Source organism: Balaenoptera acutorostrata, chromosome 9 (genome assembly GCF_949987535.1).
Source record: "Balaenoptera acutorostrata chromosome 9, mBalAcu1.1, whole genome shotgun sequence".
Classification (NCBI taxonomy): Eukaryota; Metazoa; Chordata; class Mammalia; order Artiodactyla; family Balaenopteridae; genus Balaenoptera; species Balaenoptera acutorostrata.
The window spans coordinates 89152581-89224669 of NC_080072.1; the positions used below are offsets into that span (position 1 = coordinate 89152581).

Genomic DNA, 72089 nt, shown 5'->3' on the forward strand with positions numbered 1-72089 from the left:
GGGGCCCTCAGAATGGCTCTTGAACTCGTGTGGGTCACAGACCCTCTGACAGCCTGATGGAAGCTTTCTCAGAAAAATGATAGGTGATTTTGCATATAGTCTCTGAAACACATCCTCATTCACAAGCTGCAGATGATAAACCCCTGGGTTTGGTGGGAAGTTCCTACCAGCATCAGGAGACCAGTGTTTGTGGACAATCCTTTGGAATCCTTACAACTTTTAAAACTTTGTGGTAAAATGTACACAACATAAAATCCATCATTTTAAGCAGTTTTAGATGTATAGTTCAGTGGCATTAAGTACATTCACCTTGTTGTACAACCGTCCCACCGTCTACGTCCAGAATCATTTCATCTTCCCCAAACTGAAACTCTGTCTCCATTAAACACTCACTCCCCATCCCCTCCCCCAGCCCCTGGTACGCACCATCCACTTCCTGTCTCGGTGAATTTGACTCCTCTGGGGATCTCATATGAGTGGAATCAGACACACAGTATTTGTCCTTTGGTGACTGGCTTATGTCACTGAGCATAATGTCCTCAAGGTTCATCCATGTTATAGCAGGTGTCAGAAGTTCCTCCCTTTTTAAGGCTGAATAATATTCTATTTTGTGTGTAGCCCACGTTTTGTTTATCCATCATCCATCAGCGGACACTGGGTTGCCTCCACCTCCTGGCTGTTGTGAGTAATGCTGTGGACACGGGTCTGTAAACATCTCTTCATGTCCCCACGTTCAGTTCTTTGGGGGATATACCCAGAAGTGGAATTATTAGATCATATGGTAACTCTGTTTAATTTTTCGGGGAATCACCACACATGTTTTCCACATCAGTTGTACTACTCTACATTTTGATATAACGTAGAGTTGTAATAGGGAAGAACATTTTGTATTCTCTTACAAGTTAATTTAAGCCGATAAGCTTAAATTCCACACAATGGCCCATCTCGGACCCTTGCCTCCGAGAGATGAAGGTAAATGAGCATTCAGCTCAAACACCTGTGTGTTTAGCTCCCAAGAAACCTCCTGAGCAGGCCCACCTGTGAATGACTGCAGGAGGGAGAAATGAACACCTCCCCTCCGGAGGCTGACGGGAACCAGGAAGTGCTTGGCTTTAGTCCCGCCCCTTGTAGTATAAAAGGAGCCCGACTGCTGCCGCAGGCAAGACGGCTCCTGGGGGCACGAGCCCACCGTCTTCTGGGTTTGGGGGCTCTCCGAAGGAAGTCGTTATTCTTTGCCCAGCAACTCGTCTCCTGATTATTGGCCTGTCCTGTGGCGAGCAGTGAGAGCTTGGGTAACAGGGTTCCATGAAAACTTTCGTTTCTTTTTCTTCACTCCTCTGGGGCAGCCGCAAACGCCAGTGCAGCGTTGAGGGGGAGGCGGGGTGGGCGTGATGGAAAGGACGTCTTCACTCTATTCCTCACCTTAAATGTTGCCGTGCTTCTCCATAAAGTATGTTTGCTGGGTGTTCTTGGTCGACGTCTTTTGTCAAGTTAAGGAAATTACTATTCTTTGAAAAATATGCTAAGAAAAACTTTAAATGTCATATATGGATGCTGAATTCTAGTTTCTTTATCTGTTGAGATAACATATCCTTTTAAATCTGTTAATTAACAACAGTTCTAGTAATACATTTTCATATTAATCAGTCTCATTCCTGGAATAAAAACTAACTTGATCATGATTTTTTTTTTTCAGTGTTGGATCTGGTTGGATGATATTTGTTGAGAATTTTTGCATCCGTGTCCATGAGGAAGATTGGGCTGTAGTTTTCTTTCCCGTTCCGTTTTTGTCAGTTTGGTTGTCCGGCTTATGCTGGTTTCTTAAAATGAATTGTTTATTATTTCTTCACGTAAGAATGGAATTATCTGCTTCCTGAATGTTTGGGAGCATTCTGATAAAGCCATTTGCATGTGGTGTTTTCTTCATGGTAAAAGTTTTGACCATTGCATGCATTTCTTTTACAGGTAAAGGATTATTCTGGCTTCGTTTCTCTCCTTGAATCTGTTTTGCTAAATTCTATCTTTCTCAGTAGTCATCAATTATATGAAAATTTGAAGGGTGTTGAGAGTTGGTCTCAGGATCTTATCTTTTTTTCTCAGTAACATCTGTGGTTATGGTGTTTTTCACTCCATTTCATTTGTGCCTTTAAACAAAATGAATCTTGTCTTTTCAAACATGTAGTTTTTGCCTTGTTGATGTGCTTCTCTATTTCACAAATTTCTGTTCTCTTAATTGCCTTCCTTCTGCACCTGTGGGTCTTTGATTTCTGTTAGATCTTAGCTCAATTTTGAGCCTTATTTTTTTCAAAGGCCAATTCTTACTATTCTAAGTTTCCTTTCAAGAATTGCATCCCATGAGTTTGATGTGAAAAGTGAGATGATGAATTTGTCTAATTTCAGTGATAATTTCTCCTTTGACCCTTGAGCCGATTACAAGTGTTATGAAATTTCCAAGTGAATGAATTTTTCTAATGATCTTATTGGCTTTGTTTTCTAACTTAATTGCATTGCGGTTTTTAAAAAATGTAGTCTGATCATAATTCTTTGAAGTATACCAAGGTCAGCTTTACATCTGAGCGTGTGCCAAACCAGCACGTGTTCATGTGTGCCTGAAAGGAATGTGTCTTTTCCAGACATCAGATGCAGTCAAGTGCATTAGCTCAAGCCCAATGGTGACACTGTTCACATCTTCTATTTTCTTACTAATTTTCTTGGTTCATTTGATCTACCGATTACTGATAAGTGTGTTAAAATCTACCATGACAATGGATTGGACAAGTTTTTCCTCTAATTCTGTCAGTCTGGCTTCGCATGAGGCTATACACAAATTCCCATGGGACACACATCTAGAATCGATACATTTTCCCAGTGAATGGAATCACTTATTGTTCTGCAGCAAATTTCCTTATTTCTAATGATGCTTTTTGCCTGAATTCTCCTTTGCTATTAATATGACTATAGTTTGCCTCCTGTTGGTTACTAATTGCCTGGTCTGTCTTTTCCATAGTTGGGCCTTTTATCTTTCTGCGTGCTTTAGGTGTGTTTTTTGCAAAGAGTACATAGCTGAAATTTGTTTTGTTTTTAAAATAGGGTATAACTCTTAAGGTCTGAACAGGAGAATTTAGTCCACTTACGTGTATTGAGATTTATGATTTGGTTTCTTTTTTTTTTAAGATTTTTTTTTTTGATGTAGACCATTTTTAAAGTGTTTATGGAATTTGCTACAATATTGCTTATGTTTTATGTTTTGGTTTTTTGGCCATGCCAAAAGATCCCATGCGGGATCTCAGTTTCCTGGCCAGGGATTGAACCTGCACCCACTGCATTGGAAGGCAAAGTCTCAACCACTGGACCTCCAGGGAAGTCCTTTGTGATTTGGTTTTATCTCTAACATCACATTTTGAATTTTGACTTGTCCCATTTTACGTGTTCCTCTCCCCCTTTTCCTCTTGTCTTGCCTTCATTTGGACTGTTTGTTTTCCTTCACTTATTCTTTTCCCTTCACTTCTTTTGAAGGTTACACTGGGTCTGTTCTATTAGTGTTTGCCCATTTAATCCATATTTAACAAGTTACCAGTAATCAATAGCCATAGTCTTGTCCTGGACAATACAAGGACCCCAAAATACTTTATTCTGCAACCTCCCCTCCCAATTTATAACCTACAGTAACTTGGCATTTTAAATCGAGTCTGCTTTATTTCCCCATAAGTTACCGTTGTTTCATTTATAGTTGCTGGTTTGATTAGGTGTCACAAAGCCGCTTGGTTCACTATTTCTCCTTCAGAGTCAGGCCACACATCTGAGCTCATTTTCCTTTGGCTTTAACTCCATCCTCCAGAATCCATTTAGTGAGGGTCCTTTGATGGTAAACTCCCAAGTTTCACACTTTCCCTTGTTTTACTCGCTATAGAATTCTTGCTTGAGTTAATCAGCACTTTGAAGATACTATCATATAGCCTTGTGGTTTCCACTGTTGATGTGAAGGCTTTCATTATAACCTGTCTTTCCTGTGGGGAGGGGACACCGTCCTCTCCAGCTGTCTTTTATAACAGACCCACCTTTGTTACTTATATCTGTGTCTATATATTTATACTGCTTGGGGTTTTTTGGGCTTCTTAATCTGAGGGTTGGTGTCTTTCAACAACTTTGGAAAATTCTGTTTCTTTGAATGTTCCTTCTTCCCCAGCCTATTATTTCTTGAACTTTATTCAGGTGTATAAATGTCACTATTTTCCCTTTTTCAAATGTGCTTAGTTCTGTCTTGTTATCTGTTCAGATTTTCAAGTTTCCCTTTCATTTCCTTAAAGGTATTAAACTTTATTTCCACCATCTGAAGTCGTTGCGGCTCTATTTCTAGCTGCCACCCGTTGCTTCTCACTCATGGTGTCTCGCCTCCTTGATGTCATGTAATTTCTAACCATGATGTACTCATTTTCCTTGGAGCTGTTTTTTGTTTTTTTTTAAATTTATTTATTTATTTTGATTTTTTGCTGTGTTGGGTGTTCGTTGCTGCACGCAATGTTAAGCCTGAGTTAAGTTGGATTCTTCCAGCCAGCACTTGGATTTCTTGTTGCTAGTGGCCTAAAGTTCAGGGGCCAGGGCTGGGGGGTGGGCGTCTACCAAACAGGGATCCTTCGTGGTCCCTGTTCTCCTGGTGCCCTCTCCCCACCCACCCATCCACTCCCACCCAAAGCATCCTAAGTGCCCTTGGCACTGTGATGGGTTAATTTGTCACTTCCCCTCATCAAGGTGGAGCCTTTTGGGGGCTCAGTCTGATAGGGGGCATCTGACCCGGGCTTTGTCTCCTATTCTGATGCCAGGCAGCCTTCAGAGAAGCACAGGCTCTACAGGATTCTGCAGAATCCTCCAGGCAAAGTCTGCTTTCGCTTCATTTTGGGATTCTGCAGATTCCTTGCTTTCGTATCATCTAAGGGATGCATTTTAAACAGATTTTTAAAACTCACATTCAGCAGCTCATCTACTCCCACTGGAGCATTGAGGACTCAGGTTATCTCTCTAATCTGCCCCCGCTCCTAGAGGCTCCCATTTGATCATTGATTGAAAATCATACGGTCTTTACCATTTTTGTGTGTCTAGGAAATCTCTTCTAAGAATAATGGTTTTTAATACAGAAAATACACAAGATTACAAATGAAAGCAGCTATATTGAAAAAGATATCAACACTTTATTTTTTATTTATTTAAGGCATCCAAGGCATCTTCTTTGGGAAAATTATCAATCACACAGGTGATGGTGTGACAGACGTTTCTCCAGCTGGACGGTGAACCCAGGATGCGGATCACCACAGTCTGTGCCATGAAGTCCTCAGCGCCGCACACAGAGCCTGTGGGACCAGCCGCTCTAGAGAGTGTGCGGGGTGGAGCCTGACGTCGCCCGGAAAGAAACAGGTGACGTACTCTCACGTTTCCATGTGAGGACAATGGACACAGGGGTAGAAAGTCACCTCCTGGACACAACGTGAGTTAGGAACAAAAGGGGAACTATAGCTCAGATTAGGCGGTCCTTCCCACACCCCTTAATCGGCACCCTCCCCAGGACGATCACCACCTTCTTAGCTTATCCGTGGCCCCTGACCACCACAAGACAGGGTCCAACTCCTCCCTGCCCCCCTCTGACCCCCCATAACAGGCTCCACCTCCTCCCTTCCCCCTCTTACCTCCACTATGACAGGGACACCTCCACCGTGCCCCCTCTTACTTACACAGCGACAGGATCCACGTCCCCCGTGCCCCCTCTTACCTCCACAGTGACAGGGTCCACCTCCTCCGTGCCCCCTCTTACCTCCACAGGGACAGGTTCCACCTCCTCCGTGCCCCTTCATACCTGGAGAATGACAGGGTCCACCTCTTCGCTGCCCCCCTCTGACACCCCATAACAGGGTCCACTCCCTCCCTGCCCCCCTCTGACTTCCCATAAAAGGGTCTACCTCCTCCCTGCCCCCCTCTGACCTCACATAACAGGGTCTACCTCCTCCATTCCCTCTCTTACCTCCATTATCACAGGGTCCACCTCCTCCTCCTCCTCCATGCCCCGTCTTACATCCACAGTGACAGGGTCCGCCTCCTCCGTGCCCCCCTCTTACCTCCACAATGACTGGGTCCACCTCGTCGCTGCCCCATCGTACCTCTACAATCACAGTGTCCTCCTCCTCCATGCCCCCTCTTCCCTCCAGAATGACAGGGTCCACCTCCTCCCTGCCCCCTCTTACCTACAAAATGACTGGGTTCACCTCCTCCATGCCCCCTCTAACCTCCACAATGACAGGGTCCACCTACTCCGTGCCCCCTCTTACCTCCACAGTGTCAGGGTCCACCTCCTCCGTGCACCCTCTTACCTCCACAGTGAGAGGGTCCACCTCCTCTCTGCCCACTCTTACCTCCACAGTGACAGGGCCCACCGCCTCCGTGCCCCGTCTTACATCCACAGTGACGGGGTCCACCTCCTCCGTGCCCCCTCTTACATCCACAGTGACAGGGTCCGCCTCCTCCGTGCCCCCTCTTACCTCCACAGTGACATGGTCCACCTCCTCCGTGCCCCCTGTTACCTCCACAATGACAGAGTCCACCTCCTCTTTGCCCCGCTCTGACCCCTCATAACAGGGTCCACCTCCTCCCTTCCCCCTCTTACCTCCACAATGACAGGGTTCACCTCCTCCCTGCCCCCTCTTACCTCCACTATGACACGGTCCACCTCCTCCCTGCACCCTCTTACTTCCACAATGACAGGGTCCACCTCCTCGCTGCCCCCCTCTGACCCCCCATAACAGGGTTCACCCCCTCCCTGCCCCACTCTGACCCTCCATTACAGGGTCTACCTCCTCCCTCCCGCCTCTGACCTCCCATAACAGGCTCCACCTCCTCCCTTCCCTCTCTTACCTCCATTATGACAGGGTCCACCTCCTCCGTGCCACCTCCTACCTCCACACTGATAGGGTTCACCTCCTCCTTGCCCCCTCTTACCTCCACAATCACAGGGTCCACCTCCTCCGTGCCGCCTCTTATGTCCATAATGACAGGGTCCACCTCCTCCGTGCCCCCTCTTAACTCCACAATGACAGAGTCCACCTCCTCTTTGCCCCCCTCTGACCCCCCAGAACAGGGTCCACCTCCTCGCTGCCTCCCTTTGACCTCCCATAACTGGGTCCACATCCTCCCTTTCCTCTCTTACCTCCATTATGAAAGGGTCCACCTACTCCGTGCCCCTTCTTACATCCACTATGACATAGTCCACCTCCTCGCTGCCGCACTCAAACCCCCCTTAATAGGGTACACATCCTCGCTGCCACTCTCTGACCTCCCATAAGAGGGTCCACCCACTCCGTGCCCCCTCTTACCTCCACACTGACAGGGTCCACCTCCTCCGTGCCGCCTTTTACCTCCACTATAACAGGGTCTACCTTCTCCGTGCCCCTTTTTACCTCCACTATGACAGAATCCACGTCCTCGCTGCCCGCCTCTGACCCCCCATAACAGGGTCCACCTCCTCGCTGCCCCCCTCTGACCCCCCATAACAGGGTCCACCTCCTCCCTTCCCCCTCTTACCTCCACAATGACTGGGTCCACCTCCTCGCTGCCCGCCTCTGATCCCCCATAACAGGGTCCACGCCCTCCCTGCCCCCCTCTGACTTCCCATAACAGAGTCTACCTCCTCCCTGCCCTCCGCTTACCTTTCATAACAGGGTCCACCTCCTCCCTTCCCCCTCTTAACTCCATTATGACAGGGTCCACCTCCTCCGTGCCCCTTCTTACCTCCACTATGACAGAGTCCACCTCCTCGCTGCCCACCTCTCACCCCCCGTAACAGGGTACACCTCTTCGCTGCCCCCTCTTACCTCTACAATGACAGAGTCCACCTCCTCTGTGTGCCCTCTTACCTCCACAATGACAGGGTCCACCTCCTCCCTGCCCCCCTCTGACCCCCCATGACAGAGTCCACCTCCTCTCTTCCCCCTCTTACCTCCACAATGACAGAGTCCACCTCCTCCGTGCCCCCTCTTACCTCCACAATGACAGAGTCCACCTCCTCCGTGCCCCCTCTTACCTCCACAATGACAGGGTCCACCTCCTCCAAGCCCCCTCTTCCCTCCACAATCACTGGGTCCACCTCCTCCCTGCCCCCTCTTCCCTACAAAATGACTGGGTCCACCTCCTCCTTGCCCCCTCTTACCTCCACAATGAAAGGGTCCACCTCCTCCTTGCCCCCTCTTACCTGCACAGTGTCAGGGTCCACCTCCTCCGTGCCCGGTCTTACCTCCATAGTGAAAGGGTCCACCTCCTCCGTGCCGCCTCTTACTTCCACAGTAACAGGGTCCATCGACTCCGTGCCCCCTCTTACCTCCACAATGACAGGGTCCACCTCCTCGCTGCCCCCCTCTGACCCCCCATAACAGAGTCCACCTCCTCCCTTCCCCCTCTTACCTCCACAATGACAGGGTCCACCTCCTCGCTGCCCGCCTCTGATCCCCCATAACAGGGTCCACGCCCTCCCTGCCCCCCTCTGACTTCCCATAACAGAGTCTACCTCCTCCCTGCCCTCCGCTTACCTTCCATAACAGGGTCCACCTCCTCCCTTCCCCCTCTTAACTCCATTATGACAGGGTCCACCTCCTCCGTGCCCCTTCTTACCTCCACTATGACAGAGTCCACCTCCTCGCTGCCCCCCTCTCACCCCCCGTAACAGGGTCCACCTCCTCTTTGCCCCCCTCTGACCCCCCATAACAGGGTCCACCTCCACGCTGCCCCCCTTTGACCTCCCATAACTGGGTCCACATCCTCCCTTCCCTCTCTTACCTCCATTATGAAAGGGTCCACCTACTCCGTGCCCCTTCTTACATCCAATATGACATAGTCCACCTCCTCGCTGCCCCACTCAAACCCCCCTTAATAGGGTACACATACTCGCTGCCACTCTCTGACCTCCCATAAGAGGGTCCACCCACTCCGTGCCCCCTCTTACCTCCACACTGACAGGGTCCACCTCCTCCGTGCCGCCTCTTACCTCCACACTGACAGGGTCCACCTTCTCCGTGCCCCTTTTTACCTCCACTATGACAGAATCCACGTCCTCGCTGCCCGCCTCTGACCCCCCATAACAGGGTCCACCTCCTCGCTGCCCCCCTCTGACCCCCCATAACAGGGTCCACCTCCTCCCTTCCCCCTCTTACCTCCACAATGACCGGGTCCACCTCCTCGCTGCCCGCATCTGATCCCCCATAACAGGGTCCACGCCCTCCCTGCCGCCCTCTGACTTCCCATAACAGAGTCTACCTCCTCCCTGCCCTCCGCTTACCTTCCATAACAGGGTGCACCTCCTCCCTTCCCCCTCTTAACTCCATTATGACAGGGTCCACCTCCTCCGTGCCCCTTCTTACCTCCACTATGACAGAGTCCACCTCCTCGCTGCCCCCCTCTCACCCCCCGTAACAGGGTACACGTCCTCGCTGCCCCCCCTCTCACTGCACATAACAGGGTCCATCTCCTCGCTGCCCCCCTCTGACCCCCCATAACAGGGTCCAATTCCTCCTTTCCCCCTCTTACCTCCACAATCACAGGGTCCACCTCCTCGCTGCCCCCTCTTACCTCCACAATGACAGGGTCCACCTCCTCTGTGTACCCTCTTACCTTCAGAATGACAGGGTCCACCTCCTCCCTGCCCCCCTCTGACCCCCCATGACAGAGTCCACCTCCTCTCTTCCCCCTCTTACCTCCACAATGACAGAGTCCACCTCCTCCGTGCCCCCTCTTACCTCCACAATGACAGGGTCCACCTCCTCCCTGCCCCCCTCTTACCTCCACAATGACAGTGTCCACCTCCTCCCTGCCCCCCTCTTACCTCCACAATGACTGAGTCCACCTCCTCCCTGCCCCCTCTTACCTACAAAATGACTGGGTTCACCTCCTCCATGCCCCCTCTTACCTCCACAATGACAGGGTCCACCTCCTCCGTGCCCCCTCTTACCTCCACAGTGTCAGGGTCCACATCTTCCGTGCACCCTCTTACCTCCACAGTGACAGGGTCCAACTCCTCCCTGCCCCCCTCTTACCTCCACAATCACAGTGTCCTCCTCCTCCATGCCCCCTCTTCCCTTCACAATGACAGGGTCCACCTCCTCCCTGCCCCCTCTTACCTACAAAATGACTGGGTTCACCTCCTCCATGCCCCCTCTAACCTCCACAATGACAGGGTCCACCTCCTCCGTGCCCCTTCTTACCTGCACTATGCAGAGTCCACCTCCTCGCTGCCCCCCTCGGACCCCCCATAACAGGGTCCACCCCCTCCGTACCCCACTCTGACCTCCCATAACACGGTCCACCTCCTCCCTTCCCTCTCTTACCTACATTATGACAGTGTCCACCTCCTCGCTGCCCCCCTGTGACCCACCATAACAGGGTCTACCTCTTCCCTGCCCTTCTCTGAACTCCAATAACAGGGTCCACCTACTCCCTTCCCCCTCTTACCTCCATTATGACAGGGTCCACCTTCTCCGTGCTCCTTCTTACCTCCACTATGACAGTGTCCACCTCCTCCCTGCCCCCCTCTTACCTCCACAATGACTGGGTCCACCTCCTCCCTGCCCCCTCTTACCTACAAAATGACTGGGTTCACCTCCTCCATGCCCCCTCTTACCTCCACAGTGACAGGGTCCAACTCCTCGGTGCCCCCTCTTACCTCCAGAGTGACAGGGTCCACCTCCACCGTGCCGCCTCTTACCTCCACAGTGACAGGGTCCACCTCCTCCATGCCCCCTCTTACCTCCACAGTGACAGGGTCCAACTCCTCGGTGCCCCCTCTTACCTCCACAGTGACAGGATCCACCTCCTCAGTGCCCACTCATACCTCCACTATGACAGAGTCCACCACCTCGCTGCCCCCTCTGACCCCCTGTAACAGGGTACACCTCCTCGCTGCCCCCCTGTAACCCCCCTTAACAGGGTACACCTCCTCGCTGCCCCGCTCTGACCCTCCATAACAGGGTCCACCTCCTCCTTTCCCCCTCTTACCTCCACAATCACAGGGTCCACCTCCTCGCTGCCCCCTCTTACCTATACAATGAAAGGGTCCACCTCCTCCGTGCCCCCTCTTACCTCCACAGTGATAGGGGCCACCTCCTCCGTTCCCCCTCTTACCTACACAGCGACAGGGTCCACCTCCTCCGTTCCCCCTCTTAACTCCACAATGACAGGGTCCACCTCCTCCGTGCCCCCTCTTACCTCCACTATAACAGGGTCCACCTCCTCCGTGCCCCTTCTTACCTGCACTATGCAGAGTCCACCTCCTCGCTGCCCCCCTCTGACCCCCCATAGCAGGGTCCACCCCCTCCCTACCCCACTCTGACCTCCCATAACAGGGTCCACCTTCTCCCTTCCCTCTCTTACCTACATTATGACAGTGTCCACCTCCTCGCTGCCCCCCTCTGACCCCCCATAACAGTGTCCACCCCCTCCTTGCCCCCCTCTGACCCACCATAACAGGGTCTACCTCTTCCCTGCCCTTCTCTGAACTCCAATAACAGGGTCCACCTACTCCCTTCCCCCTCTTCCCTCCATTATGACAGGGTCCACCTTCTCCGTGCTCCTTCTTACCTCCACTATGACAGTGTCCACCTCCTCCCTGCCCCCCTCTTACCTCCACAATGACTGGGTCCACCTCCTCCGTGCCCCCTCTTACCTCCCCAATGACAGGGTCCACCTCCTCCGTGCCCCCTCTTACCTCAACAGTGTCAGGGTCCACATCTTCCGTGCACCCTCTTACCTCCACAGTGACAGGGTCCACCTCCTCCCTGCCCACTCTTACATCCACAGTGACAGGATCCACCTCCTCCGTGCCCCCTCTTACCTCCACAGGGACAGGTTCCACCTCCTCCGTGCCCCTTCATACCTCGAGAATGACAGGGTCCACCTCTTCGCTGCCCCCCTCTGACACCCCATAACAGGGTCCACTCCCTCCCTGCCCCCCTCTGACTTCCCATAAGAGGGTCTACCTCCTCCCTGCCCCCCTCTGACCTCACATAACAGGGTCTACCTCCTCCATTCCCTCTCTTACCTCCATTATCACAGGGTCCACCTCCTCCTCCTCCGTGCCCCTTCTTACTTCCACTATGACATACACCACCTCCTCGCTGCCCCCCTCTAACCCCCCTGAACATGGTACACCTCCTGCTGCCCCCCTCTGACCCCCCATAATAGGTTCCACCTCCTCGCTGCCCCCCTCTGTCTCCTCATAACATGGTCCACCTAATCCGTGCCCCCTCTTACCTCCACACTGACAGGGTCCACGTCCTCACTGCCCCCCTCTGACCCCCCATAACAGGGTCCACCTCCTCTTTGCCCCCCTCTGACCCCCCATAACAGGGTCCACCTCCTCCCTTCCCCCTCTTACTTCCCCAATGACAGGGTCCACCTCCTCGCTGCCCACCTCTGACCACCCATAACAGGTCCCACCCCCTCCCGGCCCCCCTCTGACTTCCCATAACAGAGTCTACCTCCTCCCTGCCCTCCGCTTACCTTCCATAACAGGGTCCACCTCCTCCCTTCCCCCTCTTAACTCCATTATGACAGGGTCCACCTCCTCCGTGCCCCTTCTTACCTCCACTATGACAGAGTCCACCTCCTCGCTGCCCCCCTCTCACCCCCCGTAACAGGGTACACCTCGTCGCTGCCCCCCTCTGACCCCCATAACTGGGTCCACCTCCTCCCTTCCCCCTCTTACCTCCACAATCACAGGGTCCACCTCCTTGCTGCCCCCCTCTGACCCCCCATAACAGGGTCCACCTCTTCCCTTCCCTCTCTTACCTACATTATGACAGGGTCCACCTCATCTGTGCCCCCTCTTACCTCCACAGTGACAGGGTCTACCTCCTCCGTGCCCCCTCTTACCTCCACAGTGACAGGGTCCACATACTCCGTGCCCCCTCTTGCCTCCACAGTGACAAGGTCCACCTCCTCCGTGCCCCCTCTTGGCTACACAGTGACAGGGTCCACCTCCTCCGTGCCCCCTCTTACCTCCACAGTGACAGGGTCCACCTCCTCCGTGCCCCCTCTTACGTCCACAGTGACAGGGTCCACCTCCTCCATGCCCCTTCATACCTCGACAATGACAGGGTCCACCTCCTCGCTGCCCCCCTCTGACACCCCATAACAGGGTCCACTCCCTCCCTGCCCCCCTCTGACTTCCCATAAGAGGGTCTACCTCCTCCCTGCCCCCCTCTGACCTCACATAACAGGGTCTACCTCCTCCATTCCCTCTCTTACCTCCATTATCACAGGGTCCACCTCCTCCTCCTCCGTGCCCCTTCTTACTTCCACTATGACATACACCACCTCCTCGCTGCCCCCCTCTAACCCCCCTGAACATGGTACACCTCCTGCTGCCCCCCTCTGACCCCCCATAATAGGTTCCACCTCCTCGCTGCCCCCCTCTGTCTCCTCATAACATGGTACGCCTAATCCGTGCCCCCTCTTACCTCCACACTGACAGGGTCCACGTCCTCACTGCCCCCCTCTGACCCCCCATAACAGGGTCCACCTCCTCTTTGCCCCCCTCTGACCCCCCATAACAGGGTCCACCTCCTCCCTTCCCCCTCTTACTTCCCCAATGACAGGGTCCACCTCCTCGCTGCCCACCTCTGACCACCCATAACAGGTCCCACCCCCTCCCGGCCCCCCTCTGACTTCCCATAACAGAGTCTACCTCCTCCCTGCCCTCCGAATACCTTCCATAACAGGGTCCACCTCCTCCCTTCCCCCTCTTAACTCCATTATGACAGGGTCCACCTCCTCCGTGCCCCTTCTTACCTCCACTATGACAGAGTCCACCTCCTCGCTGCCCCCCTCTCACCCCCCGTAACAGGGTACACCTCCTCGCTGCCCCCCTCTCACTGCACATAACAGGGTCCATCTCCTCGCTGCCCCCCTCTGACCCCCCATAACAGGGTCCAATTCCTCCCTTCCCCCTCTTACCTCCACAATCACAGGGTCCACCTCCTCGCTGCCCCATTCTGACCCCCCATAACAGGGTCCACCTCCTCCCTGCCCCCTCTTACCTCCACAGTGACAGGGTCCACCTCCTCCGTGCCCCTTCTTACCTCCACAGTGACAGGGTCCACCTCCTCCCTGCCCCCTCTTACCTCCACAGTGACAGGGTCCACCTCCTCCCTGCCCCCTCTTACCTCCACAGTGAGAGGGTCCACCTCCTCCGTGCCCCCTCTTACCTCCACAGTGACAGGGTCCACCTCCTCCGTGCCCCCTCTTACCTCCACAGTGACAGGGTCCACCTCCTCCATGCCCCCTCTTACCTCTACAGTGACAGGGTCCACGTCCTCCCTGCCCCCTCTTACCTCCATTATGACGCGGTCAACCGCCTCCCTGCCCCCTGTTACCTCCATGATGACACGGTCCACCTCCTCCCTGCCCCCTCTTACCGCCAATATGACCAGGTAAGAGTATTAGCTAGAATTTTCCATCCCAGTGTGCCCAGATGGGAATCTCTCCCATCAGGTTTTGGAAGCAGAGATCCAGAGACTTCCCCGCCCAAATTGGCTGGGACTTAAATTCATCGATAGTCTGGTGTTCTTAGGGACTCTTTTAATGTATCTGGTCCGTTTTGCCTGGGTGTCTTTAAAAATAACTCACCCCCTCCCAAAACATTTTCAACTTTGCCTCCCAAAAAATGTCAGAAACAGCAAGATCGATGCAAAGACCCATGAGGATATTGGAAAGAGATGCAAAGCGTCTTTTAAAGAGAGACGGGTCTTTGCAGATGCTCCTGGGAAAATTTGTCAATGCATTTGCAGGAAGTACGGTTCGGTTCATGTGTCCAGGTAGCATGAATGGACATATTCACCGAATGAAGGAAAAAGACTGCTTATCATCCCCGACTCCCAGCCGGGGACCAGGTACAGGTCAGCCAGCGGCGGAGTTAAGGTGTGAGATTCCACTGGCCCGGAGCGAGTCTGCAGGGTGATGGGCAGGGCTGTGCTGAGTGAGGCCTGATGTGGAGAGCACAGCTCACTGCCCCAGCCAGGGAGTGGACGGAGGGTGGCATCTTCCAGGGGGGAACTGGAAGGGTTTTTCCAAACGGGCTCATGGCTCATATTGTGAATGGAGGGTGTATACAAAATACTGCAAGAGGCGAACAAAAGTAAACTCTTCAGAAACATCCTTTTTAATGGCTGCATAGCATGCAATCCTGTAGCTGTATAATTTCCTTCCCAGTCCTAACCGTTGGCTATACCAGTTGTTCCCTAATTATCTTTTTGCTACTCAAATATAATTTTCTTGCTGTGCAAATCACTAAGCACCTAGAGCCAAACTGTGCCAGGCACGGGTCTCATACTTATATGAATTACCTAACATTCACAACAACCCAAAAGGCAGGTACTGTTATTTGCATCTTCCTGTGTAGTTTTCTCCTTACTTAGTATCATTTTGTCCAGTGGAGTTACTGGGCCAAAAGATAGAATCACACGTCACGGTCGTTAAGTACCAGCAAATTTCATCTTCCCATAAGTCATGCGTGAGAGCCCCACTATTCTCAGATCTTCAGCAGCATCTGGTATTGCCACTGAAAAAATTTTAAAACAAATAAATTTACTTCTTTGATAAAGTGCCATATCATAGTTTAGTAATTTGCATTTCCTTGATTATCTGTATTTGCAGTTCAAGAAAATGGGTGTTAAGAGTTTGACATGGGGAAATGGCTAAAATAATGACTGGTGACAAAACCAGAATAAAAATGGGGATCAAGTAAGGGTATAATAACTAAATATGATGCATAGAAGAGACTAGAAGGAAATGCATCCAAATGTCAGTAGTGGTTGCCTTCGGCAATGGAAATCTCTCCCTTTTTCTTTGTCTCCCTCTCACATACACATTTGTTAAATGTGTCTGCATTATTTCTGTATTCATAAAATATTTTACAAATTGTTTGGAAAAAAAATATGTTAAGCCAAAACCTCAAACAAGATTATAAAATGAGAAAAACCAAGGAAGGAGACTACTTCACTATGGGAAAAACTGCAGTATTGTGAGACAAGCAAGCTGTTTCCTTTTCAAGGCAGGGACTGGGGGAGGGTCAGAGGAGTCTGGAGCCCCAGGCCGAGTGAGTAGACGGGGATGAGGGTTGAATCGTGCCCACGTAGTAAGCGTTTGTGGCCTGAATCACTGCATCCGGGCCTGTCTGAGCAACACGACAGGTGTGAGAGTGTCACCGCCAGACGTGTCCAAATTCCCTGCCCCGAGGCTGCAAAGTGGTTTCATGCACCACGTTCACGAAGCCCGGGCGGGACGGGGAGGGGGTCAGCGTCTGCCACATCAGATGCCCAGCGCCTGGGGACAGGCCCAGCTGTTACTGTATTGGGCAGGGGTCCATTTTCTTGACTGAAAAAGAGAAAACTGTTGAAGTCTGGGGTATATTTAGAACTCACAGACAGACGTGTTCACGGGTAGGGGTGTGTACTCCTTTGGGGGAGAAAGCTTTCAGCAGCGTTCTCCAGCTGGTTAGTATTGACCTCTGGCCCAGGGATGCTGTAGCCAGGAGTTGGTCTTTTTAAAAAACGATGATTTATTGTTTTCTATTGAAGTAGAGTTGATTTACAATGTTATGTTAGTTTCAGGTATACAGCAAAGTGATTCGGTTATACATATATTCTTTTTCAGATTCTTCTCCCTTATAAGTTATTACAAGATAGGGAATATAATTCCTCCCTGTGCTGTACAGTAGGTCCTTGTGGCAGGAGTTATTCTTAGGAGGGGTTGTTCCTCGTTGAAGAAAGATCCCAGAGAAACAGCGTCAGTAAGATGTTCTCTGGGAAACGGTGTCCTTACGTTCATCCCCTCTCATCCTCTTTTCCTGCAGAAATTTGAGGATGCCATCACCCATTGGCTAAACAGAGGTCGGAATGGGCACGACTGCTACGATTACCACCAGCGCCACCACGATGAGGATGCTGCGATCGGTCCCTGGAGCCCCTAGGGCTTCAGGCACGGAGCCAGCATCAACTACGACGACTACTGACCGTCGCTCAGGCGGGCTCGGGGCCGCAGGCTCCGCACGATGCCCGGGCTGTGTCTGCTGCGCCCGTTCTCGGTTCATCCTTCCTACCCGCTTTCTGTGGCCACAAAGGAAGAGTTAAAGCAAAGAACGTAAATGCCTTTCGAGGTTTCATGCAAGTACCTAACAATGCATTTCATTTAAAAATAGAAATAAAAACATTTTGTTAACACATCTCAGAGTTCACTTGGATGAAACTTGAGCTGGCGAGAGTTTTCCTTCCCTGCATGTTTCTGAGGTTGAAGCAACTTCTCAGAGGCACCTCCCCTCTGCTATCTGAAGTGTTACCTCTCCAAGAATTCCCACCACCCCAGACCATGGGACCGAGCAGGGGTCCTCAATGTATTCGAATTCAGTCCACACTAAATGCCAAATTAAGAATGAAAAAGCAAGAAAATTTAGCTGGAAATTAATTTAAGGTCACAGAACACGGTTTGGGGGATGAAGCATCCACATGGGTTTGTAAATTTGCTGTTCCACATCCCGAGCCAGAGGTGGACCTGTTTAATATTGTCAGGCAGGAAAAAAAGGGTAATAGAAAAAACACGGAAGTTTGGTTGATTTCACAGCCTCACTTGTCTTAAAAAATTAAACCTTGTCTAATGAGTTCAAGAAAGATGTACGAATATACATTGCATCATGTTTAAACAATCTGAGTGAATGAAAGAGAAAAGTGTCCTGGGGGTGGGTAGAGGGAGGGGAGGAAAGTGGGGAGGTGACACCTGCAGAGGGGAGGGGCCCTCAGAATGGCTCTTGAACTCGTGTGGGTCACAGACCCTCTGACAGCCTGATGGAAGCTTTCTCAGAAAAATGATAGGTGATTTTGCATATAGTCTCTGAAACACATCCTCATTCACAAGCTGCAGATGATAAACCCCTGGGTTTGGTGGGAAGTTCCTACCAGCATCAGGAGACCAGTGTTTGTGGACAATCCTTTGGAATCCTTACAACTTTTAAAACTTTGTGGTAAAATGTACACAACATAAAATCCATCATTTTAAGCAGTTTTAGATGTATAGTTCAGTGGCATTAAGTACATTCACCTTGTTGTACAACCGTCCCACCGTCTACGTCCAGAATCATTTCATCTTCCCCAAACTGAAACTCTGTCTCCATTAAACACTCACTCCCCATCCCCTCCCCCAGCCCCTGGTACGCACCATCCACTTCCTGTCTCGGTGAATTTGACTCCTCTGGGGATCTCATATGAGTGGAATCAGACACACAGTATTTGTCCTTTGGTGACTGGCTTATGTCACTGAGCATAATGTCCTCAAGGTTCATCCATGTTATAGCAGGTGTCAGAAGTTCCTCCCTTTTTAAGGCTGAATAATATTCTATTTTGTGTGTAGCCCACGTTTTGTTTATCCATCATCCATCAGCGGACACTGGGTTGCCTCCACCTCCTGGCTGTTGTGAGTAATGCTGTGGACACGGGTCTGTAAACATCTCTTCATGTCCCCACGTTCAGTTCTTTGGGGGATATACCCAGAAGTGGAATTATTAGATCATATGGTAACTCTGTTTAATTTTTCGGGGAATCACCACACATGTTTTCCACATCAGTTGTACTACTCTACATTTTGATATAACGTAGAGTTGTAATAGGGAAGAACATTTTGTATTCTCTTACAAGTTAATTTAAGCCGATAAGCTTAAATTCCACACAATGGCCCATCTCGGACCCTTGCCTCCGAGAGATGAAGGTAAATGAGCATTCAGCTCAAACACCTGTGTGTTTAGCTCCCAAGAAACCTCCTGAGCAGGCCCACCTGTGAATGACTGCAGGAGGGAGAAATGAACACCTCCCCTCCGGAGGCTGACGGGAACCAGGAAGTGCTTGGCTTTAGTCCCGCCCCTTGTAGTATAAAAGGAGCCCGACTGCTGCCGCAGGCAAGACGGCTCCTGGGGGCACGAGCCCACCGTCTTCTGGGTTTGGGGGCTCTCCGAAGGAAGTCGTTATTCTTTGCCCAGCAACTCGTCTCCTGATTATTGGCCTGTCCTGTGGCGAGCAGTGAGAGCTTGGGTAACAGGGTTCCATGAAAACTTTCGTTTCTTTTTCTTCACTCCTCTGGGGCAGCCGCAAACGCCAGTGCAGCGTTGAGGGGGAGGCGGGGTGGGCGTGATGGAAAGGACGTCTTCACTCTATTCCTCACCTTAAATGTTGCCGTGCTTCTCCATAAAGTATGTTTGCTGGGTGTTCTTGGTCGACGTCTTTTGTCAAGTTAAGGAAATTACTATTCTTTGAAAAATATGCTAAGAAAAACTTTAAATGTCATATATGGATGCTGAATTCTAGTTTCTTTATCTGTTGAGATAACATATCCTTTTAAATCTGTTAATTAACAACAGTTCTAGTAATACATTTTCATATTAATCAGTCTCATTCCTGGAATAAAAACTAACTTGATCATGATTTTTTTTTTTCAGTGTTGGATCTGGTTGGATGATATTTGTTGAGAATTTTTGCATCCGTGTCCATGAGGAAGATTGGGCTGTAGTTTTCTTTCCCGTTCCGTTTTTGTCAGTTTGGTTGTCCGGCTTATGCTGGTTTCTTAAAATGAATTGTTTATTATTTCTTCACGTAAGAATGGAATTATCTGCTTCCTGAATGTTTGGGAGCATTCTGATAAAGCCATTTGCATGTGGTGTTTTCTTCATGGTAAAAGTTTTGACCATTGCATGCATTTCTTTTACAGGTAAAGGATTATTCTGGCTTCGTTTCTCTCCTTGAATCTGTTTTGCTAAATTCTATCTTTCTCAGTAGTCATCAATTATATGAAAATTTGAAGGGTGTTGAGAGTTGGTCTCAGGATCTTATCTTTTTTTCTCAGTAACATCTGTGGTTATGGTGTTTTTCACTCCATTTCATTTGTGCCTTTAAACAAAATGAATCTTGTCTTTTCAAACATGTAGTTTTTGCCTTGTTGATGTGCTTCTCTATTTCACAAATTTCTGTTCTCTTAATTGCCTTCCTTCTGCACCTGTGGGTCTTTGATTTCTGTTAGATCTTAGCTCAATTTTGAGCCTTATTTTTTTCAAAGGCCAATTCTTACTATTCTAAGTTTCCTTTCAAGAATTGCATCCCATGAGTTTGATGTGAAAAGTGAGATGATGAATTTGTCTAATTTCAGTGATAATTTCTCCTTTGACCCTTGAGCCGATTACAAGTGTTATGAAATTTCCAAGTGAATGAATTTTTCTAATGATCTTATTGGCTTTGTTTTCTAACTTAATTGCATTGCGGTTTTTAAAAAATGTAGTCTGATCATAATTCTTTGAAGTATACCAAGGTCAGCTTTACATCTGAGCGTGTGCCAAACCAGCACGTGTTCATGTGTGCCTGAAAGGAATGTGTCTTTTCCAGACATCAGATGCAGTCAAGTGCATTAGCTCAAGCCCAATGGTGACACTGTTCACATCTTCTATTTTCTTACTAATTTTCTTGGTTCATTTGATCTACCGATTACTGATAAGTGTGTTAAAATCTACCATGACAATGGATTGGACAAGTTTTTCCTCTAATTCTGTCAGTCTGGCTTCGCATGAGGCTATACACAAATTCCCATGGGACACACATCTAGAATCGATACATTTTCCCAGTGAATGGAATCACTTATTGTTCTGCAGCAAATTTCCTTATTTCTAATGATGCTTTTTGCCTGAATTCTCCTTTGCTATTAATATGACTATAGTTTGCCTCCTGTTGGTTACTAATTGCCTGGTCTGTCTTTTCCATAGTTGGGCCTTTTATCTTTCTGCGTGCTTTAGGTGTGTTTTTTGCAAAGAGTACATAGCTGAAATTTGTTTTGTTTTTAAAATAGGGTATAACTCTTAAGGTCTGAACAGAAGAATTTAGTCCACTTACGTGTATTGAGATTTATGATTTGGTTTCTTTTTTTTTTAAGATTTTTTTTTTGATGTAGACCATTTTTAAAGTGTTTATGGAATTTGCTACAATATTGCTTATGTTTTATGTTTTGGTTTTTTGGCCATGCCAAAAGATCCCAAGCGGGATCTCAGTTTCCTGGCCAGGGATTGAACCTGCACCCACTGCATTGGAAGGCAAAGTCTCAACCACTGGACCTCCAGGGAAGTCCTTTGTGATTTGGTTTTATCTCTAACATCACATTTTGAATTTTGACTTGTCCCATTTTACGTGTTCCTCTCCCCCTTTTCCTCTTGTCTTGCCTTCATTTGGACTGTTTGTTTTCCTTCACTTATTCTTTTCCCTTCACTTCTTTTGAAGGTTACACTGGGTCTGTTCTATTAGTGTTTGCCCATTTAATCCATATTTAACAAGTTACCAGTAATCAATAACCATAGTCTTGTCCTGGACAATACAAGGACCCCAAAATACTTTATTCTGCAACCTCCCCTCCCAATTTATAACCTACAGTAACTTGGCATTTTAAATCGAGTCTGCTTTATTTCCCCATAAGTTACCGTTGTTTCATTTATAGTTGCTGGTTTGATTAGGTGTCACAAAGCCGCTTGGTTCACTATTTCTCCTTCAGAGTCAGGCCACACATCTGAGCTCATTTTCCTTTGGCTTTAACTCCATCCTCCAGAATCCATTTAGTGAGGGTCCTTTGATGGTAAACTCCCAAGTTTCACACTTTCCCTTGTTTTACTCGCTATAGAATTCTTGCTTGAGTTAATCAGCACTTTGAAGATACTATCATATAGCCTTGTGGTTTCCACTGTTGATGTGAAGGCTTTCATTATAACCTGTCTTTCCTGTGGGGAGGGGACACCGTCCTCTCCAGCTGTCTTTTATAACAGACCCACCTTTGTTACTTATATCTGTGTCTATATATTTATACTGCTTGGGGTTTTTTGGGCTTCTTAATCTGAGGGTTGGTGTCTTTCAACAACTTTGGAAAATTCTGTTTCTTTGAATGTTCCTTCTTCCCCAGCCTATTATTTCTTGAACTTTATTCAGGTGTATAAATGTCACTATTTTCCCTTTTTCAAATGTGCTTAGTTCTGTCTTGTTATCTGTTCAGATTTTCAAGTTTCCCTTTCATTTCCTTAAAGGTATTAAACTTTATTTCCACCATCTGAAGTCGTTGCGGCTCTATTTCTAGCTGCCACCCGTTGCTTCTCACTCATGGTGTCTCGCCTCCTTGATGTCATGTAATTTCTAACCATGATGTACTCATTTTCCTTGGAGCTGTTTTTTGTTTTTTTTTAAATTTATTTATTTATTTTGATTTTTTGCTGTGTTGGGTGTTCGTTGCTGCACGCAATGTTAAGCCTGAGTTAAGTTGGATTCTTCCAGCCAGCACTTGGATTTCTTGTTGCTAGTGGCCTAAAGTTCAGGGGCCAGGGCTGGGGGGTGGGCGTCTACCAAACAGGGATCCTTCGTGGTCCCTGTTCTCCTGGTGCCCTCTCCCCACCCACCCATCCACTCCCACCCAAAGCATCCTAAGTGCCCTTGGCACTGTGATGGGTTAATTTGTCACTTCCCCTCATCAAGGTGGAGCCTTTTGGGGGCTCAGTCTGATAGGGGGCATCTGACCCGGGCTTTGTCTCCTATTCTGATGCCAGGCAGCCTTCAGAGAAGCACAGGCTCTACAGGATTCTGCAGAATCCTCCAGGCAAAGTCTGCTTTCGCTTCATTTTGGGATTCTGCAGATTCCTTGCTTTCGTATCATCTAAGGGATGCATTTTAAACAGATTTTTAAAACTCACATTCAGCAGCTCATCTACTCCCACTGGAGCATTGAGGACTCAGGTTATCTCTCTAATCTGCCCCCGCTCCTAGAGGCTCCCATTTGATCATTGATTGAAAATCATACGGTCTTTACCATTTTTGTGTGTCTAGGAAATCTCTTCTAAGAATAATGGTTTTTAATACAGAAAATACACAAGATTACAAATGAAAGCAGCTATATTGAAAAAGATATCAACACTTTATTTTTTATTTATTTAAGGCATCCAAGGCATCTTCTTTGGGAAAATTATCAATCACACAGGTGATGGTGTGACAGACGTTTCTCCAGCTGGACGGTGAACCCAGGATGCGGATCACCACAGTCTGTGCCATGAAGTCCTCAGCGCCGCACACAGAGCCTGTGGGACCAGCCGCTCTAGAGAGTGTGCGGGGTGGAGCCTGACGTCGCCCGGAAAGAAACAGGTGACGTACTCTCACGTTTCCATGTGAGGACAATGGACACAGGGGTAGAAAGTCACCTCCTGGACACAACGTGAGTTAGGAACAAAAGGGGAACTATAGCTCAGATTAGGCGGTCCTTCCCACACCCCTTAATCGGCACCCTCCCCAGGACGATCACCACCTTCTTAGCTTATCCGTGGCCCCTGACCACCACAAGACAGGGTCCAACTCCTCCCTGCCCCCCTCTGACCCCCCATAACAGGCTCCACCTCCTCCCTTCCCCCTCTTACCTCCACTATGACAGGGACACCTCCACCGTGCCCCCTCTTACTTACACAGCGACAGGATCCACGTCCCCCGTGCCCCCTCTTACCTCCACAGTGACAGGGTCCACCTCCTCCGTGCCCCCTCTTACCTCCACAGGGACAGGTTCCACCTCCTCCGTGCCCCTTCATACCTGGAGAATGACAGGGTCCACCTCTTCGCTGCCCCCCTCTGACACCCCATAACAGGGTCCACTCCCTCCCTGCCCCCCTCTGACTTCCCATAAAAGGGTCTACCTCCTCCCTGCCCCCCTCTGACCTCACATAACAGGGTCTACCTCCTCCATTCCCTCTCTTACCTCCATTATCACAGGGTCCACCTCCTCCTCCTCCTCCATGCCCCGTCTTACATCCACAGTGACAGGGTCCGCCTCCTCCGTGCCCCCCTCTTACCTCCACAATGACTGGGTCCACCTCGTCGCTGCCCCATCGTACCTCTACAATCACAGTGTCCTCCTCCTCCATGCCCCCTCTTCCCTCCAGAATGACAGGGTCCACCTCCTCCCTGCCCCCTCTTACCTACAAAATGACTGGGTTCACCTCCTCCATGCCCCCTCTAACCTCCACAATGACAGGGTCCACCTACTCCGTGCCCCCTCTTACCTCCACAGTGTCAGGGTCCACCTCCTCCGTGCACCCTCTTACCTCCACAGTGAGAGGGTCCACCTCCTCTCTGCCCACTCTTACCTCCACAGTGACAGGGCCCACCGCCTCCGTGCCCCGTCTTACATCCACAGTGACGGGGTCCACCTCCTCCGTGCCCCCTCTTACATCCACAGTGACAGGGTCCGCCTCCTCCGTGCCCCCTCTTACCTCCACAGTGACATGGTCCACCTCCTCCGTGCCCCCTGTTACCTCCACAATGACAGAGTCCACCTCCTCTTTGCCCCGCTCTGACCCCTCATAACAGGGTCCACCTCCTCCCTTCCCCCTCTTACCTCCACAATGACAGGGTTCACCTCCTCCCTGCCCCCTCTTACCTCCACTATGACACGGTCCACCTCCTCCCTGCACCCTCTTACTTCCACAATGACAGGGTCCACCTCCTCGCTGCCCCCCTCTGACCCCCCATAACAGGGTTCACCCCCTCCCTGCCCCACTCTGACCCTCCATTACAGGGTCTACCTCCTCCCTCCCGCCTCTGACCTCCCATAACAGGCTCCACCTCCTCCCTTCCCTCTCTTACCTCCATTATGACAGGGTCCACCTCCTCCGTGCCACCTCCTACCTCCACACTGATAGGGTTCACCTCCTCCTTGCCCCCTCTTACCTCCACAATCACAGGGTCCACCTCCTCCGTGCCGCCTCTTATGTCCATAATGACAGGGTCCACCTCCTCCGTGCCCCCTCTTAACTCCACAATGACAGAGTCCACCTCCTCTTTGCCCCCCTCTGACCCCCCAGAACAGGGTCCACCTCCTCGCTGCCTCCCTTTGACCTCCCATAACTGGGTCCACATCCTCCCTTTCCTCTCTTACCTCCATTATGAAAGGGTCCACCTACTCCGTGCCCCTTCTTACATCCACTATGACATAGTCCACCTCCTCGCTGCCGCACTCAAACCCCCCTTAATAGGGTACACATCCTCGCTGCCACTCTCTGACCTCCCATAAGAGGGTCCACCCACTCCGTGCCCCCTCTTACCTCCACACTGACAGGGTCCACCTCCTCCGTGCCGCCTCTTACCTCCACTATAACAGGGTCCACCTTCTCCGTGCCCCTTTTTACCTCCACTATGACAGAATCCACGTCCTCGCTGCCCGCCTCTGACCCCCCATAACAGGGTCCACCGCCTCGCTGCCCCCCTCTGACCCCCCATAACAGGCTCCACCTCCTCCCTTCCCCCTCTTACCTCCACAATGACTGGGTCCACCTCCTCGCTGCCCGCCTCTGATCCCCCATAACAGGGTCCACGCCCTCCCTGCCCCCCTCTGACTTCCCATAACAGAGTCTACCTCCTCCCTGCCCTCCGCTTACCTTTCATAACAGGGTCCACCTCCTCCCTTCCCCCTCTTAACTCCATTATGACAGGGTCCACCTCCTCCGTGCCCCTTCTTACCTCCACTATGACAGAGTCCACCTCCTCGCTGCCCCCCTCTCACCCCCCATAACAGGGTAAACCTCTTCGCTGCCCCCTCTTACCTCTACAATGACAGAGTCCACCTCCTCTGTGTGCCCTCTTACCTCCACAATGACAGGGTCCACCTCCTCCCTGCCCCCCTCTGACCCCCCATGACAGAGTCCACCTCCTCTCTTCCCCCTCTTACCTCCACAATGACAGAGTCCACCTCCTCCGTGCCCCCTCTTACCTCCACAATGACAGAGTCCACCTCCTCCGTGCCCCCTCTTACCTCCACAATGACAGGGTCCACCTCCTCCAAGCCCCCTCTTCCCTCCACAATCACTGGGTCCACCTCCTCCCTGCCCCCTCTTCCCTACAAAATGACTGGGTCCACCTCCTCCTTGCCCCCTCTTACCTCCACAATGAAAGGGTCCACCTCCTCCTTGCCCCCTCTTACCTCCACAGTGTCAGGGTCCACCTCCTCCGTGCCCGGTCTTACCTCCATAGTGAAAGGGTCCACCTCCTCCGTGCCGCCTCTTACTTCCACAGTAACAGGGTCCATCGACTCCGTGCCCCCTCTTACCTCCACAATGACAGGGTCCACCTCCTCGCTGCCCCCCTCTGACCCCCCATAACAGAGTCCACCTCCTCCCTTCCCCCTCTTACCTCCACAATGACAGGGTCCACCTCCTCGCTGCCCGCCTCTGATCCCCCATAACAGGGTCCACGCCCTCCCTGCCCCCCTCTGACTTCCCATAACAGAGTCTACCTCCTCCCTGCCCTCCGCTTACCTTCCATAACAGGGTCCACCTCCTCCCTTCCCCCTCTTAACTCCATTATGACAGGGTCCACCTCCTCCGTGCCCCTTCTTACCTCCACTATGACAGAGTCCACCACCTCGCTGCCCCCCTCTCACCCCCCGTAACAGGGTCCACCTCCTCTTTGCCCCCCTCTGACCCCCCATAACAGGGTCCACCTCCACGCTGCCCCCCTTTGACCTCCCATAACTGGGTCCACATCCTCCCTTCCCTCTCTTACCTCCATTATGAAAGGGTCCACCTACTCCGTGCCCCTTCTTACCTCCACAATGACAGGGTCCACCTCCTCCCTGCCCCCCTCTTACCTCCACAATGACAGTGTCCACCTCCTCCCTGCCCCCCTCTTACCTCCACAATGACTGAGTCCACCTCCTCCCTGCCCCCTCTTACCTACAAAATGACTGGGTTCACCTCCTCCATGCCCCCTCTTACCTCCACAATGACAGGGTCCACCTCCTCCGTGCCCCCTCTTACCTCCACAGTGTCAGGGTCCACATCTTCCGTGCACCCTCTTACCTCCACAGTGACAGGGTCCACATCTTCCGTGCACCCTCTTACCTCCACAGTGACAGGGTCCAACTCCTCCCTGCCCCCCTCTTACCTCCACAATGACTGGGTCCACCTCGTCGCTGCCCCATCTTACCTCCACAATCACAGTGTCCTCCTCCTCCATGCCCCCTCTTCCCTTCACAATGACAGGGTCCACCTCCTCCCTGCCCCCTCTTACCTACAAAATGACTGGGTTCACCTCCTCCATGCCCCCTCTAACCTCCACAATGACAGGGTCCACCTCCTCCGTGCCCCTTCTTACCTGCACTATGCAGAGTCCACCTCCTCGCTGCCCCCCTCGGACCCCCCATAACAGGGTCCACCCCCTCCGTACCCCACTCTGACCTCCCATAACACGGTCCACCTCCTCCCTTCCCTCTCTTACCTACATTATGACAGTGTCCACCTCCTCGCTGCCCCCCTGTGACCCACCATAACAGGGTCTACCTCTTCCCTGCCCTTCTCTGAACTCCAATAACAGGGTCCACCTACTCCCTTCCCCCTCTTCCCTCCATTATGACAGGGTCCACCTTCTCCGTGCTCCTTCTTACCTCCACTATGACAGTGTCCACCTCCTCCCTGCCCCCCTCTTACCTCCACAATGACTGGGTCCACCTCCTCCCTGCCCCCTCTTACCTACAAAATGACTGGGTTCACCTCCTCCATGCCCCCTCTTACCTCCACAGTGACAGGGTCCAACTCCTCGGTGCCCCCTCTTACCTCCACAGTGACAGGGTCCACCTCCTCCATGCCCCCTCTTACCTCCACAGTGACAGGGTCCAACTCCTCGGTGCCCCCTCTTACCTCCACAGTGACAGGATCCACCTCCTCAGTGCCCACTCATACCTCCACTATGACAGAGTCCACCACCTCGCTGCCCCCTCTGACCCCCTGTAACAGGGTACACCTCCTCGCTGCCCCCCTGTAACCCCCCTTAACAGGGTACACCTCCTCGCTGCCCCGCTCTGACCCTCCATAACAGGGTCCACCTCCTCCTTTCCCCCTCTTACCTCCACAATCACAGGGTCCACCTCCTCGCTGCCCCCTCTTACCTATACAATGAAAGGGTCCACCTCCTCCGTGCCCCCTCTTACCTCCACAGTGATAGGGGCCACCTCCTCCGTTCCCCCTCTTACCTACACAGCGACAGGGTCCACCTCCTCCGTTCCCCCTCTTAACTCCACAATGACAGGGTCCACCTCCTCCGTGCCCCCTCTTACCTCCACTATAACAGGGTCCACCTCCTCCGTGCCCCTTCTTACCTGCACTATGCAGAGTCCACCTCCTCGCTGCCCCCCTCTGACCCCCCATAGCAGGGTCCACCCCCTCCCTACCCCACTCTGACCTCCCATAACAGGGTCCACCTTCTCCCTTCCCTCTCTTACCTACATTATGACAGTGTCCACCTCCTCGCTGCCCCCCTCTGACCCCCCATAACAGTGTCCACCCCCTCCTTGCCCCCCTCTGACCCACCATAACAGGGTCTACCTCTTCCCTGCCCTTCTCTGAACTCCAATAACAGGGTCCACCTACTCCCTTCCCCCTCTTCCCTCCATTATGACAGGGTCCACCTTCTCCGTGCTCCTTCTTACCTCCACTATGACAGTGTCCACCTCCTCCCTGCCCCCCTCTTACCTCCACAATGACTGGGTCCACCTCCTCCGTGCCCCCTCTTACCTCCCCAATGACAGGGTCCACCTCCTCCGTGCCCCCTCTTACCTCAACAGTGTCAGGGTCCACATCTTCCGTGCACCCTCTTACCTCCACAGTGACAGGGTCCACCTCCTCCCTGCCCACTCTTACATCCACAGTGACAGGATCCACCTCCTCCGTGCCCCCTCTTACCTCCACAGGGACAGGTTCCACCTCCTCCGTGCCCCTTCATACCTCGAGAATGACAGGGTCCACCTCTTCGCTGCCCCCCTCTGACACCCCATAACAGGGTCCACTCCCTCCCTGCCCCCCTCTGACTTCCCATAAGAGGGTCTACCTCCTCCCTGCCCCCCTCTGACCTCACATAACAGGGTCTACCTCCTCCATTCCCTCTCTTACCTCCATTATCACAGGGTCCACCTCCTCCTCCTCCGTGCCCCTTCTTACTTCCACTATGACATACACCACCTCCTCGCTGCCCCCCTCTAACCCCCCTGAACATGGTACACCTCCTGCTGCCCCCCTCTGACCCCCCATAATAGGTTCCACCTCCTCGCTGCCCCCCTCTGTCTCCTCATAACATGGTCCACCTAATCCGTGCCCCCTCTTACCTCCACACTGACAGGGTCCACGTCCTCACTGCCCCCCTCTGACCCCCCATAACAGGGTCCACCTCCTCTTTGCCCCCCTCTGACCCCCCATAACAGGGTCCACCTCCTCCCTTCCCCCTCTTACTTCCCCAATGACAGGGTCCACCTCCTCGCTGCCCACCTCTGACCACCCATAACAGGTCCCACCCCCTCCCGGCCCCCCTCTGACTTCCCATAACAGAGTCTACCTCCTCCCTGCCCTCCGCTTACCTTCCATAACAGGGTCCACCTCCTCCCTTCCCCCTCTTAACTCCATTATGACAGGGTCCACCTCCTCCGTGCCCCTTCTTACCTCCACTATGACAGAGTCCACCTCCTCGCTGCCCCCCTCTCACCCCCCGTAACAGGGTACACCTCGTCGCTGCCCCCCTCTGACCCCCCATAACTGGGTCCACCTCCTCCCTTCCCCCTCTTACCTCCACAATCACAGGGTCCACCTCCTTGCTGCCCCCCTCTGACCCCCCATAACAGGGTCCACCTCTTCCCTTCCCTCTCTTACCTACATTATGACAGGGTCCACCTCATCTGTGCCCCCTCTTACCTCCACAGTGACAGGGTCTACCTCCTCCGTGCCCCCTCTTACCTCCACAGTGACAGGGTCCACATACTCCGTGCCCCCTCTTGCCTCCACAGTGACAAGGTCCACCTCCTCCGTGCCCCCTCTTGGCTACACAGTGACAGGGTCCACCTCCTCCGTGCCCCCTCTTACCTCCACAGTGACAGGGTCCACCTCCTCCGTGCCCCTTCTTACCTCCACTATGACAGAGTCCACCTCCTCTCTGCCCCCCTCTCACCCCCCGTAACAGGGTCCACCTCCTCTTTGCCCCCCTCTGACCCCCCATAACAGGGTCCACCTCCACGCTGCCCCCCTTTGACCTCCCATAACTGGGTCCACATCCTCCCTTCCCTCTCTTACCTCCATTATGAAAGGGTCCACCTACTCCGTGCCCCTTCTTACATCCAATATGACATAGTCCACCTCCTCGCTGCCCCACTCAAACCCCCCTTAATAGGGTACACATACTCGCTGCCACTCTCTGACCTCCCATAAGAGGGTCCACCCACTCCGTGCCCCCTCTTACCTCCACACTGACAGGGTCCACCTCCTCCGTGCCGCCTCTTACCTCCACACTGACAGGGTCCACCTTCTCCGTGCCCCTTTTTACCTCCACTATGACAGAATCCACGTCCTCGCTGCCCGCCTCTGACCCCCCATAACAGGGTCCACCTCCTCGCTGCCCCCCTCTGACCCCCCATAACAGGGTCCACCTCCTCCCTTCCCCCTCTTACCTCCACAATGACCGGGTCCACCTCCTCGCTGCCCGCATCTGATCCCCCATAACAGGGTCCACGCCCTCCCTGCCGCCCTCTGACTTCCCATAACAGAGTCTACCTCCTCCCTGCCCTCCGCTTACCTTCCATAACAGGGTGCACCTCCTCCCTTCCCCCTCTTAACTCCATTATGACAGGGTCCACCTCCTCCGTGCCCCTTCTTACCTCCACTATGACAGAGTCCACCTCCTCGCTGCCCCCCTCTCACCCCCCGTAACAGGGTACACGTCCTCGCTGCCCCCCCTCTCACTGCACATAACAGGGTCCATCTCCTCGCTGCCCCCCTCTGACCCCCCATAACAGGGTCCAATTCCTCCTTTCCCCCTCTTACCTCCACAATCACAGGGTCCACCTCCTCGCTGCCCCCTCTTACCTCCACAATGACAGGGTCCACCTCCTCTGTGTACCCTCTTACCTTCAGAATGACAGGGTCCACCTCCTCCCTGCCCCCCTCTGACCCCCCATGACAGAGTCCACCTCCTCTCTTCCCCCTCTTACCTCCACAATGACAGAGTCCACCTCCTCCGTGCCCCCTCTTACCTCCACAATGACAGGGTCCACCTCCTCCCTGCCCCCCTCTTACCTCCACAATGACAGTGTCCACCTCCTCCCTGCCCCCCTCTTACCTCCACAATGACTGAGTCCACCTCCTCCCTGCCCCCTCTTACCTACAAAATGACTGGGTTCACCTCCTCCATGCCCCCTCTTACCTCCACAATGACAGGGTCCACCTCCTCCGTGCCCCCTCTTACCTCCACAGTGTCAGGGTCCACATCTTCCGTGCACCCTCTTACCTCCACAGTGACAGGGTCCACATCTTCCGTGCACCCTCTTACCTCCACAGTGACAGGGTCCAACTCCTCCCTGCCCCCCTCTTACCTCCACAATGACTGGGTCCACCTCGTCGCTGCCCCATCTTACCTCCACAATCACAGTGTCCTCCTCCTCCATGCCCCCTCTTCCCTTCACAATGACAGGGTCCACCTCCTCCCTGCCCCCTCTTACCTACAAAATGACTGGGTTCACCTCCTCCATGCCCCCTCTAACCTCCACAATGACAGGGTCCACCTCCTCCGTGCCCCTTCTTACCTGCACTATGCAGAGTCCACCTCCTCGCTGCCCCCCTCGGACCCCCCATAACAGGGTCCACCCCCTCCGTACCCCACTCTGACCTCCCATAACACGGTCCACCTCCTCCCTTCCCTCTCTTACCTACATTATGACAGTGTCCACCTCCTCGCTGCCCCCCTGTGACCCACCATAACAGGGTCTACCTCTTCCCTGCCCTTCTCTGAACTCCAATAACAGGGTCCACCTACTCCCTTCCCCCTCTTCCCTCCATTATGACAGGGTCCACCTTCTCCGTGCTCCTTCTTACCTCCACTATGACAGTGTCCACCTCCTCCCTGCCCCCCTCTTACCTCCACAATGACTGGGTCCACCTCCTCCCTGCCCCCTCTTACCTACAAAATGACTGGGTTCACCTCCTCCATGCCCCCTCTTACCTCCACAGTGACAGGGTCCAACTCCTCGGTGCCCCCTCTTACCTCCAGAGTGACAGGGTCCACCTCCACCGTGCCGCCTCTTACCTCCACAGTGACAGGGTCCACCTCCTCCATGCCCCCTCTTACCTCCACAGTGACAGGGTCCAACTCCTCGGTGCCCCCTCTTACCTCCACAGTGACAGGATCCACCTCCTCAGTGCCCACTCATACCTCCACTATGACAGAGTCCACCACCTCGCTGCCCCCTCTGACCCCCTGTAACAGGGTACACCTCCTCGCTGCCCCCCTGTAACCCCCCTTAACAGGGTACACCTCCTCGCTGCCCCGCTCTGACCCTCCATAACAGGGTCCACCTCCTCCTTTCCCCCTCTTACCTCCACAATCACAGGGTCCACCTCCTCGCTGCCCCCTCTTACCTATACAATGAAAGGGTCCACCTCCTCCGTGCCCCCTCTTACCTCCACAGTGATAGGGGCCACCTCCTCCGTTCCCCCTCTTACCTACACAGCGACAGGGTCCACCTCCTCCGTTCCCCCTCTTAACTCCACAATGACAGGGTCCACCTCCTCCGTGCCCCCTCTTACCTCCACTATAACAGGGTCCACCTCCTCCGTGCCCCTTCTTACCTGCACTATGCAGAGTCCACCTCCTCGCTGCCCCCCTCTGACCCCCCATAGCAGGGTCCACCCCCTCCCTACCCCACTCTGACCTCCCATAACAGGGTCCACCTTCTCCCTTCCCTCTCTTACCTACATTATGACAGTGTCCACCTCCTCGCTGCCCCCCTCTGACCCCCCATAACAGTGTCCACCCCCTCCTTGCCCCCCTCTGACCCACCATAACAGGGTCTACCTCTTCCCTGCCCTTCTCTGAACTCCAATAACAGGGTCCACCTACTCCCTTCCCCCTCTTCCCTCCATTATGACAGGGTCCACCTTCTCCGTGCTCCTTCTTACCTCCACTATGACAGTGTCCACCTCCTCCCTGCCCCCCTCTTACCTCCACAATGACTGGGTCCACCTCCTCCGTGCCCCCTCTTACCTCCCCAATGACAGGGTCCACCTCCTCCGTGCCCCCTCTTACCTCAACAGTGTCAGGGTCCACATCTTCCGTGCACCCTCTTACCTCCACAGTGACAGGGTCCACCTCCTCCCTGCCCACTCTTACATCCACAGTGACAGGATCCACCTCCTCCGTGCCCCCTCTTACCTCCACAGGGACAGGTTCCACCTCCTCCGTGCCCCTTCATACCTCGAGAATGACAGGGTCCACCTCTTCGCTGCCCCCCTCTGACACCCCATAACAGGGTCCACTCCCTCCCTGCCCCCCTCTGACTTCCCATAAGAGGGTCTACCTCCTCCCTGCTCCCCTCTGACCTCACATAACAGGGTCTACCTCCTCCATTCCCTCTCTTACCTCCATTATCACAGGGTCCACCTCCTCCTCCTCCGTGCCCCTTCTTACTTCCACTATGACATACACCACCTCCTCGCTGCCCCCCTCTAACCCCCCTGAACATGGTACACCTCCTGCTGCCCCCCTCTGACCCCCCATAACAGGGTCCACCTCCTCTTTGCCCCCCTCTGACCCCCCATAACAGGGTCCACCTCCTCCCTTCCCCCTCTTACTTCCCCAATGACAGGGTCCACCTCCTCGCTGCCCACCTCTGACCACCCATAACAGGTCCCACCCCCTCCCGGCCCCCCTCTGACTTCCCATAACAGAGTCTACCTCCTCCCTGCCCTCCGAATACCTTCCATAACAGGGTCCACCTCCTCCCTTCCCCCTCTTAACTCCATTATGACAGGGTCCACCTCCTCCGTGCCCCTTCTTACCTCCACTATGACAGAGTCCACCTCCTCGCTGCCCCCCTCTCACCCCCCGTAACAGGGTACACCTCCTCGCTGCCCCCCTCTCACTGCACATAACAGGGTCCATCTCCTCGCTGCCCCCCTCTGACCCCCCATAACAGGGTCCAATTCCTCCCTTCCCCCTCTTACCTCCACAATCACAGGGTCCACCTCCTCGCTGCCCCATTCTGACCCCCCATAACAGGGTCCACCTCCTCCCTGCCCCCTCTTACCTCTACAGTGACAGGGTCCACCTCCTCCGTGCCCCTTCTTACCTCCACAGTGACAGGGTCCACCTCCTCCCTGCCCCCTCTTACCTCCACAGTGACAGGGTCCACCTCCTCCCTGCCCCCTCTTACCTACAAAATGACTGGGTTCACCTCCTCCATGCCCCCTCTAACCTCCACAATGACAGGGTCCACCTACTCCGTGCCCCCTCTTACCTCCACAGTGTCAGGGTCCACCTCCTCCGTGCACCCTCTTACCTCCACAGTGACAGGGTCCACCTCCTCCCTGCCCCCTCTTACCTACAAAATGACTGGGTTCACCTCCTCCATGCCCCCTCTAACCTCCACAATGACAGGGTCCACCTACTCCGTGCCCCCTCTTACCTCCACAGTGTCAGGGTCCACCTCCACCGTGCCGCCTCTTGCCTCCACAGTGACAGGGTCCACCTCCTCCATGCCCCCTCCTACCTCCACAGTGACAGGGTCCAACTCCTCGGTGCCCCCTCTTACCTCCACAGTGACAGGGTCCACCTCCTCCATGGCCCTTCATACCTCGACAATCACAGGGTCCACCTCCTCGCTGCCACCCTCTGTCCCCCCATAACAGGGTCCACCACCTCCCTTCCCTCTCTTACCTCCATTATGACAGGGTCCACCTCCTCCGTGCTCCCTATTACCTCCACAGTGACAGGGTCCACCTCCTCCGTGCCCCCTCTTTCCCCCACTTTTACAGGGTCCACCTCCTCCGTGCCCCCTCTTTCCCCCACTTTTACAGGGTCCACCTCCTCCGTGCCCCCTCTTACCTCCACAGTGTCAGGGTTCACCTCCTCCTTGCCCCCTCTTACCACCACAGTGACAGGGTCCACCTATTCCGTGCCCCCTCTTACCTCTACAGCGACAGGGTCCACCTCCTCCGTGCCCCCTCTTACCTCCACTATAACAGGGTCCACCTCCTCCGTGCCCCTTCTTACCTGCACTATGCAAAGTCCACCTCCTCGCTGCCCCCCTCTGACCCCCCATAACAGGGTCCACCCCCTCCCTACCCCACTCTGACCTCCCATAACAGGGTCCACCTCCTCCCTTCCCTCTCTTACCTACATTATGACAGTGTCCACCTGCTCGCTGCCCCCCTCTGACCCCCCATAACAGGGTCCACCCCCTCCTTGTCCCCCTCTGACCCCCCATAACATGGTCTACCTCTTCCCTGCCCTTCTCTGAACTCCAATAACAGGGTCCACCTACTCCCTTCCCCCTCTTCCCTCCATTATGACAGGGTCCACCTTCTCCGTGCTCCTTCTTACCTCCACTATGACAGTGTCGACCTCCTCCCTGCCCCCCTCTTACCTCCACAATGACTGGGTCCACCTCCTCCCTGCCCCCTCTTACCTACAAAATGACTGGGTTCACCTCCTCCATGCCCCCTCTTACCTCCCCAATGACAGGGTCCACCTCCTCCGTGCCCCCTCTTACCTCAACAGTGTCAGGGTCCCCATCTTCCGTGCACCCTCTTACTTCCACAGTGACAGGGTCCACCTCCTCCCTGCCCACTCTTACCTCCACAGTGACAGGGTCCACCTCCTCCGTGCCCCTTCTTACCTTCACAGTGACAGGGTCCACCTCCTCCCTGCCCCCTCTTACCTCCACAGTGACAGGGTCCACCTCCTCCCTGCCCCCTCTTACCTCCACAGTGAGAGGGTCCACCTCCTCCGTGCCCCCTCTTACCTCCACAGTGACAGGGTCCACCTCCTCCGTGCCCCCTCTTACCTCCACAGTGACAGGGTCCACCTCCTCCATGCCCCCTCTTACCTCTACAGTGACAGGGTCCACGTCCTCCCTGCCCCCTCTTACCTCCATTATGACGCGGTCAACCGCCTCCCTGCCCCCTGTTACCTCCATGATGACACGGTCCACCTCCTCCCTGCCCCCTCTTACCGCCAATATGACCAGGTAAGAGTATTAGCTAGAATTTTCCATCCCAGTGTGCCCAGATGGGAATCTCTCCCATCAGGTTTTGGAAGCAGAGATCCAGAGACTTCCCCGCCCAAATTGGCTGGGACTTAAATTCATCGATAGTCTGGTGTTCTTAGGGACTCTTTTAATGTATCTGGTCCGTTTTGCCTGGGTGTCTTTAAAAATAACTCACCCCCTCCCAAAACATTTTCAACTTTGCCTCCCAAAAAATGTCAGAAACAGCAAGATCGATGCAAAGACCCATGAGGATATTGGAAAGAGATGCAAAGCGTCTTTTAAAGAGAGACGGGTCTTTGCAGATGCTCCTGGGAAAATTTGTCAATGCATTTGCAGGAAGTACGGTTCGGTTCATGTGTCCAGGTAGCATGAATGGACATATTCACCGAATGAAGGAAAAAGACTGCTTATCATCCCCGACTCCCAGCCGGGGACCAGGTACAGGTCAGCCAGCGGCGGAGTTAAGGTGTGAGATTCCACTGGCCCGGAGCGAGTCTGCAGGGTGATGGGCAGGGCTGTGCTGAGTGAGGCCTGATGTGGAGAGCACAGCTCACTGCCCCAGCCAGGGAGTGGACGGAGGGTGGCATCTTCCAGGGGGGAACTGGAAGGGTTTTTCCAAACGGGCTCATGGCTCATATTGTGAATGGAGGGTGTATACAAAATACTGCAAGAGGCGAACAAAAGTAAACTCTTCAGAAACATCCTTTTTAATGGCTGCATAGCATGCAATCCTGTAGCTGTATAATTTCCTTCCCAGTCCTAACCGTTGGCTATACCAGTTGTTCCCTAATTATCTTTTTGCTACTCAAATATAATTTTCTTGCTGTGCAAATCACTAAGCACCTAGAGCCAAACTGTGCCAGGCACGGGTCTCATACTTATATGAATTACCTAACATTCACAACAACCCAAAAGGCAGGTACTGTTATTTGCATCTTCCTGTGTAGTTTTCTCCTTACTTAGTATCATTTTGTCCAGTGGAGTTACTGGGCCAAAAGATAGAATCACACGTCACGGTCGTTAAGTACCAGCAAATTTCATCTTCCCATAAGTCATGCGTGAGAGCCCCACTATTCTCAGATCTTCAGCAGCATCTGGTATTGCCACTGAAAAAATTTTAAAACAAATAAATTTACTTCTTTGATAAAGTGCCATATCATAGTTTAGTAATTTGCATTTCCTTGATTATCTGTATTTGCAGTTCAAGAAAATGGGTGTTAAGAGTTTGACATGGGGAAATGGCTAAAATAATGACTGGTGACAAAACCAGAATAAAAATGGGGATCAAGTAAGGGTATAATAACTAAATATGATGCATAGAAGAGACTAGAAGGAAATGCATCCAAATGTCAGTAGTGGTTGCCTTCGGCAATGGAAATCTCTCCCTTTTTCTTTGTCTCCCTCTCACATACACATTTGTTAAATGTGTCTGCATTATTTCTGTATTCATAAAATATTTTACAAATTGTTTGGAAAAAAAATATGTTAAGCCAAAACCTCAAACAAGATTATAAAATGAGAAAAACCAAGGAAGGAGACTACTTCACTATGGGAAAAACTGCAGTATTGTGAGACAAGCAAGCTGTTTCCTTTTCAAGGCAGGGACTGGGGGAGGGTCAGAGGAGTCTGGAGCCCCAGGCCGAGTGAGTAGACGGGGATGAGGGTTGAATCGTGCCCACGTAGTAAGCGTTTGTGGCCTGAATCACTGCATCCGGGCCTGTCTGAGCAACACGACAGGTGTGAGAGTGTCACCGCCAGACGTGTCCAAATTCCCTGCCCCGAGGCTGCAAAGTGGTTTCATGCACCACGTTCACGAAGCCCGGGCGGGACGGGGAGGGGGTCAGCGTCTGCCACATCAGATGCCCAGCGCCTGGGGACAGGCCCAGCTGTTACTGTATTGGGCAGGGGTCCATTTTCTTGACTGAAAAAGAGAAAACTGTTGAAGTCTGGGGTATATTTAGAACTCACAGACAGACGTGTTCACGGGTAGGGGTGTGTACTCCTTTGGGGGAGAAAGCTTTCAGCAGCGTTCTCCAGCTGGTTAGTATTGACCTCTGGCCCAGGGATGCTGTAGCCAGGAGTTGGTCTTTTTAAAAAACGATGATTTATTGTTTTCTATTGAAGTAGAGTTGATTTACAATGTTATGTTAGTTTCAGGTATACAGCAAAGTGATTCGGTTATACATATATTCTTTTTCAGATTCTTCTCCCTTATAAGTTATTACAAGATAGGGAATATAATTCCTCCCTGTGCTGTACAGTAGGTCCTTGTGGCAGGAGTTATTCTTAGGAGGGGTTGTTCCTCGTTGAAGAAAGATCCCAGAGAAACAGCGTCAGTAAGATGTTCTCTGGGAAACGGTGTCCTTACGTTCATCCCCTCTCATCCTCTTTTCCTGCAGAAATTTGAGGATGCCATCACCCATTGGCTAAACAGAGGTCGGAATGGGCACGACTGCTACGATTACCACCAGCGCCACCACGATGAGGATGCTGCGATCGGTCCCTGGAGCCCCTAGGGCTTCAGGCACGGAGCCAGCATCAACTACGACGACTACTGACCGTCGCTCAGGCGGGCTCGGGGCCGCAGGCTCCGCACGATGCCCGGGCTGTGTCTGCTGCGCCCGTTCTCGGTTCATCCTTCCTACCCGCTTTCTGTGGCCACAAAGGAAGAGTTAAAGCAAAGAACGTAAATGCCTTTCGAGGTTTCATGCAAGTACCTAACAATGCATTTCATTTAAAAATAGAAATAAAAACATTTTGTTAACACATCTCAGAGTTCACTTGGATGAAACTTGAGCTGGCGAGAGTTTTCCTTCCCTGCATGTTTCTGAGGTTGAAGCAACTTCTCAGAGGCACCTCCCCTCTGCTATCTGAAGTGTTACCTCTCCAAGAATTCCCACCACCCCAGACCATGGGACCGAGCAGGGGTCCTCAATGTATTCGAATTCAGTCCACACTAAATGCCAAATTAAGAATGAAAAAGCAAGAAAATTTAGCTGGAAATTAATTTAAGGTCACAGAACACGGTTTGGGGGATGAAGCATCCACATGGGTTTGTAAATTTGCTGTTCCACATCCCGAGCCAGAGGTGGACCTGTTTAATATTGTCAGGCAGGAAAAAAAGGGTAATAGAAAAAACACGGAAGTTTGGTTGATTTCACAGCCTCACTTGTCTTAAAAAATTAAACCTTGTCTAATGAGTTCAAGAAAGATGTACGAATATACATTGCATCATGTTTAAACAATCTGAGTGAATGAAAGAGAAAAGTGTCCTGGGGGTGGGTAGAGGGAGGGGAGGAAAGTGGGGAGGTGACACCTGCAGAGGGGAGGGGCCCTCAGAATGGCTCTTGAACTCGTGTGGGTCACAGACCCTCTGACAGCCTGATGGAAGCTTTCTCAGAAAAATGATAGGTGATTTTGCATATAGTCTCTGAAACACATCCTCATTCACAAGCTGCAGATGATAAACCCCTGGGTTTGGTGGGAAGTTCCTACCAGCATCAGGAGACCAGTGTTTGTGGACAATCCTTTGGAATCCTTACAACTTTTAAAACTTTGTGGTAAAATGTACACAACATAAAATCCATCATTTTAAGCAGTTTTAGATGTATAGTTCAGTGGCATTAAGTACATTCACCTTGTTGTACAACCGTCCCACCGTCTACGTCCAGAATCATTTCATCTTCCCCAAACTGAAACTCTGTCTCCATTAAACACTCACTCCCCATCCCCTCCCCCAGCCCCTGGTACGCACCATCCACTTCCTGTCTCGGTGAATTTGACTCCTCTGGGGATCTCATATGAGTGGAATCAGACACACAGTATTTGTCCTTTGGTGACTGGCTTATGTCACTGAGCATAATGTCCTCAAGGTTCATCCATGTTATAGCAGGTGTCAGAAGTTCCTCCCTTTTTAAGGCTGAATAATATTCTATTTTGTGTGTAGCCCACGTTTTGTTTATCCATCATCCATCAGCGGACACTGGGTTGCCTCCACCTCCTGGCTGTTGTGAGTAATGCTGTGGACACGGGTCTGTAAACATCTCTTCATGTCCCCACGTTCAGTTCTTTGGGGGATATACCCAGAAGTGGAATTATTAGATCATATGGTAACTCTGTTTAATTTTTCGGGGAATCACCACACATGTTTTCCACATCAGTTGTACTACTCTACATTTTGATATAACGTAGAGTTGTAATAGGGAAGAACATTTTGTATTCTCTTACAAGTTAATTTAAGCCGATAAGCTTAAATTCCACACAATGGCCCATCTCGGACCCTTGCCTCCGAGAGATGAAGGTAAATGAGCATTCAGCTCAAACACCTGTGTGTTTAGCTCCCAAGAAACCTCCTGAGCAGGCCCACCTGTGAATGACTGCAGGAGGGAGAAATGAACACCTCCCCTCCGGAGGCTGACGGGAACCAGGAAGTGCTTGGCTTTAGTCCCGCCCCTTGTAGTATAAAAGGAGCCCGACTGCTGCCGCAGGCAAGACGGCTCCTGGGGGCACGAGCCCACCGTCTTCTGGGTTTGGGGGCTCTCCGAAGGAAGTCGTTATTCTTTGCCCAGCAACTCGTCTCCTGATTATTGGCCTGTCCTGTGGCGAGCAGTGAGAGCTTGGGTAACAGGGTTCCATGAAAACTTTCGTTTCTTTTTCTTCACTCCTCTGGGGCAGCCGCAAACGCCAGTGCAGCGTTGAGGGGGAGGCGGGGTGGGCGTGATGGAAAGGACGTCTTCACTCTATTCCTCACCTTAAATGTTGCCGTGCTTCTCCATAAAGTATGTTTGCTGGGTGTTCTTGGTCGACGTCTTTTGTCAAGTTAAGGAAATTACTATTCTTTGAAAAATATGCTAAGAAAAACTTTAAATGTCATATATGGATGCTGAATTCTAGTTTCTTTATCTGTTGAGATAACATATCCTTTTAAATCTGTTAATTAACAACAGTTCTAGTAATACATTTTCATATTAATCAGTCTCATTCCTGGAATAAAAACTAACTTGATCATGATTTTTTTTTTTCAGTGTTGGATCTGGTTGGATGATATTTGTTGAGAATTTTTGCATCCGTGTCCATGAGGAAGATTGGGCTGTAGTTTTCTTTCCCGTTCCGTTTTTGTCAGTTTGGTTGTCCGGCTTATGCTGGTTTCTTAAAATGAATTGTTTATTATTTCTTCACGTAAGAATGGAATTATCTGCTTCCTGAATGTTTGGGAGCATTCTGATAAAGCCATTTGCATGTGGTGTTTTCTTCATGGTAAAAGTTTTGACCATTGCATGCATTTCTTTTACAGGTAAAGGATTATTCTGGCTTCGTTTCTCTCCTTGAATCTGTTTTGCTAAATTCTATCTTTCTCAGTAGTCATCAATTATATGAAAATTTGAAGGGTGTTGAGAGTTGGTCTCAGGATCTTATCTTTTTTTCTCAGTAACATCTGTGGTTATGGTGTTTTTCACTCCATTTCATTTGTGCCTTTAAACAAAATGAATCTTGTCTTTTCAAACATGTAGTTTTTGCCTTGTTGATGTGCTTCTCTATTTCACAAATTTCTGTTCTCTTAATTGCCTTCCTTCTGCACCTGTGGGTCTTTGATTTCTGTTAGATCTTAGCTCAATTTTGAGCCTTATTTTTTTCAAAGGCCAATTCTTACTATTCTAAGTTTCCTTTCAAGAATTGCATCCCATGAGTTTGATGTGAAAAGTGAGATGATGAATTTGTCTAATTTCAGTGATAATTTCTCCTTTGACCCTTGAGCCGATTACAAGTGTTATGAAATTTCCAAGTGAATGAATTTTTCTAATGATCTTATTGGCTTTGTTTTCTAACTTAATTGCATTGCGGTTTTTAAAAAATGTAGTCTGATCATAATTCTTTGAAGTATACCAAGGTCAGCTTTACATCTGAGCGTGTGCCAAACCAGCACGTGTTCATGTGTGCCTGAAAGGAATGTGTCTTTTCCAGACATCAGATGCAGTCAAGTGCATTAGCTCAAGCCCAATGGTGACACTGTTCACATCTTCTATTTTCTTACTAATTTTCTTGGTTCATTTGATCTACCGATTACTGATAAGTGTGTTAAAATCTACCATGACAATGGATTGGACAAGTTTTTCCTCTAATTCTGTCAGTCTGGCTTCGCATGAGGCTATACACAAATTCCCATGGGACACACATCTAGAATCGATACATTTTCCCAGTGAATGGAATCACTTATTGTTCTGCAGCAAATTTCCTTATTTCTAATGATGCTTTTTGCCTGAATTCTCCTTTGCTATTAATATGACTATAGTTTGCCTCCTGTTGGTTACTAATTGCCTGGTCTGTCTTTTCCATAGTTGGGCCTTTTATCTTTCTGCGTGCTTTAGGTGTGTTTTTTGCAAAGAGTACATAGCTGAAATTTGTTTTGTTTTTAAAATAGGGTATAACTCTTAAGGTCTGAACAGAAGAATTTAGTCCACTTACGTGTATTGAGATTTATGATTTGGTTTCTTTTTTTTTTAAGATTTTTTTTTTGATGTAGACCATTTTTAAAGTGTTTATGGAATTTGCTACAATATTGCTTATGTTTTATGTTTTGGTTTTTTGGCCATGCCAAAAGATCCCAAGCGGGATCTCAGTTTCCTGGCCAGGGATTGAACCTGCACCCACTGCATTGGAAGGCAAAGTCTCAACCACTGGACCTCCAGGGAAGTCCTTTGTGATTTGGTTTTATCTCTAACATCACATTTTGAATTTTGACTTGTCCCATTTTACGTGTTCCTCTCCCCCTTTTCCTCTTGTCTTGCCTTCATTTGGACTGTTTGTTTTCCTTCACTTATTCTTTTCCCTTCACTTCTTTTGAAGGTTACACTGGGTCTGTTCTATTAGTGTTTGCCCATTTAATCCATATTTAACAAGTTACCAGTAATCAATAACCATAGTCTTGTCCTGGACAATACAAGGACCCCAAAATACTTTATTCTGCAACCTCCCCTCCCAATTTATAACCTACAGTAACTTGGCATTTTAAATCGAGTCTGCTTTATTTCCCCATAAGTTACCGTTGTTTCATTTATAGTTGCTGGTTTGATTAGGTGTCACAAAGCCGCTTGGTTCACTATTTCTCCTTCAGAGTCAGGCCACACATCTGAGCTCATTTTCCTTTGGCTTTAACTCCATCCTCCAGAATCCATTTAGTGAGGGTCCTTTGATGGTAAACTCCCAAGTTTCACACTTTCCCTTGTTTTACTCGCTATAGAATTCTTGCTTGAGTTAATCAGCACTTTGAAGATACTATCATATAGCCTTGTGGTTTCCACTGTTGATGTGAAGGCTTTCATTATAACCTGTCTTTCCTGTGGGGAGGGGACACCGTCCTCTCCAGCTGTCTTTTATAACAGACCCACCTTTGTTACTTATATCTGTGTCTATATATTTATACTGCTTGGGGTTTTTTGGGCTTCTTAATCTGAGGGTTGGTGTCTTTCAACAACTTTGGAAAATTCTGTTTCTTTGAATGTTCCTTCTTCCCCAGCCTATTATTTCTTGAACTTTATTCAGGTGTATAAATGTCACTATTTTCCCTTTTTCAAATGTGCTTAGTTCTGTCTTGTTATCTGTTCAGATTTTCAAGTTTCCCTTTCATTTCCTTAAAGGTATTAAACTTTATTTCCACCATCTGAAGTCGTTGCGGCTCTATTTCTAGCTGCCACCCGTTGCTTCTCACTCATGGTGTCTCGCCTCCTTGATGTCATGTAATTTCTAACCATGATGTACTCATTTTCCTTGGAGCTGTTTTTTGTTTTTTTTAAAATTTATTTATTTATTTTGATTTTTTGCTGTGTTGGGTGTTCGTTGCTGCACGCAATGTTAAGCCTGAGTTAAGTTGGATTCTTCCAGCCAGCACTTGGATTTCTTGTTGCTAGTGGCCTAAAGTTCAGGGGCCAGGGCTGGGGGGTGGGCGTCTACCAAACAGGGATCCTTCGTGGTCCCTGTTCTCCTGGTGCCCTCTCCCCACCCACCCATCCACTCCCACCCAAAGCATCCTAAGTGCCCTTGGCACTGTGATGGGTTAATTTGTCACTTCCCCTCATCAAGGTGGAGCCTTTTGGGGGCTCAGTCTGATAGGGGGCATCTGACCCGGGCTTTGTCTCCTATTCTGATGCCAGGCAGCCTTCAGAGAAGCACAGGCTCTACAGGATTCTGCAGAATCCTCCAGGCAAAGTCTGCTTTCGCTTCATTTTGGGATTCTGCAGATTCCTTGCTTTCGTATCATCTAAGGGATGCATTTTAAACAGATTTTTAAAACTCACATTCAGCAGCTCATCTACTCCCACTGGAGCATTGAGGACTCAGGTTATCTCTCTAATCTGCCCCCGCTCCTAGAGGCTCCCATTTGATCATTGATTGAAAATCATACGGTCTTTACCATTTTTGTGTGTCTAGGAAATCTCTTCTAAGAATAATGGTTTTTAATACAGAAAATACACAAGATTACAAATGAAAGCAGCTATATTGAAAAAGATATCAACACTTTATTTTTTATTTATTTAAGGCATCCAAGGCATCTTCTTTGGGAAAATTATCAATCACACAGGTGATGGTGTGACAGACGTTTCTCCAGCTGGACGGTGAACCCAGGATGCGGATCACCACAGTCTGTGCCATGAAGTCCTCAGCGCCGCACACAGAGCCTGTGGGACCAGCCGCTCTAGAGAGTGTGCGGGGTGGAGCCTGACGTCGCCCGGAAAGAAACAGGTGACGTACTCTCACGTTTCCATGTGAGGACAATGGACACAGGGGTAGAAAGTCACCTCCTGGACACAACGTGAGTTAGGAACAAAAGGGGAACTATAGCTCAGATTAGGCGGTCCTTCCCACACCCCTTAATCGGCACCCTCCCCAGGACGATCACCACCTTCTTAGCTTATCCGTGGCCCCTGACCACCACAAGACAGGGTCCAACTCCTCCCTGCCCCCCTCTGACCCCCCATAACAGGCTCCACCTCCTCCCTTCCCCCTCTTACCTCCACTATGACAGGGACACCTCCACCGTGCCCCCTCTTACTTACACAGCGACAGGATCCACGTCCCCCGTGCCCCCTCTTACCTCCACAGTGACAGGGTCCACCTCCTCCGTGCCCCCTCTTACCTCCACAGGGACAGGTTCCACCTCCTCCGTGCCCCTTCATACCTGGAGAATGACAGGGTCCACCTCTTCGCTGCCCCCCTCTGACACCCCATAACAGGGTCCACTCCCTCCCTGCCCCCCTCTGACTTCCCATAAAAGGGTCTACCTCCTCCCTGCCCCCCTCTGACCTCACATAACAGGGTCTACCTCCTCCATTCCCTCTCTTACCTCCATTATCACAGGGTCCACCTCCTCCTCCTCCTCCATGCCCCGTCTTACATCCACAGTGACAGGGTCCGCCTCCTCCGTGCCCCCCTCTTACCTCCACAATGACTGGGTCCACCTCGTCGCTGCCCCATCGTACCTCTACAATCACAGTGTCCTCCTCCTCCATGCCCCCTCTTCCCTCCAGAATGACAGGGTCCACCTCCTCCCTGCCCCCTCTTACCTACAAAATGACTGGGTTCACCTCCTCCATGCCCCCTCTAACCTCCACAATGACAGGGTCCACCTACTCCGTGCCCCCTCTTACCTCCACAGTGTCAGGGTCCACCTCCTCCGTGCACCCTCTTACCTCCACAGTGAGAGGGTCCACCTCCTCTCTGCCCACTCTTACCTCCACAGTGACAGGGCCCACCGCCTCCGTGCCCCGTCTTACATCCACAGTGACGGGGTCCACCTCCTCCGTGCCCCCTCTTACATCCACAGTGACAGGGTCCGCCTCCTCCGTGCCCCCTCTTACCTCCACAGTGACATGGTCCACCTCCTCCGTGCCCCCTGTTACCTCCACAATGACAGAGTCCACCTCCTCTTTGCCCCGCTCTGACCCCTCATAACAGGGTCCACCTCCTCCCTTCCCCCTCTTACCTCCACAATGACAGGGTTCACCTCCTCCCTGCCCCCTCTTACCTCCACTATGACACGGTCCACCTCCTCCCTGCACCCTCTTACTTCCACAATGACAGGGTCCACCTCCTCGCTGCCCCCCTCTGACCCCCCATAACAGGGTTCACCCCCTCCCTGCCCCACTCTGACCCTCCATTACAGGGTCTACCTCCTCCCTCCCGCCTCTGACCTCCCATAACAGGCTCCACCTCCTCCCTTCCCTCTCTTACCTCCATTATGACAGGGTCCACCTCCTCCGTGCCACCTCCTACCTCCACACTGATAGGGTTCACCTCCTCCTTGCCCCCTCTTACCTCCACAATCACAGGGTCCACCTCCTCCGTGCCGCCTCTTATGTCCATAATGACAGGGTCCACCTCCTCCGTGCCCCCTCTTAACTCCACAATGACAGAGTCCACCTCCTCTTTGCCCCCCTCTGACCCCCCAGAACAGGGTCCACCTCCTCGCTGCCTCCCTTTGACCTCCCATAACTGGGTCCACATCCTCCCTTTCCTCTCTTACCTCCATTATGAAAGGGTCCACCTACTCCGTGCCCCTTCTTACATCCACTATGACATAGTCCACCTCCTCGCTGCCGCACTCAAACCCCCCTTAATAGGGTACACATCCTCGCTGCCACTCTCTGACCTCCCATAAGAGGGTCCACCCACTCCGTGCCCCCTCTTACCTCCACACTGACAGGGTCCACCTCCTCCGTGCCGCCTCTTACCTCCACTATAACAGGGTCCACCTTCTCCGTGCCCCTTTTTACCTCCACTATGACAGAATCCACGTCCTCGCTGCCCGCCTCTGACCCCCCATAACAGGGTCCACCGCCTCGCTGCCCCCCTCTGACCCCCCATAACAGGCTCCACCTCCTCCCTTCCCCCTCTTACCTCCACTATGACAGGGACACCTCCACCGTGCCCCCTCTTACTTACACAGCGACAGGATCCACGTCCCCCGTGCCCCCTCTTACCTCCACAGTGACAGGGTCCACCTCCTCCGTGCCCCCTCTTACCTCCACAGGGACAGGTTCCACCTCCTCCGTGCCCCTTCATACCTGGAGAATGACAGGGTCCACCTCTTCGCTGCCCCCCTCTGACACCCCATAACAGGGTCCACTCCCTCCCTGCCCCCCTCTGACTTCCCATAAAAGGGTCTACCTCCTCCCTGCCCCCCTCTGACCTCACATAACAGGGTCTACCTCCTCCATTCCCTCTCTTACCTCCATTATCACAGGGTCCACCTCCTCCTCCTCCTCCATGCCCCGTCTTACATCCACAGTGACAGGGTCCGCCTCCTCCGTGCCCCCCTCTTACCTCCACAATGACTGGGTCCACCTCGTCGCTGCCCCATCGTACCTCTACAATCACAGTGTCCTCCTCCTCCATGCCCCCTCTTCCCTCCAGAATGACAGGGTCCACCTCCTCCCTGCCCCCTCTTACCTACAAAATGACTGGGTTCACCTCCTCCATGCCCCCTCTAACCTCCACAATGACAGGGTCCACCTACTCCGTGCCCCCTCTTACCTCCACAGTGTCAGGGTCCACCTCCTCCGTGCACCCTCTTACCTCCACAGTGAGAGGGTCCACCTCCTCTCTGCCCACTCTTACCTCCACAGTGACAGGGCCCACCGCCTCCGTGCCCCGTCTTACATCCACAGTGACGGGGTCCACCTCCTCCGTGCCCCCTCTTACATCCACAGTGACAGGGTCCGCCTCCTCCGTGCCCCCTCTTACCTCCACAGTGACATGGTCCACCTCCTCCGTGCCCCCTGTTACCTCCACAATGACAGAGTCCACCTCCTCTTTGCCCCGCTCTGACCCCTCATAACAGGGTCCACCTCCTCCCTTCCCCCTCTTACCTCCACAATGACAGGGTTCACCTCCTCCCTGCCCCCTCTTACCTCCACTATGACACGGTCCACCTCCTCCCTGCACCCTCTTACTTCCACAATGACAGGGTCCACCTCCTCGCTGCCCCCCTCTGACCCCCCATAACAGGGTTCACCCCCTCCCTGCCCCACTCTGACCCTCCATTACAGGGTCTACCTCCTCCCTCCCGCCTCTGACCTCCCATAACAGGCTCCACCTCCTCCCTTCCCTCTCTTACCTCCATTATGACAGGGTCCACCTCCTCCGTGCCACCTCCTACCTCCACACTGATAGGGTTCACCTCCTCCTTGCCCCCTCTTACCTCCACAATCACAGGGTCCACCTCCTCCGTGCCGCCTCTTATGTCCATAATGACAGGGTCCACCTCCTCCGTGCCCCCTCTTAACTCCACAATGACAGAGTCCACCTCCTCTTTGCCCCCCTCTGACCCCCCAGAACAGGGTCCACCTCCTCGCTGCCTCCCTTTGACCTCCCATAACTGGGTCCACATCCTCCCTTTCCTCTCTTACCTCCATTATGAAAGGGTCCACCTACTCCGTGCCCCTTCTTACATCCACTATGACATAGTCCACCTCCTCGCTGCCGCACTCAAACCCCCCTTAATAGGGTACACATCCTCGCTGCCACTCTCTGACCTCCCATAAGAGGGTCCACCCACTCCGTGCCCCCTCTTACCTCCACACTGACAGGGTCCACCTCCTCCGTGCCGCCTCTTACCTCCACTATAACAGGGTCCACCTTCTCCGTGCCCCTTTTTACCTCCACTATGACAGAATCCACGTCCTCGCTGCCCGCCTCTGACCCCCCATAACAGGGTCCACCGCCTCGCTGCCCCCCTCTGACCCCCCATAACAGGCTCCACCTCCTCCCTTCCCCCTCTTACCTCCACAATGACTGGGTCCACCTCCTCGCTGCCCGCCTCTGATCCCCCATAACAGGGTCCACGCCCTCCCTGCCCCCCTCTGACTTCCCATAACAGAGTCTACCTCCTCCCTGCCCTCCGCTTACCTTTCATAACAGGGTCCACCTCCTCCCTTCCCCCTCTTAACTCCATTATGACAGGGTCCACCTCCTCCGTGCCCCTTCTTACCTCCACTATGACAGAGTCCACCTCCTCGCTGCCCCCCTCTCACCCCCCATAACAGGGTAAACCTCTTCGCTGCCCCCTCTTACCTCTACAATGACAGAGTCCACCTCCTCTGTGTGCCCTCTTACCTCCACAATGACAGGGTCCACCTCCTCCCTGCCCCCCTCTGACCCCCCATGACAGAGTCCACCTCCTCTCTTCCCCCTCTTACCTCCACAATGACAGAGTCCACCTCCTCCGTGCCCCCTCTTACCTCCACAATGACAGAGTCCACCTCCTCCGTGCCCCCTCTTACCTCCACAATGACAGGGTCCACCTCCTCCAAGCCCCCTCTTCCCTCCACAATCACTGGGTCCACCTCCTCCCTGCCCCCTCTTCCCTACAAAATGACTGGGTCCACCTCCTCCTTGCCCCCTCTTACCTCCACAATGAAAGGGTCCACCTCCTCCTTGCCCCCTCTTACCTCCACAGTGTCAGGGTCCACCTCCTCCGTGCCCGGTCTTACCTCCATAGTGAAAGGGTCCACCTCCTCCGTGCCGCCTCTTACTTCCACAGTAACAGGGTCCATCGACTCCGTGCCCCCTCTTACCTCCACAATGACAGGGTCCACCTCCTCGCTGCCCCCCTCTGACCCCCCATAACAGAGTCCACCTCCTCCCTTCCCCCTCTTACCTCCACAATGACAGGGTCCACCTCCTCGCTGCCCGCCTCTGATCCCCCATAACAGGGTCCACGCCCTCCCTGCCCCCCTCTGACTTCCCATAACAGAGTCTACCTCCTCCCTGCCCTCCGCTTACCTTCCATAACAGGGTCCACCTCCTCCCTTCCCCCTCTTAACTCCATTATGACAGGGTCCACCTCCTCCGTGCCCCTTCTTACCTCCACTATGACAGAGTCCACCACCTCGCTGCCCCCCTCTCACCCCCCGTAACAGGGTCCACCTCCTCTTTGCCCCCCTCTGACCCCCCATAACAGGGTCCACCTCCACGCTGCCCCCCTTTGACCTCCCATAACTGGGTCCACATCCTCCCTTCCCTCTCTTACCTCCATTATGAAAGGGTCCACCTACTCCGTGCCCCTTCTTACCTCCACAATGACAGGGTCCACCTCCTCCCTGCCCCCCTCTTACCTCCACAATGACAGTGTCCACCTCCTCCCTGCCCCCCTCTTACCTCCACAATGACTGAGTCCACCTCCTCCCTGCCCCCTCTTACCTACAAAATGACTGGGTTCACCTCCTCCATGCCCCCTCTTACCTCCACAATGACAGGGTCCACCTCCTCCGTGCCCCCTCTTACCTCCACAGTGTCAGGGTCCACATCTTCCGTGCACCCTCTTACCTCCACAGTGACAGGGTCCACATCTTCCGTGCACCCTCTTACCTCCACAGTGACAGGGTCCAACTCCTCCCTGCCCCCCTCTTACCTCCACAATGACTGGGTCCACCTCGTCGCTGCCCCATCTTACCTCCACAATCACAGTGTCCTCCTCCTCCATACCCCCTCTTCCCTTCACAATGACAGGGTCCACCTCCTCCCTGCCCCCTCTTACCTACAAAATGACTGGGTTCACCTCCTCCATGCCCCCTCTAACCTCCACAATGACAGGGTCCACCTCCTCCGTGCCCCTTCTTACCTGCACTATGCAGAGTCCACCTCCTCGCTGCCCCCCTCGGACCCCCCATAACAGGGTCCACCCCCTCCGTACCCCACTCTGACCTCCCATAACACGGTCCACCTCCTCCCTTCCCTCTCTTACCTACATTATGACAGTGTCCACCTCCTCGCTGCCCCCCTGTGACCCACCATAACAGGGTCTACCTCTTCCCTGCCCTTCTCTGAACTCCAATAACAGGGTCCACCTACTCCCTTCCCCCTCTTCCCTCCATTATGACAGGGTCCACCTTCTCCGTGCTCCTTCTTACCTCCACTATGACAGTGTCCACCTCCTCCCTGCCCCCCTCTTACCTCCACAATGACTGGGTCCACCTCCTCCCTGCCCCCTCTTACCTACAAAATGACTGGGTTCACCTCCTCCATGCCCCCTCTTACCTCCACAGTGACAGGGTCCAACTCCTCGGTGCCCCCTCTTACCTCCACAGTGACAGGGTCCACCTCCTCCATGCCCCCTCTTACCTCCACAGTGACAGGGTCCAACTCCTCGGTGCCCCCTCTTACCTCCACAGTGACAGGATCCACCTCCTCAGTGCCCACTCATACCTCCACTATGACAGAGTCCACCACCTCGCTGCCCCCTCTGACCCCCTGTAACAGGGTACACCTCCTCGCTGCCCCCCTGTAACCCCCCTTAACAGGGTACACCTCCTCGCTGCCCCGCTCTGACCCTCCATAACAGGGTCCACCTCCTCCTTTCCCCCTCTTACCTCCACAATCACAGGGTCCACCTCCTCGCTGCCCCCTCTTACCTATACAATGAAAGGGTCCACCTCCTCCGTGCCCCCTCTTACCTCCACAGTGATAGGGGCCACCTCCTCCGTTCCCCCTCTTACCTACACAGCGACAGGGTCCACCTCCTCCGTTCCCCCTCTTAACTCCACAATGACAGGGTCCACCTCCTCCGTGCCCCCTCTTACCTCCACTATAACAGGGTCCACCTCCTCCGTGCCCCTTCTTACCTGCACTATGCAGAGTCCACCTCCTCGCTGCCCCCCTCTGACCCCCCATAGCAGGGTCCACCCCCTCCCTACCCCACTCTGACCTCCCATAACAGGGTCCACCTTCTCCCTTCCCTCTCTTACCTACATTATGACAGTGTCCACCTCCTCGCTGCCCCCCTCTGACCCCCCATAACAGTGTCCACCCCCTCCTTGCCCCCCTCTGACCCACCATAACAGGGTCTACCTCTTCCCTGCCCTTCTCTGAACTCCAATAACAGGGTCCACCTACTCCCTTCCCCCTCTTCCCTCCATTATGACAGGGTCCACCTTCTCCGTGCTCCTTCTTACCTCCACTATGACAGTGTCCACCTCCTCCCTGCCCCCCTCTTACCTCCACAATGACTGGGTCCACCTCCTCCGTGCCCCCTCTTACCTCCCCAATGACAGGGTCCACCTCCTCCGTGCCCCCTCTTACCTCAACAGTGTCAGGGTCCACATCTTCCGTGCACCCTCTTACCTCCACAGTGACAGGGTCCACCTCCTCCCTGCCCACTCTTACATCCACAGTGACAGGATCCACCTCCTCCGTGCCCCCTCTTACCTCCACAGGGACAGGTTCCACCTCCTCCGTGCCCCTTCATACCTCGAGAATGACAGGGTCCACCTCTTCGCTGCCCCCCTCTGACACCCCATAACAGGGTCCACTCCCTCCCTGCCCCCCTCTGACTTCCCATAAGAGGGTCTACCTCCTCCCTGCCCCCCTCTGACCTCACATAACAGGGTCTACCTCCTCCATTCCCTCTCTTACCTCCATTATCACAGGGTCCACCTCCTCCTCCTCCGTGCCCCTTCTTACTTCCACTATGACATACACCACCTCCTCGCTGCCCCCCTCTAACCCCCCTGAACATGGTACACCTCCTGCTGCCCCCCTCTGACCCCCCATAATAGGTTCCACCTCCTCGCTGCCCCCCTCTGTCTCCTCATAACATGGTCCACCTAATCCGTGCCCCCTCTTACCTCCACACTGACAGGGTCCACGTCCTCACTGCCCCCCTCTGACCCCCCATAACAGGGTCCACCTCCTCTTTGCCCCCCTCTGACCCCCCATAACAGGGTCCACCTCCTCCCTTCCCCCTCTTACTTCCCCAATGACAGGGTCCACCTCCTCGCTGCCCACCTCTGACCACCCATAACAGGTCCCACCCCCTCCCGGCCCCCCTCTGACTTCCCATAACAGAGTCTACCTCCTCCCTGCCCTCCGCTTACCTTCCATAACAGGGTCCACCTCCTCCCTTCCCCCTCTTAACTCCATTATGACAGGGTCCACCTCCTCCGTGCCCCTTCTTACCTCCACTATGACAGAGTCCACCTCCTCGCTGCCCCCCTCTCACCCCCCGTAACAGGGTACACCTCGTCGCTGCCCCCCTCTGACCCCCCATAACTGGGTCCACCTCCTCCCTTCCCCCTCTTACCTCCACAATCACAGGGTCCACGTCCTTGCTGCCCCCCTCTGACCCCCCATAACAGGGTCCACCTCTTCCCTTCCCTCTCTTACCTACATTATGACAGGGTCCACCTCATCTGTGCCCCCTCTTACCTCCACAGTGACAGGGTCTACCTCCTCCGTGCCCCCTCTTACCTCCACAGTGACAGGGTCCACATACTCCGTGCCCCCTCTTGCCTCCACAGTGACAAGGTCCACCTCCTCCGTGCCCCCTCTTGGCTACACAGTGACAGGGTCCACCTCCTCCGTGCCCCCTCTTACCTCCACAGTGACAGGGTCCACCTCCTCCGTGCCCCTTCTTACCTCCACTATGACAGAGTCCACCTCCTCTCTGCCCCCCTCTCACCCCCCGTAACAGGGTCCACCTCCTCTTTGCCCCCCTCTGACCCCCCATAACAGGGTCCACCTCCACGCTGCCCCCCTTTGACCTCCCATAACTGGGTCCACATCCTCCCTTCCCTCTCTTACCTCCATTATGAAAGGGTCCACCTACTCCGTGCCCCTTCTTACATCCAATATGACATAGTCCACCTCCTCGCTGCCCCACTCAAACCCCCCTTAATAGGGTACACATACTCGCTGCCACTCTCTGACCTCCCATAAGAGGGTCCACCCACTCCGTGCCCCCTCTTACCTCCACACTGACAGGGTCCACCTCCTCCGTGCCGCCTCTTACCTCCACACTGACAGGGTCCACCTTCTCCGTGCCCCTTTTTACCTCCACTATGACAGAATCCACGTCCTCGCTGCCCGCCTCTGACCCCCCATAACAGGGTCCACCTCCTCGCTGCCCCCCTCTGACCCCCCATAACAGGGTCCACCTCCTCCCTTCCCCCTCTTACCTCCACAATGACCGGGTCCACCTCCTCGCTGCCCGCATCTGATCCCCCATAACAGGGTCCACGCCCTCCCTGCCGCCCTCTGACTTCCCATAACAGAGTCTACCTCCTCCCTGCCCTCCGCTTACCTTCCATAACAGGGTGCACCTCCTCCCTTCCCCCTCTTAACTCCATTATGACAGGGTCCACCTCCTCCGTGCCCCTTCTTACCTCCACTATGACAGAGTCCACCTCCTCGCTGCCCCCCTCTCACCCCCCGTAACAGGGTACACGTCCTCGCTGCCCCCCCTCTCACTGCACATAACAGGGTCCATCTCCTCGCTGCCCCCCTCTGACCCCCCATAACAGGGTCCAATTCCTCCTTTCCCCCTCTTACCTCCACAATCACAGGGTCCACCTCCTCGCTGCCCCCTCTTACCTCCACAATGACAGGGTCCACCTCCTCTGTGTACCCTCTTACCTTCAGAATGACAGGGTCCACCTCCTCCCTGCCCCCCTCTGACCCCCCATGACAGAGTCCACCTCCTCTCTTCCCCCTCTTACCTCCACAATGACAGAGTCCACCTCCTCCGTGCCCCCTCTTACCTCCACAATGACAGGGTCCACCTCCTCCCTGCCCCCCTCTTACCTCCACAATGACAGTGTCCACCTCCTCCCTGCCCCCCTCTTACCTCCACAATGACTGAGTCCACCTCCTCCCTGCCCCCTCTTACCTACAAAATGACTGGGTTCACCTCCTCCATGCCCCCTCTTACCTCCACAATGACAGGGTCCACCTCCTCCGTGCCCCCTCTTACCTCCACAGTGTCAGGGTCCACATCTTCCGTGCACCCTCTTACCTCCACAGTGACAGGGTCCACATCTTCCGTGCACCCTCTTACCTCCACAGTGACAGGGTCCAACTCCTCCCTGCCCCCCTCTTACCTCCACAATGACTGGGTCCACCTCGTCGCTGCCCCATCTTACCTCCACAATCACAGTGTCCTCCTCCTCCATGCCCCCTCTTCCCTTCACAATGACAGGGTCCACCTCCTCCCTGCCCCCTCTTACCTACAAAATGACTGGGTTCACCTCCTCCATGCCCCCTCTAACCTCCACAATGACAGGGTCCACCTCCTCCGTGCCCCTTCTTACCTGCACTATGCAGAGTCCACCTCCTCGCTGCCCCCCTCGGACCCCCCATAACAGGGTCCACCCCCTCCGTACCCCACTCTGACCTCCCATAACACGGTCCACCTCCTCCCTTCCCTCTCTTACCTACATTATGACAGTGTCCACCTCCTCGCTGCCCCCCTGTGACCCACCATAACAGGGTCTACCTCTTCCCTGCCCTTCTCTGAACTCCAATAACAGGGTCCACCTACTCCCTTCCCCCTCTTCCCTCCATTATGACAGGGTCCACCTTCTCCGTGCTCCTTCTTACCTCCACTATGACAGTGTCCACCTCCTCCCTGCCCCCCTCTTACCTCCACAATGACTGGGTCCACCTCCTCCCTGCCCCCTCTTACCTACAAAATGACTGGGTTCACCTCCTCCATGCCCCCTCTTACCTCCACAGTGACAGGGTCCAACTCCTCGGTGCCCCCTCTTACCTCCAGAGTGACAGGGTCCACCTCCACCGTGCCGCCTCTTACCTCCACAGTGACAGGGTCCACCTCCTCCATGCCCCCTCTTACCTCCACAGTGACAGGGTCCAACTCCTCGGTGCCCCCTCTTACCTCCACAGTGACAGGATCCACCTCCTCAGTGCCCACTCATACCTCCACTATGACAGAGTCCACCACCTCGCTGCCCCCTCTGACCCCCTGTAACAGGGTACACCTCCTCGCTGCCCCCCTGTAACCCCCCTTAACAGGGTACACCTCCTCGCTGCCCCGCTCTGACCCTCCATAACAGGGTCCACCTCCTCCTTTCCCCCTCTTACCTCCACAATCACAGGGTCCACCTCCTCGCTGCCCCCTCTTACCTATACAATGAAAGGGTCCACCTCCTCCGTGCCCCCTCTTACCTCCACAGTGATAGGGGCCACCTCCTCCGTTCCCCCTCTTACCTACACAGCGACAGGGTCCACCTCCTCCGTTCCCCCTCTTAACTCCACAATGACAGGGTCCACCTCCTCCGTGCCCCCTCTTACCTCCACTATAACAGGGTCCACCTCCTCCGTGCCCCTTCTTACCTGCACTATGCAGAGTCCACCTCCTCGCTGCCCCCCTCTGACCCCCCATAGCAGGGTCCACCCCCTCCCTACCCCACTCTGACCTCCCATAACAGGGTCCACCTTCTCCCTTCCCTCTCTTACCTACATTATGACAGTGTCCACCTCCTCGCTGCCCCCCTCTGACCCCCCATAACAGTGTCCACCCCCTCCTTGCCCCCCTCTGACCCACCATAACAGGGTCTACCTCTTCCCTGCCCTTCTCTGAACTCCAATAACAGGGTCCACCTACTCCCTTCCCCCTCTTCCCTCCATTATGACAGGGTCCACCTTCTCCGTGCTCCTTCTTACCTCCACTATGACAGTGTCCACCTCCTCCCTGCCCCCCTCTTACCTCCACAATGACTGGGTCCACCTCCTCCGTGCCCCCTCTTACCTCCCCAATGACAGGGTCCACCTCCTCCGTGCCCCCTCTTACCTCAACAGTGTCAGGGTCCACATCTTCCGTGCACCCTCTTACCTCCACAGTGACAGGGTCCACCTCCTCCCTGCCCACTCTTACATCCACAGTGACAGGATCCACCTCCTCCGTGCCCCCTCTTACCTCCACAGGGACAGGTTCCACCTCCTCCGTGCCCCTTCATACCTCGAGAATGACAGGGTCCACCTCTTCGCTGCCCCCCTCTGACACCCCATAACAGGGTCCACTCCCTCCCTGCCCCCCTCTGACTTCCCATAAGAGGGTCTACCTCCTCCCTGCTCCCCTCTGACCTCACATAACAGGGTCTACCTCCTCCATTCCCTCTCTTACCTCCATTATCACAGGGTCCACCTCCTCCTCCTCCGTGCCCCTTCTTACTTCCACTATGACATACACCACCTCCTCGCTGCCCCCCTCTAACCCCCCTGAACATGGTACACCTCCTGCTGCCCCCCTCTGACCCCCCATAACAGGGTCCACCTCCTCTTTGCCCCCCTCTGACCCCCCATAACAGGGTCCACCTCCTCCCTTCCCCCTCTTACTTCCCCAATGACAGGGTCCACCTCCTCGCTGCCCACCTCTGACCACCCATAACAGGTCCCACCCCCTCCCGGCCCCCCTCTGACTTCCCATAACAGAGTCTACCTCCTCCCTGCCCTCCGAATACCTTCCATAACAGGGTCCACCTCCTCCCTTCCCCCTCTTAACTCCATTATGACAGGGTCCACCTCCTCCGTGCCCCTTCTTACCTCCACTATGACAGAGTCCACCTCCTCGCTGCCCCCCTCTCACCCCCCGTAACAGGGTACACCTCCTCGCTGCCCCCCTCTCACTGCACATAACAGGGTCCATCTCCTCGCTGCCCCCCTCTGACCCCCCATAACAGGGTCCAATTCCTCCCTTCCCCCTCTTACCTCCACAATCACAGGGTCCACCTCCTCGCTGCCCCATTCTGACCCCCCATAACAGGGTCCACCTCCTCCCTGCCCCCTCTTACCTCTACAGTGACAGGGTCCACCTCCTCCGTGCCCCTTCTTACCTCCACAGTGACAGGGTCCACCTCCTCCCTGCCCCCTCTTACCTCCACAGTGACAGGGTCCACCTCCTCCCTGCCCCCTCTTACCTACAAAATGACTGGGTTCACCTCCTCCATGCCCCCTCTAACCTCCACAATGACAGGGTCCACCTACTCCGTGCCCCCTCTTACCTCCACAGTGTCAGGGTCCACCTCCTCCGTGCACCCTCTTACCTCCACAGTGACAGGGTCCACCTCCTCCCTGCCCCCTCTTACCTACAAAATGACTGGGTTCACCTCCTCCATGCCCCCTCTAACCTCCACAATGACAGGGTCCACCTACTCCGTGCCCCCTCTTACCTCCACAGTGTCAGGGTCCACCTCCACCGTGCCGCCTCTTGCCTCCACAGTGACAGGGTCCACCTCCTCCATGCCCCCTCCTACCTCCACAGTGACAGGGTCCAACTCCTCGGTGCCCCCTCTTACCTCCACAGTGACAGGGTCCACCTCCTCCATGGCCCTTCATACCTCGACAATCACAGGGTCCACCTCCTCGCTGCCACCCTCTGTCCCCCCATAACAGGGTCCACCACCTCCCTTCCCTCTCTTACCTCCATTATGACAGGGTCCACCTCCTCCGTGCTCCCTATTACCTCCACAGTGACAGGGTCCACCTCCTCCGTGCCCCCTCTTTCCCCCACTTTTACAGGGTCCACCTCCTCCGTGCCCCCTCTTTCCCCCACTTTTACAGGGTCCACCTCCTCCGTGCCCCCTCTTACCTCCACAGTGTCAGGGTTCACCTCCTCCTTGCCCCCTCTTACCACCACAGTGACAGGGTCCACCTATTCCGTGCCCCCTCTTACCTCTACAGCGACAGGGTCCACCTCCTCCGTGCCCCCTCTTACCTCCACTATAACAGGGTCCACCTCCTCCGTGCCCCTTCTTACCTGCACTATGCAAAGTCCACCTCCTCGCTGCCCCCCTCTGACCCCCCATAACAGGGTCCACCCCCTCCCTACCCCACTCTGACCTCCCATAACAGGGTCCACCTCCTCCCTTCCCTCTCTTACCTACATTATGACAGTGTCCACCTGCTCGCTGCCCCCCTCTGACCCCCCATAACAGGGTCCACCCCCTCCTTGTCCCCCTCTGACCCCCCATAACATGGTCTACCTCTTCCCTGCCCTTCTCTGAACTCCAATAACAGGGTCCACCTACTCCCTTCCCCCTCTTCCCTCCATTATGACAGGGTCCACCTTCTCCGTGCTCCTTCTTACCTCCACTATGACAGTGTCGACCTCCTCCCTGCCCCCCTCTTACCTCCACAATGACTGGGTCCACCTCCTCCCTGCCCCCTCTTACCTACAAAATGACTGGGTTCACCTCCTCCATGCCCCCTCTTACCTCCCCAATGACAGGGTCCACCTCCTCCGTGCCCCCTCTTACCTCAACAGTGTCAGGGTCCCCATCTTCCGTGCACCCTCTTACTTCCACAGTGACAGGGTCCACCTCCTCCCTGCCCACTCTTACATCCACAGTGACAGGATCCACCTCCTCCGTGCCCCCTCTTACCTCCACAGGGACAGGTTCCACCTCCTCCGTGCCCCTTCATACCTCGAGAATGACAGGGTCCACCTCTTCGCTGCCCCCCTCTGACACCCCATAACAGGGTCCACTCCCTCCCTGCCCCCCTCTGACTTCCCATAAGAGGGTCTACCTCCTCCCTGCTCCCCTCTGACCTCACATAACAGGGTCTACCTCCTCCATTCCCTCTCTTACCTCCATTATCACAGGGTCCACCTCCTCCTCCTCCGTGCCCCTTCTTACTTCCACTATGACATACACCACCTCCTCGCTGCCCCCCTCTAACCCCCCTGAACATGGTACACCTCCTGCTGCCCCCCTCTGACCCCCCATAACAGGGTCCACCTCCTCTTTGCCCCCCTCTGACCCCCCATAACAGGGTCCACCTCCTCCCTTCCCCCTCTTACTTCCCCAATGACAGGGTCCACCTCCTCGCTGCCCACCTCTGACCACCCATAACAGGTCCCACCCCCTCCCGGCCCCCCTCTGACTTCCCATAACAGAGTCTACCTCCTCCCTGCCCTCCGAATACCTTCCATAACAGGGTCCACCTCCTCCCTTCCCCCTCTTAACTCCATTATGACAGGGTCCACCTCCTCCGTGCCCCTTCTTACCTCCACTATGACAGAGTCCACCTCCTCGCTGCCCCCCTCTCACCCCCCGTAACAGGGTACACCTCCTCGCTGCCCCCCTCTCACTGCACATAACAGGGTCCATCTCCTCGCTGCCCCCCTCTGACCCCCCATAACAGGGTCCAATTCCTCCCTTCCCCCTCTTACCTCCACAATCACAGGGTCCACCTCCTCGCTGCCCCATTCTGACCCCCCATAACAGGGTCCACCTCCTCCCTGCCCCCTCTTACCTCTACAGTGACAGGGTCCACCTCCTCCGTGCCCCTTCTTACCTCCACAGTGACAGGGTCCACCTCCTCCCTGCCCCCTCTTACCTCCACAGTGACAGGGTCCACCTCCTCCCTGCCCCCTCTTACCTCCACAGTGAGAGGGTCCACCTCCTCCGTGCCCCCTCTTACCTCCACAGTGACAGGGTCCACCTCCTCCGTGCCCCCTCTTACCTCCACAGTGACAGGGTCCACCTCCTCCATGCCCCCTCTTACCTCTACAGTGACAGGGTCCACGTCCTCCCTGCCCCCTCTTACCTCCATTATGACGCGGTCAACCGCCTCCCTGCCCCCTGTTACCTCCATGATGACACGGTCCACCTCCTCCCTGCCCCCTCTTACCGCCAATATGACCAGGTAAGAGTATTAGCTAGAATTTTCCATCCCAGTGTGCCCAGATGGGAATCTCTCCCATCAGGTTTTGGAAGCAGAGATCCAGAGACTTCCCCGCCCAAATTGGCTGGGACTTAAATTCATCGATAGTCTGGTGTTCTTAGGGACTCTTTTAATGTATCTGGTCCGTTTTGCCTGGGTGTCTTTAAAAATAACTCACCCCCTCCCAAAACATTTTCAACTTTGCCTCCCAAAAAATGTCAGAAACAGCAAGATCGATGCAAAGACCCATGAGGATATTGGAAAGAGATGCAAAGCGTCTTTTAAAGAGAGACGGGTCTTTGCAGATGCTCCTGGGAAAATTTGTCAATGCATTTGCAGGAAGTACGGTTCGGTTCATGTGTCCAGGTAGCATGAATGGACATATTCACCAAATGAAGGAAAAAGACTGCTTATCATCCCCGACTCCCAGCCGGGGACCAGGTACAGGTCAGCCAGCGGCGGAGTTAAGGTGTGAGATTCCACTGGCCCGGAGCGAGTCTGCAGGGTGATGGGCAGGGCTGTGCTGAGTGAGGCCTGATGTGGAGAGCACAGCTCACTGCCCCAGCCAGGGAGTGGACGGAGGGTGGCATCTTCCAGGGGGGAACTGGAAGGGTTTTTCCAAACGGGCTCATGGCTCATATTGTGAATGGAGGGTGTATACAAAATACTGCAAGAGGCGAACAAAAGTAAACTCTTCAGAAACATCCTTTTTAATGGCTGCATAGCATGCAATCCTGTAGCTGTATAATTTCCTTCCCAGTCCTAACCGTTGGCTATACCAGTTGTTCCCTAATTATCTTTTTGCCACTCAAATATAACTTTCTTGCTGTGCAAATCACTAAGCACCTAGAGCCAAACTGTGCCAGGCACGGGTCTCATACTTATATGAATTACCTAACATTCACAACAACCCAAAAGGCAGGTACTGTTATTTGCATCTTCCTGTGTAGTTTTCTCCTTACTTAGTATCATTTTGTCCAGTGGAGTTACTGGGCCAAAAGATAGAATCACACGTCACGGTCGTTAAGTACCAGCAAATTTCATCTTCCCATAAGTCATGCGTGAGAGCCCCACTATTCTCAGATCTTCAGCAGCATCTGGTATTGCCACTGAAAAATTTTTAAAACAAATAAATTTACTTCTTTGATAAAGTGCCATATCATAGTTTAGTAATTTGCATTTCCTTGATTATCTGTATTTGCAGTTCAAGAAAATGGGTGTTAAGAGTTTGACATGGGGAAATGGCTAAAATAATGACTGGTGACAAAACCAGAATAAAAATGGGGATCAAGTAAGGGTATAATAACTAAATATGATGCATAGAAGAGACTAGAAGGAAATGCATCCAAATGTCAGTAGTGGTTGCCTTCGGCAATGGAAATCTCTCCCTTTTTCTTTGTCTCCCTCTCACATACACATTTGTTAAATGTGTCTGCATTATTTCTGTATTCATAAAATATTTTACAAATTGTTTGGAAAAAAAATATGTTAAGCCAAAACCTCAAACAAGATTATAAAATGAGAAAAACCAAGGAAGGAGACTACTTCACTATGGGAAAAACTGCAGTATTGTGAGACAAGCAAGCTGTTTCCTTTTCAAGGCAGGGACTGGGGGAGGGTCAGAGGAGTCTGGAGCCCCAGGCCGAGTGAGTAGACGGGGATGAGGGTTGAATCGTGCCCACGTAGTAAGCGTTTGTGGCCTGAATCACTGCATCCGGGCCTGTCTGAGCAACACGACAGGTGTGAGAGTGTCACCGCCAGACGTGTCCAAATTCCCTGCCCCGAGGCTGCAAAGTGGTTTCATGCACCACGTTCACGAAGCCCGGGCGGGACGGGGAGGGGGTCAGCGTCTGCCACATCAGATGCCCAGCGCCTGGGGACAGGCCCAGCTGTTACTGTATTGGGCAGGGGTCCATTTTCTTGACTGAAAAAGAGAAAACTGTTGAAGTCTGGGGTATATTTAGAACTCACAGACAGACGTGTTCACGGGTAGGGGTGTGTACTCCTTTGGGGGAGAAAGCTTTCAGCAGCGTTCTCCAGCTGGTTAGTATTGACCTCTGGCCCAGGGATGCTGTAGCCAGGAGTTGGTCTTTTTAAAAAACGATGATTTATTGTTTTCTATTGAAGTAGAGTTGATTTACAATGTTATGTTAGTTTCAGGTATACAGCAAAGTGATTCGGTTATACATATATTCTTTTTCAGATTCTTCTCCCTTATAAGTTATTACAAGATAGGGAATATAATTCCTCCCTGTGCTGTACAGTAGGTCCTTGTGGCAGGAGTTATTCTTAGGAGGGGTTGTTCCTCGTTGAAGAAAGATCCCAGAGAAACAGCGTCAGTAAGATGTTCTCTGGGAAACGGTGTCCTTACGTTCATCCCCTCTCATCCTCTTTTCCTGCAGAAATTTGAGGATGCCATCACCCATTGGCTAAACAGAGGTCGGAATGGGCACGACTGCTACGATTACCACCAGCGCCACCACGATGAGGATGCTGCGATCGGTCCCTGGAGCCCCTAGGGCTTCAGGCACGGAGCCAGCATCAACTACGACGACTACTGACCGTCGCTCAGGCGGGCTCGGGGCCGCAGGCTCCGCACGATGCCCGGGCTGTGTCTGCTGCGCCCGTTCTCGGTTCATCCTTCCTACCCGCTTTCTGTGGCCACAAAGGAAGAGTTAAAGCAAAGAACGTAAATGCCTTTCGAGGTTTCATGCAAGTACCTAACAATGCATTTCATTTAAAAATAGAAATAAAAACATTTTGTTAACACATCTCAGAGTTCACTTGGATGAAACTTGAGCTGGCGAGAGTTTTCCTTCCCTGCATGTTTCTGAGGTTGAAGCAACTTCTCAGAGGCACCTCCCCTCTGCTATCTGAAGTGTTACCTCTCCAAGAATTCCCACCACCCCAGACCATGGGACCGAGCAGGGGTCCTCAATGTATTCGAATTCAGTCCACACTAAATGCCAAATTAAGAATGAAAAAGCAAGAAAATTTAGCTGGAAATTAATTTAAGGTCACAGAACACGGTTTGGGGGATGAAGCATCCACATGGGTTTGTAAATTTGCTGTTCCACATCCCGAGCCAGAGGTGGACCTGTTTAATATTGTCAGGCAGGAAAAAAAGGGTAATAGAAAAAACACGGAAGTTTGGTTGATTTCACAGCCTCACTTGTCTTAAAAAATTAAACCTTGTCTAATGAGTTCAAGAAAGATGTACGAATATACATTGCATCATGTTTAAACAATCTGAGTGAATGAAAGAGAAAAGTGTCCTGGGGGTGGGTAGAGGGAGGGGAGGAAAGTGGGGAGGTGACACCTGCAGAGGGGAGGGGCCCTCAGAATGGCTCTTGAACTCGTGTGGGTCACAGACCCTCTGACAGCCTGATGGAAGCTTTCTCAGAAAAATGATAGGTGATTTTGCATATAGTCTCTGAAACACATCCTCATTCACAAGCTGCAGATGATAAACCCCTGGGTTTGGTGGGAAGTTCCTACCAGCATCAGGAGACCAGTGTTTGTGGACAATCCTTTGGAATCCTTACAACTTTTAAAACTTTGTGGTAAAATGTACACAACATAAAATCCATCATTTTAAGCAGTTTTAGATGTATAGTTCAGTGGCATTAAGTACATTCACCTTGTTGTACAACCGTCCCACCGTCTACGTCCAGAATCATTTCATCTTCCCCAAACTGAAACTCTGTCTCCATTAAACACTCACTCCCCATCCCCTCCCCCAGCCCCTGGTACGCACCATCCACTTCCTGTCTCGGTGAATTTGACTCCTCTGGGGATCTCATATGAGTGGAATCAGACACACAGTATTTGTCCTTTGGTGACTGGCTTATGTCACTGAGCATAATGTCCTCAAGGTTCATCCATGTTATAGCAGGTGTCAGAAGTTCCTCCCTTTTTAAGGCTGAATAATATTCTATTTTGTGTGTAGCCCACGTTTTGTTTATCCATCATCCATCAGCGGACACTGGGTTGCCTCCACCTCCTGGCTGTTGTGAGTAATGCTGTGGACACGGGTCTGTAAACATCTCTTCATGTCCCCACGTTCAGTTCTTTGGGGGATATACCCAGAAGTGGAATTATTAGATCATATGGTAACTCTGTTTAATTTTTCGGGGAATCACCACACATGTTTTCCACATCAGTTGTACTAGTCTACATTTTGATATAACATAGAGTTGTAATAGGGAAGAACATTTTGTATTCTCTTACAAGTTAATTTAAGCCGATAAGCTTAAATTCCACACAATGGCCCATCTCGGACCCTTGCCTCCGAGAGATGAAGGTAAATGAGCATTCAGCTCAAACACCTGTGTGTTTAGCTCCCAAGAAACCTCCTGAGCAGGCCCACCTGTGAATGACTGCAGGAGGGAGAAATGAACACCTCCCCTCCGGAGGCTGACGGGAACCAGGAAGTGCTTGGCTTTAGTCCCGCCCCTTGTAGTATAAAAGGAGCCCGACTGCTGACGCAGGCAAGACGGCTCCTGGGGGTACGAGCCCACGGTGTGCTGGGTTTGGGGGATCTCCGAAGGAAGTCGTTATTCTTTGCCCGGCAACTCGTCTCCTGATTATTGGCCTGTCCTGTGGCGAGCAGTGAGAGCTTGGGTAACAGGGTTCCATGAAAACTTTCGTTTCTTTTTCTTCACTCCTCTGGGGCAGCCGCAAACGCCAGTGCAGCGTTGAGGGGGAGGCGGGGTGGGCGTGATGGAAAGGACGTCTTCACTCTATTCCTCACCTTAAATGTTGCCGTGCTTCTCCATAAAGTATGTTTGCTGGGTGTTCTTGGTCGACGTCTTTTGTCAAGTTAAGGAAATTACTATTCTTTGAAAAATACGCTAAGAAAAACTTTAAATGTCATATATGGATGCTGAATTCTAGTTTCTTTATCTGTTGAGATAACATATCCTTTTAAATCTGTTAATTAACAACAGTTCTAGTAATACATTTTCATATTAATCAGTCTCATTCCTGGAATAAAAACTAACTTGATCATGATTTTTTTTTTCAGTGTTGGATCTGGTTGGATGGTATTTGTTGAGAATTTTTGCATCCGTGTCCATGAGGAAGATTGGGCTGTAGTTTTCTTTCCCGTTCCGTTTTTGTCAGTTTGGTTGTCCGGCTTATGCTGGTTTCTTAAAATGAATTGTTTATTATTTCTTCATGTAAGAATGGAATTATCTGTTTCCTGAATGTTTGGGAGCATTCTGATAAAGCCATTTGCATGTGGTGTTTTCTTCATGGTAAAATTTTTGACCATTGCATGCATTTCTTTTACAGGTAAAGGATTATTCTGGCTTCGTTTCTCTCCTTGAATCTGTTTTGCTAAATTCTGTCTTTCTCAGTAGTCATCAATTATATGAAAATTTGAAGGGTGTTGAGAGTTGGTCTCAGGATCTTATCTTTTTTTCTCAGTAACATCTGTGGTTATGGTGTTTTTCACTCCATTTCATTTGTGCCTTTAAACAAAATGAATCTTGTCTTTTCAAACATGTAGTTTTTGCCTTGTTGACGTGCTTCTCTATTTCACAAATTTCTGTTCTCTTAATTGCCTTCCTTCTGCACCTGTGGGTCTTTGATTTCTGTTAGATCTTAGCTCAATTTTGAGCCTTATTTTTTTCAAAGGCCAATTCTTACTATTCTAAGTTTCCTTTCAAGAATTGCATCCCATGAGTTTGATGTGAAAAGTGAGATGATGAATTTGTCTAATTTCAATGATAATTTCTCCTTTGACCCTTGAGCCGATTACAAGTGTTATGAAATTTCCAAGTGAATGAATTTTTCTAATGATCTTATTGGCTTTGTTTTCTAACTTAATTGCATTGCGGTTTTTAAAAAATGTAGTCTGATCATAATTCTTTGAAGTATACCAAGGTCAGCTTTACATCTGAGCGTGTGCCAAACCAGCACGTGTTCATGTGTGCCTGAAAGGAATGTGTCTTTTCCAGACATCAGATGCAGTCAAGTGCATTAGCTCAAGCCCAATGGTGACACTGTTCACATCTTCTATTTTCTTACTAATTTTCTTGGTTCATTTGATCTACCGATTACTGATAAGTGTGTTAAAATCTACCATGACAATGGATTGGACAAGTTTTTCCTCTAATTCTGTCAGTCTGGCTTCGCATGAGGCTATACACAAATTCCCATGGGACACACATCTAGAATCGATACATTTTCCCAGTGAATGGAATCACTTATTGTTCTGCAGCAAATTTCCTTATTTCTAATGATGCTTTTTGCCTGAATTCTCCTTTGCTATTAATATGACTATAGTTTGCCTCCTGTTGGTTACTAATTGCCTGGTCTGTCTTTTCCATAGTTGGGCCTTTTATCTTTCTGCGTGCTTTAGGTGTGTTTTTTGCAAAGAGTACATAGCTGAAATTTGTTTTGTTTTTAAAATAGGGTATAACTCTTAAGGTCTGAACAGGAGAATTTAGTCCACTTACGTGTATTGAAATTTATGATTTGGTTTCTTTCTTTTTTAAGATTTTTTTTTTTTGATGTAGACCATTTTTAAAGTGTTTATGGAATTTGCTACAATATTGCTTATGTTTTATGTTTTGGTTTTTTGGCCATGCCAAAAGATCCCATGCGGGATCTTAGTTTCCTGGCCAGGGATTGAACCTGCACCCACTGCATTGGAAGGCAAAGTCTCAACCACTGGACCTCCAGGGAAGTGCTTTGTGATTTGGTTTTATCTCTAACGTCACGTTTTGAATTTTGACTTGTCCCGTTTTACGTGTTCCTCTCCCCCTTTTCCTCTTCTCTTGCCTTCATTTGGACTGTTTGTTTTCCTTCACTTATTCTTTTCCCTTCACTTCTTTTGAAGGTTACACTGGGTCTGTTCTATTAGTGTTTGCCCATTTAATCCATATTTAACAAGTTACCGGTAATCAATAGCCATAGTCTTGTCCTGGACAATACAAGGACCCCAAAATACTTTATTCTGCAACTTCCCCTCCCAATTTATAACCTACAGTAACTTGGCATTTTAAATCGAGTCTGCTTTATTTCCCCATAAGTTACCGTTGTTTCATTTATAGTTGCTGGTTTGATTAGGTGTCACAAAGCCGCTTGGTTCACTATTTCTCCTTCAGACTCAGGCCACACATCTGAGCTCATTTTCCTTTGGCTTTAACTCCATCCTCCAGAATCCATTTAGTGAGGGTCCTTTGATGGTAAACTCCCAAGTTTCACACTTTCCCTTGTTTTACTCGCTATAGAATTCTTGCTTGAGTTAATCAGCACTTTGAAGATACTATCATATAGCCTTGTGGTTTCCACTGTTGATGTGAAGGCTTTCATTATAACCTGTCTTTCCTGTGGGGAGGGGACACCGTCCTCTCCAGCTGTCTTTTATAACAGACCCACCTTTGTTACTTATATCTGTGTCTATATATTTATACTGCTTGGGGTTTTTTGGGCTTCTTAATCTGAGGGTTGGTGTCTTTCAACAACTTTGGAAAATTCTATTTCTTTGAATGTTCCTTCTTCCCCATCCTATTATTTCTTGAACTTTATTCAGGTGTATAAATGTCACTATTTTCCCTTTTTCAAATGTGCTTAGTTCTGTCTTGTTATCTGTTCAGATTTTCAAGTTTCCCTTTCATTTCCTTAAAGGTATTAAACTTTATTTCCACCATCTGAAGTCGTTGCGGCTCTATTTCTAACTGCCACCCGTTGCTTCTCACTCATGGTGTCTCGCCTCCTTGATGTCATGTAATTTCTAACCATGATGTACTCATTTTCCTTGGAGCTGTTTTTTGGTTTTTTTTTAATTTATTTATTTAGTTTTATTTCTGGCTGTGTTGGGTGTTCGTTGCTGCACGCAACGTTAAGCCTGAGTTAAGTTGGATTCTTCCAGCCAGCACTTAGATTTCTTGTTGCTAGTGGCCTAAAGTTCAGGGGCCGGGGCTGGGGGGTGGGCGTCTACCAAACAGGGATCCCTCGTGGTCCCTGTTCTCCTGGTGCCCTCTCCCCACCCACCCATCCACTCCCACCCAAAGCATCCTAAGTGCCCTTGGCACTGTGATGGGTTAATTTGTCACTTCCCCTCATCAAGGTGGAGCCTTTTGGGGGCTCAGTCTGATAGGGGGCATCTGACCCGGGCTTTGTCTCCTATTCTGATGCCAGGCAGCCTTCGGAGAAGCACAGGCTCTACAGGATTCTGCAGAATCCTCCAGGCAAAGTCTGCTTTCGCTTCATTTTGGGATTCTGCAGATTCCTTGCTTTCGTATCATCTAAGGGATGCATTTTAAACAGATTTTTAAAACTCACATTCAGCAGCTCATCTACTCCCACTGGAGCATTGAGGACTCAGGTTATCTCTCTAATCTGCCCCCGCTCCTAGAGGCTCCCATTTGATCATTGATTGAAAATCATACGGTCTTTACCATTTTTGTGTGTCTAGGAAATCTCTTCTAAGAATAATGGTTTTTAATACAGAAAATACACAAGATTACAAATGAAAGCAGCTATATTGAAAAAGATATCAACACTTTATTTTTTATTTATTTAAGGCATCCAAGGCATCTTCTTTGGGAAAATTATCAATCACACAGGTGATGGTGTGACAGACGTTTCTCCAGCTGGACGGTGAACCCAGGATGCGGATCACCACAGTCTGTGCCATGAAGTCCTCAGCGCCGCACACAGAGCCTGTGGGACCAGCCGCTCTAGAGAGTGTGCGGGGTGGAGCCTGACGTCGCCCGGAAAGAAACAGGTGACGTACTCTCACGTTTCCATGTGAGGACAATGGACACAGGGGTAGAAAGTCACCTCCTGGACACAACGTGAGTTAGGAACAAAAGGGGAACTATAGCTCAGATTAGGCGGTCCTTCCCACACCCCTTAATCGGCCACCCTCCCCAGGACGATCACCACCTTCTTAGCTTATCCATGGCCCCTGACCACCACAAGACAGGGTCCAACTCCTCCCTGCCCCCCTCTGACCCCGCATAACAGGGTCCACCTCCTCCCTTCCCCTTCTTACCTCCACAATGACAGGGTCCACCTTCTCGCTGCCCCCCTCTGACCCCCCATAACAGGCTCCACCCCCTCCCGGCCCCCTCTGACCCCCCCATAACCGGGTCCACCTCCCCCCTGCCCCCTTCTGACCTCCCATAACAGGGTCCACCTCCTCCCTTCCCCCTCTTACTTCCCCAATGACAGGGTCCACCTCCTCGCTTCCCACCTCTGACCACCCATAACAGGTTCCACCCCCTCTCTGCCCCCCTCTGACCCCCCATAACAGGTTCTACCTCCTTCCTGCCCCCTCTGACCCCCCCATAACCGGGTCCACCTCCCCCCTGCCCCCTTCTGACCTCCCATAACAGGGTCCACCTCCTCCCTTCCCCCTCTTACTTCCCCAATGACAGGGTCCACCTCCTCGCTTCCCACCTCTGACCACCCATAACAGGTTCCACCCCCTCCCTGCCCCCCTCTGACCCCCCATAACAGGTTCTACCTCCTTCCTGCCCCCCTCTCACCTCCCATAACAGGGTCCACCTCCTCCCTTCCCTCTCTTACCTCCATTATGACAGGGTCCACCTCCTCCGTGCCGCCTCTTACCACCACTATAACAGGGTCCACCTCCTCCGTGCCCCTTCTTACCTCCACTATGACAGAGTCCACCTCCTCGCTGCCCCCCTCTGACCCCCCGTAACAGGGTACACCTCCTCGCTGCCCCCCTCTGACCCCCCATAACAGGGTACACCTCTTCCCTTCCCTCTCTTACCTCCATTATGACAGGGTCCACCTCCTCTGTGCCCCCTCTTACCTCCACAGTGACAGGGTCTACCTCCTCCATGCTCCCTCTTACCTCCACGGTGACAGGGTCCACCTACTCCGTGCCCCATCTTACCTCCACAGTGACAGGGTCCAACTCCTCGGTGCCCCCTCTTACCTCCACAATCACAGAGTCCACCTCTTCGCTGCCCCCTCTTACCTCCACAATCACAGAGTCCACCTCCTCGCTGCCCCTCTCTGACCCCCCCATACGAGGGTCCACCCCCTTCCCGGCCCCTTCTCACCCCCCATAACAGGGTCTACCTCCTCCCTGCCCTTCTCTGACCTCCCATCACAGGGTCCACCTCCTCCCTTCCCCCTCTTGCCTCCATTATGACAGGTTCCACCTCCGCCGTGCCCCCTCTTACCTCCACAATGACAGGGTCCACCTCATCCGTGCCCCTCTCTGACCTTCCATAATAGGGACCACCTCCTCCTTTCCCCCTCTTACCTCCACTATGACAGGGTCTACCTCCTCGCTGCCGCCCTCTCACCCCCCATAACAGGGTCCACCTACTCCGTGCCCCGTCTTACCTCCACAGTGACAGGGTCCACCTCCTCCGTGCCCCCTCTTACCTCCACAGTGACAGGGTCCACCTCCTCCGTGCCCCCTCTTCCCTCCACAATGACAGGATCCACCTCCTCCCTGCCCCCCTCTTACCTCCACAATGAAAGGGTCCGCCTCCTCCCTGCCCCCTCTTACCTCCACTATGACATGGTCCACCTCCTACGTGCCCCCTCTTACCTCCACAGTGACAGGGTCCGCCTCCTCCGTTCCCCCTCTTACCTCCACAGTGACAGGGTCCGCCTCCTCCGTGCCCCCTCTTACCTCCACAGTGACAGGGTCCGCCTCCTCCGTGTCCCCTCTTACCTCCACAGTGACAGGGTCCGCCTCCTCCGTGCCCCCTCTTACCTCCACAGTGACAGGGTTCACCTCCTCCGTGCCCCCTCTTACCTCCACAGTGACAGGGTTCACCTCCTCCGTGCCCCCTCTTACCTCCACAGTGACAGGGTCCGCCTCCTCCGTGCCCCCTCTTACCTCCACAGTGACAGGGTCCACCTCCTCCCTGCCCCCTCTTACCTCCACAGTGACAGGGTCCACCTCCTCCGTGCCCCCTCTTACCTCCACAGTGACAGGGTCCGCCTCCACCATGCCCCCTCTTACCTCCACTATGACAGGGTCTACCTCCTCCGTGCCCTCTCTTACCTCCACTATGACAGGGTCCACCTCCTCCATGCCCCCTGTTGGCGAGGGTACGCCGTGAATCCCCGGGCTCGGGTGAAAGCCTGGCCCGTCGCCTGGCCTACCGGCCACGGCGGCTCCGACAGGAAGGGCCTAGGGTGCTTCTCTTGGTTTTGATTTTTTTTCTCCTGGAACTCGATCTTGGCCTGGTAGTGCTTCCGGCTTCATATTCTGCACCTTTGGCATTTCGGTTTTGTAATGGTGACGAGGTTTGAGTGGCCCCAGTGTTGAGGTGACACCGTGTTTCTTTTTCCGCCCGGAGGTGAAAGCGTCTGCATCGGCATACGTTCTCTACTAGATTATGAGATTTGCACACTTTCAGACACTCTACTTCCTTGGTAGCAGCAACCTCTTACCCTGAACGGATGACTTTCTACTCCTTTTGAAGACTTTGTTAAAAAGCAAGAATCGTTTGAGGATTCTCTAAACAGACAGTGTTCTAGAAAAGCGAAATATCGTTTTG

The 72089-nt window shown here is 52.4% G+C and overlaps 2 long non-coding RNA genes across 2 annotated transcripts; both read left to right on the forward strand.

Annotated features, from left to right (window-relative positions):
* Positions 1-758: 758 nt before the first annotated feature.
* Positions 759-17245, forward strand: LOC130708814 (uncharacterized). Its single transcript, XR_009009203.1, has 3 exons — positions 759-1292; positions 5207-5409; positions 16877-17245. It is a non-coding gene; the product is annotated as an uncharacterized LOC130708814 (long non-coding RNA).
* Positions 17246-18563: 1318 nt separating this feature from the next.
* On the forward strand, positions 18564-38897 carry LOC130708815 (uncharacterized). Its single transcript, XR_009009204.1, has 3 exons — positions 18564-19097; positions 23011-23213; positions 38529-38897. It is a non-coding gene; the product is annotated as an uncharacterized LOC130708815 (long non-coding RNA).
* Positions 38898-72089: the final 33192 nt, after the last annotated feature.